General features: G+C 41.3%; 1 protein-coding gene across 2 annotated transcripts; it reads left to right on the top strand.

The window, feature by feature from the left end:
* The first annotated feature begins 14778 nt into the window (after positions 1-14778).
* KIF3A (kinesin family member 3A) lies at positions 14779-61463 on the top strand. Of its 2 annotated transcripts, XM_075541530.1 has the most exons (19): positions 14779-14922; positions 16587-16860; positions 22494-22638; positions 22807-22891; positions 24761-24866; positions 29993-30132; positions 32126-32323; positions 32978-33152; positions 36481-36579; positions 38579-38650; positions 40919-40927; positions 43944-44100; positions 54259-54439; positions 54647-54757; positions 55091-55216; positions 56211-56264; positions 56601-56669; positions 57226-57350; positions 59264-61463. In XM_075541530.1, the coding sequence occupies exons 1-19, from the start codon at positions 14917-14919 to the stop codon at positions 59310-59312; spliced, it is 2181 nt and encodes a 726-aa protein (XP_075397645.1). In that variant the 5' UTR covers positions 14779-14916; the 3' UTR covers positions 59313-61463. The 2 variants fall into 2 exon arrangements, with proteins under 2 accessions (XP_075397645.1, XP_075397644.1); XM_075541529.1 differs by lacking the exons at positions 38579-38650; positions 40919-40927.
* The last annotated feature ends 6087 nt before the right edge of the window (positions 61464-67550 follow it).

Below are 67550 nucleotides of genomic sequence, written 5' to 3'. Positions count from 1 at the left end.
CCATGGTTGATATCCTTTTTCAAATTATTCCACCACCATTGACAGAAACTCAATGTCCCTCAGGCAACAACTCTTTCTCCTTCAGCCTAGAATCAATGTTCTTCTTTCATGAACTCCTTGTTGTTAGCCTCTATGTCCCCCATACCTCCTTGCCATGCCCCTAGGCTATTAGGAAACCAGTTACTGTCTAAAGATTTACCCATGCTGGATTTCATGTATAGAAAATCAAGCACAGCACAAACAGGAAGCAAGCAAGCAACAACAACAATAACAAAACAATACAAAGAAAAGCTTTAATAGAAAAGACAGTGGAAAATATGAAAAGCAGAAACGACTCTAAAATGGGCCAGAAGGGAGATCAAATGATAAGGTGTTACATTTTAACCTCACGACATCTGCCATAACAGACTTTACAATGTGCTTGCTCTGATGCCAAGGCTGTTCACATCCCTCCACTATGATCACAGGGGGTGCACAGAGGCTTAGTCCATGTGAAGACTCTGCAAATGGCTGGTGGAGCTTCCACCGTCATCTGTAGCCTTCTGCAAACTGGATACTCGGAACTTACGCTCTGATATATGAATGGATTTGGGGCTCAGACTTAATTCTAACCCTAATCTAAGAACAATTAGTTCGTATGACATGGCCCTACTTGATACTCGCCCTCATAAAGAGGTCACTGAAGATATAGTGCTATAGCAAAATGTGGCAAAGAAACCAGATGATGCCTGGCTATCAGTATATAGCATCTGGGGTCTGAAGCAGTTGTTCCAAAACAAAATACCGTACATACTTGTGTATAAGCCGAGTTTTCTGTGCTGAAAAACTGTGGTTCTGCTTATACACAGGTCAGTGGTACCCCAGCCAGGTGTAACATCTCTCTGCCCGCCCCCGCCTATCCCCCCAGGTAACAGGATGAACGACCGTTATCTCACGGGTGATTGCCATTTCTCCACTGTTCATTCAAAGCCCCAATGACATGGCAGAGCTTTGAATGTTGGTTTACTCACATCTAACCAATCAGAGCCGTCCTATGACCTGTATCTTTGAATAAGCCTTTTAAAGACCCTGAGCGAAGGATGTGGCATGAATGGATGGCATCTGGTCAAGCCCAACTAACAAAAGGAGGAAATCTCATGAAGCCTGACATAGAGTTAATAGCAAAGTGGGTTCAAGATGTACGGGAAGACATTCCAGAAGACATGGTGCGTCGTGCCTTCCAGAAATGTAGTATTAGTAATGCTAGGGATGGCAGTGAAGACTGCACTTCGTATGAAAATGACAGCAGTGATGGTGATGACAGCGATCTCAGTGAGGACAGCATCTATGATGACCTCACACCAGCTGAAGCTCTGCATTGGGATATGGGTGATGAGGAGGAATCCAGTTTTGAAGGATTTTAACTCTTTACATTTTAGCTTGGTTGCTGATTGAGCTCAGGGAATAGTACTCTTAAGGTATTATGTTGATATCTTTTTTATTAAATCATTTTATGATACTTTATTGTTTTTGTTGAACCTATTTTCCACTTACTATGCTGGTTTACTAATGTTAAATGACTTGTCCTTTTATTTATGTTTTTATTTAAAATAAATATTTAAATACATTACCCCACTCATGTCTCAATTTTTAATAATTTTATTTTCATTTGTTTTGATGATTGAAACTCAGCAATAGCTTCTGCATTTTCCACCCTAGGCTTATACTCGAGTGAATCAGTTTTTCTGGTTTCCCAGGTAATAATTAGGTACCTTGGCTTATACTTGGGTTGGCTTATATTCGAGTATATACATAATCCTATTGGGGTACTGTATTGGACAGGGTTCTCTAGAGAGACAAACCAGATTGCTAGCAATTATATATAAATATATTTATAAAGATAGATATATAATTCAAGAAATAAACCGTTAAATAATATACAGATAGATAATACAAGAAATTAACAGTTAAATTATAAAGCAGTGAGACACTAGCAGTCCTCCAAGTTTTGAGAGCTGCCAGTTGCCAGTTCCCTTCTGTAGAGAGAGCTGGGCTATATATACCCAGGCAGCAAACAGCAAGGCAGGTCTCCAACTGTAATCAACTGTCTGTCCCCAGCTCCAGAGATGAACATTCCAATCGTGTGGGCTTAAAGGGACCTCAACTTACAGCAACACAGTCCACAGGGTAGGCATCCCACAGGTAGTGTACCCCTTTAAACTGAGGCACAAAACAACCAAGGTGAGACTCACCGAGCCATTTATCCCTCTGCCCTTCAGTTAATCCTACTTGTGTTTATCGGCCGGGCTGGCACAATAAACTATAGCAATCCACCCCTTGCCAGCCTGGCACCTGTACACAATTCTTTACCAATACATACTTATATAATTTCCAGATATTAATGAAATCACACTTACACTTATCATCAATCATCTATCATACATATAAATGAAAACACACTGAGTCAAATTATATCTGATATAACATACTTGAACAAAGGAAATATACGCAATAATCACATACAAAGAAAATACATTGACAATTACAAGCCTCGCTTTTGCAATTGATCACATGGTCGTAATTGATAGGTAGAACTACCTTCTACTGCTACCCATTCTGTATTACCTTTGCCCTCAGCAAGCACCTCAGCTGGCTGTGGTTTTTGGCCTGGCGGTTTTTGGCCTTCATTCCTGAGGGGTCTGGGTCATTATAAGTCCTGTTAGGATTGGGTTGCTGCAACTTACCATTTACTTTAATAACAGGGCATGGTAACACTAAGAGTCGGCCTATGGGATCTCCTGGATTCCAGGCATATTCTTCTTTACCTCCATTATGTAGTACCAGTCCAATTTCTCCTTGGTAATCAGGATCAATCACACCACTTAGTACAGTGACACTCTTCCTGACCTGTTGATCCAAAGGCATGAGAAGTCCAAAGTGCCCAGGGGACATTCTCAGCTGCCAGTTCAGTGGAATCCGTGCTGTGATTCCAGGTGGGAGAGTTCCTTTCTTCAGGACCAGGACCTCCAGGCCTGAGGAACACAGGGTTGCTGGGACAGGAAGCAAAAATGGTGCAAGGGGATCACTAGGAGTAATAGTGAATGGTGCCACTCCAGCTTCCACCCCTTGGTTCCTGGACCCATGAATTCTGGCTATTGGAGACACAGCACCATATATTGGCCACTGGTTTAGAGCATATACAGCTTCCTGGAGAACATTGCCCCAGCCCCGCAAGTTGTTGCCACCTAGTTGGCGCCGTAATTGTGTCTTTAGGAGTATATTCCATCATTCTATCAAGCCGGCAGCTTCAGGATGATGAGGAACATGACACGACCAGTGGATTCCATGGGAATGGGCCCATTGCCTCACTGTATTTGCTGTAACGTGAGTTCCTTGATCTGAAGCAATGCTATGTGGGATGCCATGCTGGTGGATGAGGCATTCTGTAAGTCCACGAATACTAGTTTTGGCAGAAGCATCACGTGCAGGGAAGGCAAATCCATATCCATAGAAGGTGTCTTTTCCAGTAAGAACAAAAGCTGTCCCCTCCATGATGGAAGTGGTCCTATGTAGTCAACCTGCCACCAAGTTGCTGATTGATCTCCCCGAGGAATTGTCCCATATCTTGGACTTAATGTTGGTTTCTGTTGCTGGCAAATGGGACACTCAGCAGTGGCAGTGGCCAAGTCAGCCTTGGTGAGTAGAAGTCCATGTTGCTGTGCCCATGCATAACCTCCATCCCTGCCGCCATGTCCACTTTGTTCATGTGCCCATTGGGCGATAACAGGGGTGGCAGAGGAAAGAGGAGGACCAGTCTCCACAGCGTGTGTCATCTTCTCCACTTGATTATTAAAGTCCTCCTCTTCAGGGGTAATCCTTTGGTGAGCGTTCACGTGAGATACAATTAACTTTACTTTCTTGGCCCATTCAGAGAGGTCTATCCACATACCTCTTCCCCACACTTCCTTGTCACCAATTTCCAATCATGGTCCTTCCAATTCCCTGACCATCCAGCCAAGCCATTAGCCACAGCCCATGAATCAGTATATAATCTCACATCTGGCCATTTTTCCTTATATGCAAACTGAACGGCCAGGTGCACTGCTCGAAGTTCTGCCCATTGGGAAGATTTCCCTTCACCACTGTCCTTTAGTGAGATCCCAGAAAGGGGCTGTAGTGCTGCTGCTGTCCACTTACGAGTGGCACCTGCATATCGTGCAGAGCCATCCGTAAACCAAGCATGACTTTTTTGGTCTTCACTTAAAATATGGTAAGGAACTCCCCAGGAGGCCATAGGTGCAGACTGGGAGAAAGGAGGCAATGTGACAGGAGTGGAGATTGTTGGCATTTGGGCCACTTCATGCAGCTTACTTGTTCCTTCAGGTCCTGCTTTGGCCCGATCTCATATATACCACTTCCATTTAACAATGGAGTGTTGCTGCGCACGTCCAACTTTATGATTACGTGGGTCAGACAATACCCAGTTCATGATAGGTAATTCAGGCCTCATGGTGACTTGGTGGCCCATGGTGTGGCGTTCAGTCTCTACCAAGGCCCAGTAACAGGCCAACAGCTGTTTTTCAAAGGGGGAGTAGTTGTTTGCAGAGGATGGCAAGACTTTACTCCAAAATCCCAATGGTCTACGCTGTGATTCACCAATAGGGGTCTGCCAAAGACTCCACACTGCATCTTTATCTACAACTGACACCTCTAGCACCATTGGGTCAGCTGGATCATATGGTCCCAGTGGCAAAGCAGCTTGCATGGCAGCCTGAACTTGTTGAAGAGCCTTTTCTTATTCTGAGCCCCACTCAAAAATGGAGGCTTTTCGTGTCACTTGATAAATAGGTCGAAGTAGAACAACCAAGTGAGGAATATGTTGCCTCCAAAATCCGAAGAGGCCCACTAGGCGTTGTGCCTCCTTTTTAGTCGTTGGGGGCGCTAAATGTAATAGCTTATCCTTCACTTTAGTAGGAATATCTTGACATGCCCCACACCACTGGATCCCTAGAAATTTTACTGATGTTGAGGGTACCTGAATCTTTGTTGGGTTAATTTCCCAACCCCTTGTACGCAGATATTGTACCAATGAATCTAGAGTCTTTGATATATCCTCCTTAGTGGGTTCAATCAGCATAATGTCATCAATATAATGGACCAGTGTGACATTTTGTGGAATAGACAGGTGGTCAAGGTCCCTTCAGACTAAATTATGGCACAGGGCAGAAGAGTTGATGTACCCCTGGGGGAGAGTTGTGAAAGTATATTGTTCCCCCTGCCAGGTGAAGGCAAACTGCTTCTGGTGGTCCTTTGAGACTGGTATGGAGAAGAAGCCATTAGCCAGATCAATAGCTGCATACCATGTACCAGGAGAAGTATTAATTTGCTCAAGCAATGTAATCACATCTGGGACAGCAGCTGCAATTGGAGTCACCACCTGGTTAAGTTTACGATAATCCACTGTCATTCTCCAGGATCCATCTGTCTTCTTTACAGGCCAAATTGGTGAATTAAATGGGGATGTAGTAGGAATCACCACCCCTGCATCTTTCAAGTCTTTGATGGTGGCACTGATCTCTGCAATCCCTCCAGGAATGCAGTATTGCTTTTGGTTTACTATTTTCCTAGGTAATGGCAATTCTAATGGTGTCCACTTGGCCTTTCCTACCATGATAACCCTTATTCCACATTTTAGGAATCTGATATGGGGCTTCTGCCAGTTACTAAGTATGTCTATTCCAATGATGCATTCTGGAACTGGGGAAATAACCACAGGATGGGTCTGGGGGCCCACTGGACCCACAGTGAGGCGTACTTGAGCTAAAACTCCATTGATAACTTGACATCCATAAGCCCCCACTCATTGGTGGGCCTTCGAAACATTTTCGGTCTCCTGGAATTAGTGTCAGTTCTGAGCCGGAGTCTAGTAATCCCCAAAAACTTTGATTATTTCCTTTCCCCCAGTGAACAGTCACTCTTGTGAAAGGCCACAGGTCCCTTTGGGGAAGCCTAGAAGAAAGACTAACAGTATAAACCTTCAGTGATGTAGCAGGATCCTCCTTACAAGGGACCCGGCCTCCCCTTCATTCAAGGGGTTGTGGATCTGTAAACTGGCTCAGGTCTGGGAATTGATTGAGCGATCATGATTGTCTATTCTGCTGTTCACCTGATCTACCATTCTTTTGCCTGTACAGATAACGTAAATATTTAGTAGGCTTCCCATCTATTTCATTCCTAGGGACACCGTGGCTAAGTATCCAATGCCATAATTCCACACGAGACAGGTTGCTTTGATTATTATTGAAAACTTGTTGTCTATTATAACCAAGCCCACCCTGTCTCTGTTGATTCAGTGCTGACACCTGCCCTCTTCCATCACGGGGCCCAATCAGCCCCATTGTGGGCAAATGTCGGAGTTCGCTTAGGGCAGTGCCCACTGTTAATCCTGGTGCACATAGAATAGCAATTACAGGAGTCTTAAGAGATGCTGGGGCCCACTTCACAAACTTGTTCCTTATGGTTGTGGTAAAGGGTATGTCTTCAGGACACCCCCTTTTGGATCTATGGGAATATTTTGATAGACCCATTCTAACATACCAATTTCTCTAAGCTTTTGGATGCCTTCCTCTACAGTGTACCAAGGTAGGTCAGGTGCTTCAAGTTGGTCTAATCTAGGCCATATGGCAGTCCATGCTTCATTGAACCAACCAAATAAAGACTTAGATCCTTTTTTAGCCTATCTCGCAGAGACATTGCAAGAAGAGTCTGTGCTTAGGGGTCCCATATCCAGAAACTCAGACCGGTCTAATATTACATTTCGTCCACCAGTATCCCACACCCTTAGTAACCACTATAGCAGGTACCCTTTTACATGATGAATAATTATTTTTCTTGTTGCTTTCAAACGTTGTCTTTGTCACTTTACTGGGTGCTCTGATGGTTCTACTCAGGCTAACTATCATCGATCCAGTGGTGGTAGAAGGATCATAGTGCTGGTGTGGGTCTCCATGTGGTTCTTCCAGCTCCAAGACTCTGGCTGCCATCAGTAGAGCTCTATACTATATGTGAAACAGGAATGTTTCACAGGGAGATGAAGCAGAGAGAGTGTGGATCTCACCTCTAGTGAGCTATTTATCTCTGTAGTGCTTCCAAATGAGGTCATTAAGCTGTGACCTGATCGACAGGCTAAACTTCACCTCTTCACTCTTAATAGTCTCAAGTTGACACTAGATTATGTAACTACCACAGTATATTTTGGTAAGTTAAGATGTATATTGTCAGCCTAAGGTAAGGTGACCAGATTTTAACATTGGTAAAGTGGGACACCAGCTGGACACCATTGATAAAACTCATATCCTGGAAAAATAGTCACATGGAAGGCAAAAATCGTATACCATAGCTTTTCGTGCATTCTTTCAAAAAAAACTGGGACTTTTTGAAAACGCTGAGGGATGCGGGGAAAATCGTTAAAAATGGGACTGTCCTGCCAAAAGTGGGTCACCTTAGCCTAAGAGCAAGTACTAAGAAAGTAAAAAATATATAGTGAAAAAAAATCTTTACAATAAAAGCGTTAAGCTGGAAAACATCCACAAGTATGCAAAAGAGCTCAGTGAAGAAAGAATGACTTCCTCCCTCATTGCTATCGAGTCACTTCTGACTCTGAGAGACCATATGAACAGGGTAGAGTTCTACCTGTGGGCCACAAGACTGTAACTCTCTACAGAAGCGGCAAGCTGCACTTTCCTCCCAAGGAACGACTGTTGGAGCAGCACAATGTGCAGCCCACTGTGTCACCAGGGCTCCAAACAGTAACTAGAGGGACAGGAAACACCTGGGAAGGATGTCTTATAAATTGGCCACCACAAATCCAAATGTATTATATGCGTAGTCTAAATAATTCAATCAAATACAGAGATTGTTAGACTGGATTCAAAACAAACAAAACAAAACAAATCCAACCTTCTAATGTCTATAGGTTAAAGGTGCTGAAAATTTTTTTTAATGGGAAAGGATAGATCATGAAAATGGAAGTCATACAAAATGAATAGCAACTATAACATCAGGCAAGAGAATCTGTAAAACAAACAATATTATCAGAGACATAGTCATATGCATCAAGTCCAAAGGATCACTCCATGAGGAGGGTGTAGCTATGATGGTGCAGCTTTATTCCACTGTGTACAGGGTCGCTATGAGCCAGCACAGGCTCGGTGGCACCTGACAACAACAGGCATCACAGATACAGGTTGAACTTTAGTCCCAATGTCAGATGCTTGTTCTCAAGCATCCATGGGGTCTTCTCCAGGATTGACTATATGATGGGGTGCCCACAATAAACCAGATCCCCCACCCAAAAGCTTTGTATTTAGATTTTTCTTTTTTAGAAAACAACCTTATCATTTTCAAAGTACTCTCCATTATGCTTAATACATTCTTGGAAACATTTTTCAAATGCATCTGTTTGGATGGCTGACAGCTCCTCCCTCGTTTTTTTCCTTCACCTCGTCTATGTCGACAAGTCGTTGTCCTTTCATGTCCCTCTTAATTCTTGGAAACAAAAAGAAGTCACATGGAGAGAGGCCAGGTAGGTCAGGTGCGTGGGGTAAGTGAAGCAAAACTGGCACACTGAAGTGACTGCATGAGCAGGTGCACAGTCCTGGTGGCAAAACCAGTCTCTCATCTGCCATAAATCAGGGATGTTACGCAATCTTTTCACGCCCTTTAAATAGAAAGCTTGATTCACAGTATGATCTGGTGAAATGAACTCCAAATGCACTACGATCAACATTTTTGTTCATTCTGGAAGTTGATGGGGATGTCCAGAAAGAGGTTTGTCATCAATCACCATTTCACCTTTTTTGAATTGAGAAAACCATTCATACACATGAGCTTTTCCCATCGCACTGTCCTTGTAAACTGTGTTCAATGTCACAACAGTTTCTGTGGCATTTTTCCGAGCAAGAAACAAAAATTCACTACCACACGCTATTCTCTTGAATCAGCCATCCAAAAAAATGAGGTTCAAGCAAAATTGCTTTTATGAAAAAATTCATTGTGATCAGAGATAGAGAGAGAACCTTCCCAGGAGATGCCACAGGGTGCACTAACTCAGAACGAGTAGTTCTATGCTCGCTGCAGGAAAAATGCGTATGACAAAGACTCTGCCCCACCCAGCGCAATAGTGGGCCATAAAACAAGTCCTAGTACATTTAAGAGGGTTGAAGTCATAAAATTAACCATCTTTGATCACAATAGAATGCATTTAGAAGTCAGTAGAAGGAAGAAGTTTACAAATATGTAGAAATCACGAGACATCCTTGGTTTACAAGATAATGTCATAGAGATAGCACCAAAAATTAAGTGACAAAAAAGGACTGCATCAAAATAAAACTTTTATATTGAAAGCACATAATCAAATAAACTAAAAAGACAATCAGAAAATGAATGAAATATTTAGACATTATATACTTGAAAATGAATGTAATTTATAAGAGATGTTTATATGTAGAGCAAATAATTCTTACTAATTAGTAATAAAAAGACAACTTGATTAAAATGGGGAAAGGACAGAAATTTTTCTAGAGAAGATATACAAATGATCAATAGCTTTTGAAAAGATACTCAACATAATTTGTCATTATGGAAATGCAAATCAAAAGCATAATTAGATTCCACTTACACCCTGGAGTATTGTCAAAAGAGTCTGAAACCTGCTCTTGAATGTAGAGTAACAGAAGCAAATGCAGTAGTCAGATGATTTTATGTCCACTAGACACTCCTGGCCAGGGGTGGAGTCAAACCTGTCACAGCCTGTTGCACATCCTTGGGGATATGATCTTCTCATAAGGAGTGTCCTGGACCCTCCCAGGAGCCCTGCCATGTTTCCACTGACTTTGGATCCACACAATTCTGCATCCACCAGCCTGTGATCTTCCTGCATTCTGCATCATTGCATGTGGCTGAGTGAGTCTGAAGAGAGACTTAGGGACTGGTATCTGATGTAGGGATTTGAGGTGGACTGGGTTGGGATGCTTTCTTGATCTATAATTATTTCTTGATATAAAATTCTTTCTTATATGTATGAGTGTCATTTGATGTTTCTCCATTCAACTTGATCTAATACAGAGGACATGATGAAATGAAGTAAGAGTGGAACAGAAAATTCATTGTCGGTTCAAAAAGACAGAGTTTTAGAATGAAATGTGAAAAGACCTAGTGTTATAAAGCCAAGAAGGAGAACATGCTCAATATTCTACATGCTGGACATTTTTCTTAGAAATGTAAGTGTTGAGTTTTAATATTAAAAAGAATCTATAAACAGAATATTGAAGGACCCAGGAGCATCAAAAGAAGATGGGTATAAATTATGTGCCAATAAAACTGTTATTAAAAAGATGGAAGGAATACACAGTGTTAATGTATCAAAAAATTGGTTGATGTTCAGTCATTTACAGAGGTAGCAAATGCTGAGAAACAATGGTATTGAAGGAAGACGTCCAAGTTGCAGTGAAGGCATTCATGTAAACAAAGCTCTAGAAATTGGCAGAATACCAATGGTCATGTCTCCACAGGTTATAAAGTACTGGAAGAACTTTAACTTCTAGTCTATGCCAAGAAACTTAGAAGATGCAGCCTTCAACCATTTCAAGACGATATGTATGATCAATAACCAAAGGAAGCAGTCCAAGCTGCATTGACAGCATTACAAACTATGGAAAGCCCTGAGAAGAGTGGGATTCCAGAGCACTTCATTGAATTCATGGATCAAGAGGCAGTTGCTTAAACAGAACAAAGCAATATTGACTATTTCAAGATCATGAAAGTTGTGTGTTAAGGTGGTATCCCTTCAATGTACTTATTGAATCTGTATGCTGAGCAAATAATCCGAGAAGCTGGACTACATGAAAAAGAATGGGGCATCATGGTACAAGGAAAGTTTATTAACAACCCATGACATGCAGATGACACAAACTTGCTTGCTAAAAGGGAGGAGAACTTAAAGCACTTGCTGATGAAGATTAAGGATTCATTCTTAAATAAGAATTATAGTTCAATGAAAGAAAACCCAAATCCTCACAACTAGACCAATGAGTAACATCACGATAAACAGTGAAAAGGTTGAAGTTGTCAACGATTTTTGTCTTGCTTGGATCCACAATCAATGTTCAGGGAAGCCACAGTCCAGAGATTAAACAACACATTCTGTTGGGAAATCTGCTGCATGAGACCTCTTTAAAGTATTGACGAGCAAGGGGGTCATGTTGAGGACTAAGGCGCACCTGACCCAGGCCATGATATTGTCAATGGCCTCATGTGCATGTCAAAGTTGGACAATGAAAAAGGAAGACCGGAGAAAAATCAATGCATTTGAATTATGGTGAAGAATTTTGAAACTACTATGGACTACCAAGAACCAACAAATCTGTCTTGGAAGAAGTATAGCTGCAATGTTCCAGCGAAGCAGGGATGGCGAGAGTCCGTCTCAGATACTTTGGATGTGTTGTTAGGTAAGTAACGTAGAAGATCAGCAAAAATAGGAAGACTCTTGCGACCAAGGCTCAAATGTAACCACAACCATGTGGCTTGGGTAGGACCAGGCAGTATTTCATTCTGTTGTACCCGGGTCACTGTGAGCTGCAATGGACTCATAGCAGCAAACACCCACAACAAAGGAAACCTGGTGTCACTGTGGTTGGGTGTTGGGCTGCTACCTGAAAGGTCACCAGTTCAAGCTCCCCAGTCACTCTGTGGGAGAAAGATCAGATTGTGACCTCTCCCAGAAAATTAGTGCCAGAAATCCAAGGGAGCAGTTTTACTGTAAGGTTGTTCTCAGTTGCCTTTTGCTCAGTGCAGTGGTGTTTGGGGTACACCCACTAAAAACAAAGAAACATACTAGCTAATGTCAACTGGATTCTGACTCATGGTGACCGCACCAATGTGGCTGTAATAAAAAAGCTGACAATAACAAGTGGTGAGGGTGTGTAGAAATGGAAACCCTCATACATCGCTGATGTGACGTCAAATGGTCTGTGTGCTTTGGGAAAGAGTCTGGAAGCTCCTCAAATGGTTAAAATAATAGCCAACACATAATCCGGCAGTTCCAGTTTGAGGCATATTATACTCAATAGAATTGAAAACATAATGCCTTATTTTAGGTTCACCAGAGAAGCAAATCCATTGATGCGCACGTGTGTGTGTGTGTGTGTGTGTGTGTGTGTGTGAACTATAGAACTGGGCAACTCCAAGGCCAGGCACTTTCCCAGTCTGTGGGTCAAATACGAAGCCTCAGGCTTCTCCTGACTCATTCAGCTCTGGAGGCTGGTGAACCCAAGATCACAGGCTGCCGGCTACAGAGACAAATGAACGCATGGTCACAGGGCAGGCTTATGGCTGCAGGGGCAAATAATTTCAAGGTTGGCAGGTCAGACAGCAAGCCATTGACACCTCCCAGAATTGGCATGCAAAATGGCAGGCCGGGGCCTCAAGGCCAAGGGACCAGAGGTTGATGAGCCCCCACGGAATCCAGATTCAGAGAAAAGCAAGTTCGCTTTTCAACAGTGTCCACTTCTGTTACAAGGAGGCCACATCCCTGAGGAAACATCCTTTCAACAGATTGCGTCAGAGGCATCACCCTGAGTAAGGGTGCTGCAGCCCCCCCGCAGTCTTCTCACAACCGATTGACTGTGACTACATTGTGTTTGGTCAGGTTGGGGGGATTACTAGCTGTTACCTGTCAAACCACTGAGAATTCAGGCCCAGCTAAGTTGACGCAAAATCGAACTATCACACCTATGTTAAAAAAAACCCAGCAACACCCTGTATTCACAGGAGCATTGTTCATAATCGCCTTAAAATGGGAAAACCCATATATATGTTAACTGATGAAAGGATAAGCAGAACATGATTTATTGTTTGGATACACCACATTTAAAAAGATTCTTTCATACAATCCATACAATCTGTCAGTTGGTCATACTGTGGTGGCATGTATTTTTATGGTGCTGGAAATAGTATTTCAAATACCAGCAGGGTTCCTGTGGCGAACAGGTTTCAGGAGCATTTTCAGACTAAGAACAGAGAAGAGGGAATAAACGGTCCGCTTTGGAGGGATCCGCCACTGACATCTATGAAGAGTGGTGGAACATTGTCAAAGAGTGTCAGATAATGACGCCTGTAGTTAGTGCCTTCTAAATATGACTGGGGAGAGCTGGCTCCTCAAAGTGCAGTTGGCTTTAATGACACGGATGGGTGAACATTTTCTGGAGCTTCATGTGCTGATGGGGCATGACTCAAAATGAGAAGAAATATGTGCAAACATCCATGAATAATCAGAAGTGGAATACACGAAGCATAAGCCTCAGAAAACTGCAAGTCCTCGAAAATGAAATGGAACACATGAAAATTGACATCCTTGGCATTCATGAGATGTACGGGACTTTTACTGGCCATTTTGAGTCAGATAATCATAAGGTGGCTATACTGAAAAGGGCATTGCTAGCCTATAAGAAGGTCCAGTTACAAGAGGAAAGTGAAAGGAAATAGAGGAAAGAAACAGAAGGCAAAGGGCATTTATAGAGGTCTAAATACAGGCGTGCACATATGTAAATATATTTATATAGGATGATGGGAAATAGATTTATGTGCATATATTTATAAGCTTAGTATTAAGGTAGCAGATGGACATTCAGCCTCCATTCAAGTACTCCCTCCATGAAAGAACTCTTTGTTCTATTAAACTGGCATTCTGTGATGCTCACCTTCCTGACATGATTGCTGAAAACAAATATGTGCATAAGCAAATGTGATGAAGAAACCTGATGGTTTGCAGCTATCAAAAAACATAGCGTCTGGGTCTTAAAGTCTTGATGGTAAACAAGCGGCCATCTAGTTCAGAAGCAACAAAGCCCACATAGAAGAAGCACACAGGCCTGTATGATCACGAGGTATCAAAGGGATCAGGTATCAGGCATCAAAGAACAAAAAATCATATCATTGTGAAAGAGGGGGAGTGAAGATTGGAGACCAAAAGGCCATCTGTAGGCAACTGGAAAGCCCTTTACAGAAGGATCGCTGGAGATGAGCAGTCTTCAATTTTGGGTACTATAAACTTGAAATGCCTACTACACATCCTAGTAGAGATGCTGAATACGAAATCCAAATTCGCTGCCATTGAGTCAATGCTGATCCATAGCGACTCCTGTGGGTTTCTGAGGCTGTATCTGCGCACAGTCTGTAGAATACCCAGTCTTTCATCCAGAGCTGCTGGTGGCTTCGAACTGCCGACCATGAAGCCCAACCTGTAATCACGAGGCAGTAGGATATCTATTAGAGAGCCTGGTATTTAAGGGAGCGGGTTGGACTGGCAAGATGGATTTCTGCTTTTTCACAAATATTATGGCACAGGGTCTAAAGGGAGATAACTGAAAATACCAACAAGCCCCACTTCTAATGGTGAGGAAGGTCTTAGGGCTAGTCAGCGAAATAGGGGGATAATGTGTGTAAAATCTTTAGTTCTTGAGTTGGGGCACAGCAAATTCTCAGTATGTAATTGCTATTGTCATTTTCAACATTACAGGCGCCAGAATCTAGGCCACGCGATGCATCAGCAGGCTCCCTTCCTCGCAGCCGGGGGCCCCAGGTTTCCAGCGCAGCGGAATTGCAGCACTGCGCAGGCGCGGCCGCAGCCCGGCGTCCTAGGAGACGGACGGGAAAAGCTGTTGCGCAGGCGTGTTCTCCCGGCCGAGGGAGCCCGCGGCCAGGGAATGGGCGGGGCGAGCGCGGCGCGCGCCTGCGCGGTGTGCGCTCTCGTGCCAGGCTCCGCAGTCTCAGTGGAGGCAGGGAGGTGGCTCGGCAGTCTCTGCCTGCCTTCTCCCGCTAAGCCGAGGTGGTTGGGCTGCTCTGAGGGCGGGGATCCGCCGAGCACGCGAGCGAACCAAGATGCCGGTGAGGAGAGGCTTTCAGCCGCTAGAGCTCCGCATCCCGGCGGCCTGGCGGGGGGCGCGGCCGTTGCCATGGAGGCGCGGAGCCGGCGGGCGGCCGGGTGGGGCGGGGCAGGGCCGAGCCTGCGGGCCCGCGGGTTGGTCAGTGTCGGGGCTGCTGGGGTCTCTAGCTGGCCCTGGGAGGGCCGCGGCCGGCCCAGCCGCCTTTGTCCTTGCCCACGCCCGCGGGGCCTCCGCTGCTTGGCGTCGAGGCGCTGTGCCGGAGGGTGCGCTCTCGCGCCCAGCCCTGCCCGCTGAGCGGGGCGGAGGCGGTCGAGGGTCGTTTGGGATGCTCCGCATCCCGTGTGGCCTTTGCACCCCAGTTCCAAACACCTGACGGCGGTGCTGCACCGCTGTCGGCTCCGACCCTGGGCCCGACTTCATTTGGGCTTGAGCTGTCATCCCGGTGGTGGCGTTTCAGCTCACAGTGCAGAATGTAACCCGTAGGTGCCTTTGTGTGGGGGGTGGGGTGGGGATGGCATGTTTATCTTGTAGAATTCCACAGTTAGTTATCCTGAAGGACACAAAGGGTCTTTATAAATCCAAAACTTGAGCATTGGTTGGTCCTTTACTGGTTAAATAATCATTTAATCTGCCTAGACCCTTAAGTTTCTCATATTTAAATTCTTACTTGAAGGTTGTTTTGATGATGAATTAAAATATTGCACATAATAAAGCTTGAAGGACAGCTTGGCATTTAGCATCAAAGGCTCCATATTTGTTCCTTGTTGATGACTTCCAAGTTATTGATTCATTCAATATGTGATTGGGCCCCAACTATAAAGGCCTAAGGCTGAACAGAGCCAGCCAGATGCTTGAACTTGGACAGAAGGAAGCCAGAAATGTGTGCGGACCATCACAGAATGAAGGAAGTGGATAGCATCTGATGGGTAGAAGTAGATTCTGGAAATTGGAAAGAGCTGTTATGAAGGCATGCTGGTGTACAGATGTCAGAGCAGCTGTTTTTTTCCAGAGAAACCCAAAGTGGTTGTTTGGGGGCCGTTTTTCCACTTTGTAAATCTTAGCAATTAACTGGGTCCTCTTAAATGCTAGACGCCGACTGAAAGACATGTGTGCATTCGGGTTAGCCCCTTGATTATGCATGTGTCTCCTGTGATCTGCTTTTGTACTTTCTACCTTCACTTTATTATCGTCTTCCCTAGAGAAGCAAAACCACTTATGGATATTAATATAATCATTTTACTTCTGAATCACAGAAAATAAAACTAAAAGTCTCAAAGAATACAGCATCCACTGTAACCTTGAATTAAAGTTTTAACTGTTTCCCCTGTTTTCTGACAGGCGGGAAACTCAGAGATGATACTGAACTGTGCAGAAAGACAAGCTGTAATAGACTGGTTCCTTTTTAAAAAGCCTTGAACAGAATTGACTATATATGTAAATTAGATTGCTTTCCTCGTGTATTGTGAAAGAAGTAATTTTTCTTCTGTTTTAAGAAGCTTTTGCTCCATGTCAGTACGATCTAGAAGATTATTGAACAAATACTGATGTAATGCTTAATGTGGGTAAGGCCTAGAGGTGGCACAACAGCCCTTCTGAAATGATGAGTTTAATTTGTTGAGAGTCAAAGAAGTATTCCTTTTTGTGCTTTTTGTATTTCTTTACCAGATCAACAAATCGGAGAAGCCAGAGAGCTGCGATAACGTGAAGGTGGTCGTTAGGTGCCGGCCCCTCAATGAGAGAGAGAAATCCATGTGCTACAAGCAGGCTGTCAGTGTGGATGAGATGAGGGGCACGATCACCGTGCATAAGACCGATTCCTTCAATGAGCCACCAAAGACATTTACTTTTGATACAGTTTTTGGTCCAGAGAGTAAACAGCTTGATGTTTATAATTTAACGGCAAGGCCAATTATTGATTCTGTTCTGGAAGGCTACAATGGTAAGTGACTACACAGTTTACTTTTTATAAACAGCTTTAATTAAATAAAATTCATACCCCATAGAGTCACCCGCTGAAGTGTACAGTTCAGAGCGTTGTAACCAGTGTATGCAACTGTGGAACTGTCACCGCAGCCCAGTTTTCGAATACTGCAGTTACCCCCTAAAAGTTCCACAGCCATCTGTATTTCTCTCCACCCGCCACCTGTTGTGCGTTCTGATTTAAATTCTTGCTGTTAGCGGTTTGCCTTCCCTTGAAATGTATATTAGTAAAATCATACACTACGTCGTATTTTATATTATCTACCTGTCTTTCACCTACCATAATGCTTGCATATTGTATATTGGTAGTTTCCATGTTGTATATTGGTAGTTTCTTTTTATTGCTAAGTTTCATTTCATTGTATGGATATGCCATACTATTTCAGCAGTTGGTAGAAATTTGGACTTTAAAAAAGTTTTTGACTATTATGAGTGAGACCACTATGAATATTCCTTTATAAATCTTTCTGTGGGCATATTTAAGTTTTTTTCTTGATTAGTATTTAGGGTTGGGAGTTTAAGGAGTAAGGAGTAAGTTTAGCAGTTTCAAACCACCAGCCACTCCAAGGGAGAAGGAGGCAATCTGCTCCCGTGGAGTTAGTCTTGCAAACCCACAGGAGCAGTTCTGTCTTGTCCTGTAGGGTCACTATAAGTCAGAATTGACTCGAAATGGCTATGAGTTTGAGTCTTGTTGTTTTTTAATGCCTTTAGGGACATAATAGAATTTTGCCAATCCCAAGGGGATGAAGTTTCTTGCTATGTTTGCTTCTAGATGTACTGCATAGTTTTAGGTTGATCATTAGGTCAAAAGGATGATTTTTTTTAGTTGATTTTTAGTATCATGCAAGGTGTAAGTGTCTAAGTTGTTATCTTTGCTTGTGTATCTCTGGTTGTTCCAGCATCATTTATTGAGATTAGTTTTTCACTATTGAGCTACATTGGCATTTTAGTAGAAAATTAATGGGTCACAAATGTGTTTATTTCTGGACCATCTAATGTGTTACATATCTATCCTATTTTGATTACTGTAGTTTTATAATATGTTTGGAAATTAGGAGTATAACTTGCTTACTTTGTTAATCTTTTTGAAAATTCTTATGTCTATTTTAGGCCCTTAACATTTCCATATAACTTTTAGGATAATTTTGTCAGTTTTTTATTTTAAAAACCTGCCTGGATTTTGATAGTGATTGTTTTGAAACTAAAGATTGATTTGGAGCGAATTGATATTCTGACAGTATTGAGTCTTTCAATGAATTAACACAATATAGCTCTTCATTTATTTGTCTTTTATTTTCTCTCAAATATTTTGTAATTTTTAGTGTGTAGTTCTTGCACATCTTTTGATGAATTTATTCTTAAGTATTTTAAAAATGCTGTTGTGAATAGAATTGTTTTCACAATTTCATTTTTAGGTAATATATAACTAGTATATAGATTGGCAATTGATTATTTTATACATATATTTAAAAAATTCAGATAAAACTCACAAAACAAAAATGTCAACCACTTCAAGTGTACAATTGAGTTTATTTTAGTATATGTACTAAGTATATTTATTAAATTCATTATCATCAATATCTAATTCTAAAATATTTCCATCAGCCCCTAAAGAAACCCCATGCCTATTAGCACTTACTCTTCATTCTTCTTCCTTCCCAACCTCAGGCAATTCATAGATCTACTTTGTTGTCTGGATTTGCCTCTTCTAGACATTACATTCTAGACATACATCAATACCATGACATGTGGCTTTCACTTAGCATAGTGTCTTCAAGGTTCATCCCTGTTATAGTGTGTATCGGTATTTCATTCCTTTTTTATGGTTGAATGTACCACTTTGTATTGATCCATTCATCAGTGGATGGATGTTTGGGCACTTTATACTTCTTGGCTTATGAATAAGAGAAGCTTATATGAACATGTGTACACATTTCTGTAAGAACCTAAGTTTTCAGTGTTCTTGGGCAGGAGGGGAATTGCTTGATCATTTAGTAACTCAGTGTTTCACCTCTTGAGAAACTGCCGAAGTTTTCCCAGCAGCAGGACCATTCTACATTCCGGTGATATGGAACCGTTCCCACTTGTCCACATCCTTCGCTGTCGTCATGGGTATCATTGTGCTTGTCAACCAATTGTGCATATCCATCTGATAATGTGCTACCTTGCCTATTCTAATAGAGCTTTTTTGTAAATCCCTGAATGATTTTCTACAAACATTTCATGTCACTTGCAAATAAATCAAATTGTTATTTGCTTCTTCCAGTGTTTTTATTATTAGGCCCCAGCGAGTAGGTGCCATCCTCACAGTTGTTAGGCTTGATCCCCTTGTTGCAGTTGCTTTGTCGATTCATCTCGTTGAGTGTCTTTGCCCTTTCACCAAGCATGATGCCTCTTTCCAGAGACTCGCCCCTCCTGGTAACATGTCCCAAGTATGTGAGACAGAGTCTCACCAGCCTTGCTGCTGCTGCTTCTCCCCCCACCCCAAAGCAGGGTTTATTTGGAAAAACAAGAAAAGCACCTGACTCAGGATGTGGGGAGTCTATTGAGTCGCCCCACTCTTGCTTCTAAGAACTCTTCTGGCTGTATAGATATGTTTGTTCTTTTGGCAGTCCTTGGCACTTTTAATATTCTTTATCAGCACCATAATTCAAATGCATCAGTTCTTCTCTGGTCTTTCTTATTCGTTGTCCAGTTTGCACATGCATATGAGGTCAGATGCCCCTTAGTCCTCAAAGTAACATCTTTGTTCTTTTATATTTTAAAGGTCTTGTGCATCAGTTTTGCCCAATGCAATATGTCACTTGATTTCTTGATTGCAAATTTCCATGAGCATGAATTGTGGATAAAAGTAAAATTAAATACTTGACAATTTTAATCCTTTCTGTGTTTATCCTGCTGTTTTCTATTGGTCTTGTTACGGGCGTTTTGTGTGTTGTTGTTTTACATTGAGTTATAATTCACACGTAAGGCTGTAGTTTTAGATCTTCACTAATAAGTGCTTCACGTCTGTGTGACTTTCAATAAACAAGGTGGTGTCATCTGCATATCCCAGGTTGCTGATAAGCCTTCCTCCAATCCTGATGCCACATTCTTCATCATATAGTCTAGCCCCTTGGATTATTTTATCAGTTTACAGATTGAATATATATGTTGAAAGTGTACAATGTTGACACATACCTTTCCTGATTTAAAAAAATCATTTTATTGGAGGCTCATGTAACTCTTACCACAATCCATACATACATCCATTGTCTCAAGCACATTTGTACATATGTTGCCATCATCGTTTTCAAATCATTTTCTTTCTACTTGAGCCCTTGGTATCAGCTTCTCATTTTTTCCTCTCCTTCCTCTTCCCTCTCTCCTCTCATGAACCGTTGATAATTTACACATTATTATTTTTTCATGTCTTACCTTTCCTGATTTTAAACAATACGGTATTCCTTTGTTTTTTTCAAATAGCTCCCTCTTTATGTTTAGGTTTCTCATGAACACAAGAAATGCTCTGGAATTCCTACTCTTTGCAATGTTATCCATAGTGTGTGATGATCCATGCAGTCACATACTTTTGGATAGTCAGTAAAACACAAGTCAACATCTCTCGGGCATTTCTGATTTGGGCCACTATCCATCGGACATCAGCAGTGGTATCTCTTGTTCTACACCCTTTTCTGATTCTGGCTTGAATTTCTGGCAGCTCCTTGTGGATTATTGCTATACCTGTTTTTGGATGGTCTTAAACAAAATTTTACTTCTGTGTGATAGTAATGATATTGTCTAAGGATTTCCACCTTCTATTGGGTCACCTTTCTTTGAAAGGGACACAGATATGTGTCTCTTCCAATTACTTGTCCAGGGTAGCTGCCTTCTAAATTTCTTGGCATAGACTATAGTGAGTTTTTGGAAACATTTCTCTTGATACACTGTCAACACAGGGATTTAATGTTAGATACCTACATGCCCTGCCCCCATCCTGTTTTAGTGACTTCCCACAGATTTTGCCACACTGTATTTTCATTTTCACGAAGTACAAGATGCTTGCCCTCTTGAGGGCTTTGATCTTTGGGTTATTTAGCTATTTCATTTTTTGTTTTTTCCAGGAAACTTCCTGTTTGTGATTTCATATTTAACTAATTGTAGTGAGAGACCATATATTGTATGACATGACTCCTTTTACATTTATTGAAACTTGTTTTCTGGTTCAGGATACAGTATCTATTACTAAATATTTCATGTATATTTGAAAAGAATTTGTATCCTGGTATTGGGTTGAGTAGAGTGTTAGGTTAATTGAGTTGATAGTATTGTTCAGATCCTTTGTATCCTACCTGCATGTCAGTGTACTTGGTTTATCAATTACTGAGAGAGGGGTATTAAATTCTCTGACTATACAATTATCCTTCAATGTCTGTGGAGGATTGGTTTCAGGATCCCACTCCACCTCTACCCACAGATACTAAAATCTGCAGATGCTCAAGTCCCTTACGTAAATTGGTACAGTATTTGCATACAACCAACAGGCCCTCCCATGTAGTGTAAATCATCTCTAGATTACTTATAACACTTAATACAATGCAAATATCACTTTATGCTCTTTCCTCATTTTTGAGATTAATTGCACTTACTTGCAAAATTTGATTGGAATACACGGTGGGGGGTGGCAAATCCATGAATATAGTCAGCCCTCCAGGGCATTTCTTTTTCTATCTTTTCGCCTTTAGCCCATTTGTGTGCTTTATTTTCAAAGTTAATTTCTTCTAGTGGGGAATCCCTAAGATTAGCTCCAATCTGTTCCCAACGGAATTCATAATCTTCTCTTCTGACTTGTTCTTTTATATGGCAATGCCGTAACTCAGGAGGACTTAAACTCGCTGCCTTCCAGTCGATGCTGACTTACAGTGACCCCGTAGGATGGGGTCGAACTGCCCTCTGGGTTTCTGAGACTGTCACTCTTTACGGGAGTAGAAAGCTTCGTCTTTCTCCCAGCATTGTCGGAGGCTCCCTTTTTTAAGTCAAAAGTTTGATGGCATCCTTGATTTCCCCCACCCCACCCATCCTCCTGCCCCTATGTCTACTCTGCTAGACCCGCAGATTTTCACTATTAATGTCTCTGAATTTCTTGTACCTTTCTCTTTCCCACAGTGCCCATTATGACACACCTCCAATGGAAAATCATTCTATGGTTTGCCTTTGCTTTTAGTACAAGATAAGGATGTGTAGGGTGGCTGGGGGAAGACTTCCCAACAAAATTCTTGTAGGAGAGCCCTGGTCACCCTTGCAGAACGAGCAGGTGTGTTGCTGTGATGGAGGGGATGCCTTGGTGCCACACACCTGGTCTTTTGCTCACCAATGCAACTGTCAGTTTTCCGAAAGCGTCCTCATAGTAAGGGCTCATGATCGTGCTGTATCCTTCAAGACTTGTCAGGGTTGCCCCTTGGGGCTCACAGCCTTCTGGGCCGACTCTTCTTCCTGGAATTAGCCACTGTTTTGATAGAACCTTATTTCAAAGGGACCCTACTGTCAAAAGAATTTCAAGAGCCACTGATTTGTAGCTCTGCTTTAAAAGTGACTTATTCTCTTTATTGTCAGGAACGATTTTTGCATATGGACAAACGGGAACAGGCAAAACCTTTACCATGGAAGGTGTTCGAGCTGTACCTGAACTCAGAGGGATCATTCCAAATTCATTCGCTCACATATTTGGTCATATTGCAAAAGCAGAAGGTGATACAAGGTAAAAAAATAAAGAACCCCCCCCCCCATTATTAAGATTCTATAAACATTGGAAAGTTATAAGGTTTGTGTTTTCTAAACATGTCAAACTTGTAAAATATTTTAAAATAACATTTTATTTATAATAATTAAAGTAATTTTAAAATAATATTTTATTTAAAATTTATAGATTTTTGGTTCGAGTCTCTTATTTGGAAATATATAATGAAGAAGTTCGTGACCTTTTGGGCAAGGATCAAACACAGAGGTTAGAGGTAACGACACGTGACATTTGAGTACTTTCCAAAGCAATGGAATGTTTACTAAATTAAGGGCTTTACTGTGTGAAAGTTAATTTTAATACTTATTTGGTGGGTAATATACAGGTATCATATGACCCCCAAAAGTTTCAAATGGTATTAAAAATTATACCTTAAAAATAATTGTTCCCATTTCATTTGTCCTCACCCAAAGTAAAAATAATGCTTTTAATATTATTTCAGTGTTCATTTATGAAAATGCAAATTTTATAGAAAAGGTAGAATACCATATACACTGATCTGCACCTTGATATTTTTTTTCACGGAAACTTTTTTGGGGTAATTGTAGATTTCATGCTGCTGTAAAATGAAGACCAAGCCAGTCCCCCACCCCCCATACAGTGCCCCTGAGGTACAAGGGGTAGCAGCAGTCACAAGCAGGCGTCCACACTGGTACGATGCACGTTCCCTGTCTCACTTGTGCCCCCTTGTATCCTGTGCTGGTGTATGAAGTGTGCAGGCTTCTGCACCCATTTCAGCGATCAAGGCACAGAAAGTTCCCTCGCCACAAAGTTCATGTTGGGGTGCCCCCCCCAATTTTCTTTTTGAGCCTTCTGAACATTTTTTGTTGTTGTTGAGAATATACACAGCAAGCTGTCCTTGGGTTCAACAGTTTTACGTGCCTAATTAGTGAAACTGATGCACATTCTTTAAGCTGTGCATCCACTCTCCCCCTCCTCCTCATGACCAAAACCTCACTGCCCCAGAAGCAACGTGGGATCCCTCTTGTAAGCTTCCCCTCTCTTCCCACAACCCCTCTCCTAGCTACTGTTGCTCCCAGCCCCTAGCAGCACCTGATTAGTTTTTCGTTTCTGTGTTTTGTCATATTAATGGAATCCCATAACTTGTAACCTTGTGGAAATCAGCTTTTGTTTACTCAGCTTAATTCCCTTGAAGACTCATCCAAAAAGTTTGTGGAAAATGCAGTGAAAAGATAATGGAATTTTCCCACCAACTCTTTGAGACCCCTTATGTGCTACAGTTTCACCCTTCATTCCCTTGCTGGCGGGGGGCGGGGCGGGCATCTGGGCCTTGTATAGTCCGGACTCTTACAACTAAAGTGGCTATGACCATTACATACAGGCTTTTATGAGACCATACCTTTTCATTATGGCTCCGGATTTTATTTTATGCCACAATTTTTTAACGTGCCAGAGATAGTGTTATTAGATCTAGGCATGCACATAAGAAACACATTTTTTCACTGAAGCGATATTAGGAGAGTAAAGGAAGTGGGTGAGGGAGTAAGGGGGAACCGATCACAGTAATCGACGTATGACCCCTCTCTCAGGGGGGCGAACAGCAGAAAAGTGGGTGAAGGGAGACAGTGGTGGGTCGGTGTAAGACATGAATAAAAAAGAATTTTAAATTATCAAGGGATCATGGGGAGGCAGGGAAAAATGAGCTGATATCAAGGGCTTAAGTAGAAAAAATGTTTTGAAAAAGATGATGCCAACATATGTACAGAAGTGTTTGACACAGTGGATATATGTATGGATTGTGATAAGAGCTGTAAAAGCCCCCAATAAAATAAAATTAAAAAACAAACAAACCCCAAAACATATTTTTAATCTGAAGAAGAAACCAAACTTCTTAATTAAGAAACTCTGGCTTTACAGTTTGTGGGAGGACTGTAACCCTCTAAAGACCACGGGCACCGTTCATCTTAGAGTGGAAAAAATGTGGGAATATTTGCATAAATATCAGATAATCACAAGATAAATGAATTGACATTTATTTATTTAACAAAAAGCAGATAATAAGTAATTACAAGAGAAGTATTGAGTGTAAAGTCTTACGATCCCTTGTTTTTTGTGTGTTTAGGTTAAAGAAAGACCTGATGTGGGAGTCTATATTAAAGATCTGTCAGCTTATGTGGTAAATAATGCCGACGATATGGACAGAATTATGACCTTAGGCCACAAGAATCGTAAGTTCCATGTGTAACTGGAGCTGTGTGGAGTGGGCTGGCTTGGAAACAAACGATTTGGCAGTGGATTTAGAGGTTTCTGGAGGTCCGTTCCTCTTTGATCACTTGCTATGGAAACATCATATACGAGAGCAGCACTTTCTGTTGTCACTGGCGGCCAACATTTTGTGTATCAGTAGCAATTTTCCTTTGAAGCAGTCATATCGCTTGTTTCTTTTTACCTGCTTCCGTATGTAACATGTTCTTAGTATTTGCTCCTGAGCAGAGAGCCTGGGTGGGGTGAAGGAGAAGCACTTAATGACCAGCCGAGAGACTGGTGGTTTGAACCTACCCGGCCGCTCCTCGGCAGACTGACCTAGCTGTCTGGTTCTGAAGCCACCTCCTGGGAAATCCTTTGAGCGGTCTGCTCTGCAGAGAAGGGCTTCCCATTCTCACCCATGGAGAATGTGCGCAGTGCCAAACAGCCGCAAAACCTATGCCTGCCTAACGGTTGTGTGAGGTTAGGAGGGATGATCTCTTTCACTTCTAAAATAGTCTTTGAAGACATTCACTTATTTTGTTGACAAGAACCAAAATAAAGTGTCGTTCTTTTTAGCAACTGTTTCAAAAATTTGTCTGAAGAATAAAAAGTTTCAAGTTAAATAGGAAATAATGTCTAAACACCATGCTCCAGCCTAATCCTAGTGCTGCAATTACAGATTAGAAGTGAAAGATAAGAACATAAGAATTAAAGAAAGTCTTATAAGTTTTTATAACTAAAGATCCAGCAAACCCAAGGACATTTAAAATATTAAAAAGAAAAATCATGCAGAAAAAAGAAAAATCTGAAAAATCATACAGAAAAAAAAGAAACATCAAACATTAAGAAAAATCATCTGTGAGCCAAGAAATGGAAAGGTAAATTAAAAAGGTCAAATCTTAATGGAAAAACTGAGCAAAAGACAGCATAAAAGTTATTTACAGAAGAAATGCATATCCAGTAAACTTGAAAAAAATGCTCGTTTCACCAGTAATCTGGAAAATACGAATTAAATTTCATCTCACAGATTGGAGGTAGAAGGCTATCCAGATTAGTGAGACTGAAGGAACTGGCATTGGTCATGGGCGTGTAATTTGGTATAGCTTTCTTGAAGGACAGTGAGGCAGGATCGGTTGAAATTTCAAAAGCGCCTTCCTTTTGAACCAGCCTGCCCGATTCTGGATATCTGTTTAGTCACCCAGTGCTGCTGTAACAAGGTACCCCACAAGCGGGTGATTTCCAAGCGCAGAGCTTGGCTGCCCTGCAGTTCTGGAGGCTACAGCCCACATCAGGGCTTCCACCATGCCATTTCCTCCTGTGGGCCTCCGCTAGCTTTGGGAGTCTGCCTGTCAGTGTTCCTTGGTGTTTTTAGGGTCTGTATTCCTCTGTGGCTGTGCCTGTTCTGTTCATATCAAAACCAAAACCAAACCCCACTGCCTTCGAGTCCATGCCAACTCACAGCAATCCTGTAAGACAGGGTAGAACTGCCTATGAGTTTCCACGACTGTCACTGCTTACACGTGTAGAAAGCCCCGGCTCTCTCCCAAGGAGTGGCTGGTGGTTTCGAACTGTTGACCTTGTGGATCACAGTCCACTGAATAACCACTATACGACTATGACCAGGCCTCAAAAGAAACTTTTATTTTTAAATAGGGCCTTATTCACAGTGGGACAGATGAGGATTTCAGCCTATTTGGGGAGGGGGGCACAATTCAATCCATAATAATATCCTATAAAAATGATTTTTAGGTACAAACAAAAATATGTACCTTATTGAAGCATTATTTGTAATAGTGAAAGGCTAGAACCAGTCTAATAAACCATCTATGGAATACACAGAGACTAAGAACTATAATGAGGATGTTACAGACAAAAGTGAAATCTATGTGAAGAGACCTGGGAAATTTTTAAGCTGTACAGTTAAATAGAAGTAAGAAAATAAATTACAGGACACTGTAGGCTTGTGTGATCTCATATGTATATTTACATATATACAAGGGGGTACCCCCCCAAAAAAGAATTTTTTTCAAAGCTATGTATTTAAAGTTCGTTACAAAACAACCTTAACACTTTCAAAGTATTCTCCATTACATTTAATACATTTGTTAACTCTGCGGCTCCGTTCTTGGAAACATTTTTCAAACTCATCTGTTTGGATATCTGACAGCAGCACCTCCCTCGGTTTTTCCTTTACCTCTTTCACGTTGTCAAATTGCTGTCCTTTCATGTCCCTCTTCGTTGGCAGAAACAAAAAGAAGTCACACTTTTAAAGAAAATTGAGAAATATAGTCACAAATTCTTGAGCTTTATTTTGCTTCATTGAGCTATGTATTTTTTTAATCGGTGCAATTATTTCAAGTTGTCTGATTTTCAATATGCTAATGAAGAACACCTTTATAATGTTTCAATCATGAAATCAAGGTTTGCATGAAAAAGTTACATATGGGTATATGTAAACTAAGACACCCTAGTTCTCATTTATTGACTCGCGTTTTCTGACATCTAGCATTTTCAGTAATGGTAAAACTCTGCTGTTTGGTGTATTAATGATGTACACCTGGCAGTAATAAATGCTGAAGTGAGAGTAATGCTGGCGGTGATGGTTAAGGTTATATGTCAAGTGACAGGGCCGTGCTTTTGGGTGGATTGGCAGTTGTGTAATAATGTCATGTGGCAGCTATACAATTGTGTAGCTATCCTACTTTAAAAAATTTATTTTAATCATTTTATTAGGGGCTCATACAACTCTTATCACAATCTATACATACATCAGTTGTATAAAGCACATTTGTACATTCATTGCCCTCACCATTCGCAAAACATTTGCTCTCCACCTGAGTCCCTGGCATCAGCTCCTCATTTTTCCCTTCCCTCCCCGTTCCCCCTTCTCTCATGAACCCTTTGATAATTTATACATCATTATTTTGTCATATCTTTCCCTGTCCAATGTCTCCCTTTACCCACTTTTCTGTTGTCCGTCCCCTGGGAGGAGGTCACATGTAGATCCTTATAATCGGTCCCCCCTTTCCAACCCTCCCTTCTCCCTCCCAGTATTGCCACTCACACCACTGGTCCTGAAGGGATCATCTGCCCTGGATTCCCTGTTTCCAGTTCCTATCTGTACCAGTGTACATCCTCTGGTCTAGCCAGATTTGTAAGGTAGAATTGGGATAATAATAGTGGAGTGGGGGAGGAAGCATTTAGGAACTAGAGGAAAGTTGTATGTTTCATTGTTGCTACATCACACCCTGACTGGCTCCTTTCCTCCCTGAGACCCTCCATTTTGTGGTCTGATGTGGTCATCCTTTATTTTCATGTAATTTATTTTTGCATAAGGACTTGATATTTGGAGCCTAACTATGTCCATTAACAAGGAGTGAGTATAAATAATTTTGAAACTGGGTAAAATGAACATAATACTGTGGAAATGCTATGAGATTTAAGGAAAAAAAATACTTCTTTTATAATAAAAGACATTTTTCTTGGATTACACAAATGAATTTTTGTATATGTTAAATTAATTTTTTGTTTATAGCAATAGGATCATATCTATTTCTCATAACCTCCCCCCCCTCCCCAATTTACCTGTCCTGGGCATCTTTCTTTGGTATTAGATATAAATCTACCTTTTTCCCTTAAATGAGTCTTTAGGAATATATGAGGGGGTACCCCCCCCCCCAGAAAAATACAGAATTGCACTGGGAGGAGCTTTGTAGTACACATTTTTCCTGCTAGGTGAGCATTGAGCAACTCGATCTGAGTTAGTGCACCCAGTGGTGTCACCTGGGAAAGTTCTCTGATCACAGTGCATTTTTTCATAAAAGCAGTTTCTCTTGAACCTTGTTTTGTCATGGCCGATTTAGAAAAACTCAAGTATATGAGTGGTTTTCTCGTTTCAAAAAAGGTGAAGTATCGATCGATGACAAACCTCGTTCTGGACATTTGTCACCTTCCCAAATGGACAACAATGTTGACTCATAGTTCATTTTGGTGTTCATTCCTCTAGATCAGACTATTAATCAAGCTTTTTATTTAGAGACAGAAAAGATCGCATAACATTGTGCGACAAAAAAAGGCCTGATTTGTGGCAGACGGGACTGGTTTTGCCACCACAACAATGCACCTATTCACGCAGACATCTTAGTGCGCCAGTTTGGGGCAAAAAACCCTCTCTTGCACCTTACTCACCTGACCTTGCTCCATGCGACTTGTTTTTGTTTCCATGAATGATAAGGAGCATGAAAGAACAGCGATTTAGTGAAATAAGAGAGGGAAGAAAAAAATGAGGGAGGTGCTATCAGCTAGCCAGACAGATGAGTTTGAAAAATGTTTCCAAGAATGGAATCGCAGATTTGAAAAATGTATTACATTGAAGGTGATAAGGTTGTTTTGTAACAAAATTTAAATGCATAGCTTTGAAAAAAAAGTCAGTTTTTTGGGGTGCCCCTCATATAGTATGTCTATTCTATAATTGATTAAAATGCTCTCTTGATGTTTCTGGCTTTCACCTGTTGCAAACATGCTGCATGAGTACCCTAATATACCTAATGAATGTGTGCAAGTATGTCTGCGGCTTAGATGTCCGCAGCAGCATGCGATTTCAAGATAGTTGCATTAGTGGTCATCTTTATATTAGATGTTTTTGGTGTGCATGTATCTAAGTTGGTTTTTTGTTTTAACTCAGTGGTTCTCAACCTTCCTAATGCCACGACCCTTTAATACAGTTCCTCATGTTGTGGTGACCCCCCCCAACCATAAAATTCTTTTCATTTCTACTGCATAACTGTCATTTTGCTACTGTTATGAATTGGATGGCCCCTGGGAAAGGGTTGTTCGACACCCCTCCCCCCAAAGGGGTCACGACTCACAGGTTGAGAACCGCTGTTTTAACTAGTAAGACCTGGGAGTAAAGTTAATACGATTAGCAGTACCCACTGTTATCAATATGAATTATTGGAAAATTTTAAGAATGACTAAATCGCACTGTACTTTTATGGTTTAGTCATGTCGCTGACTTTTGGTTGTGATTATATTATATTTTGACCTTCTCTGGATATTTAAAGACTTGTTATATATACTTTTTAAGGTTTCCCTTTCTATTTTAAAGGTTCTGTTGGTGCAACTAATATGAATGAGCATAGTTCCCGTTCCCATGCCATCTTTACCATTACTATAGAGTGCAGTGAAAAGGGCGTTGATGGTAACATGCATGTCAGGATGGGAAAGCTGCATCTTGTCGATCTTGCGGTAAGTAACTAAAGGACTAGTGCGTCTGATTTCATTGTATTTTATCAGTAAATAAAAACTGGAGTGAGAAGTATGATGCATGTATGATTTTTAAGTGTTTGCTTGTGTGTGCAGGTTTTTAAAAATAATTTATTTTTATGGATTGCGATGAGATGTAAGAGCCAGCAATAAAAGTAGTTAGTAAAAAGGAATTGTTCTTGTTGTCGAGAGGATTCACAGCAGTTTCAACATGTGCACTTCAGTGCCGTTGATGACACCCCTCCAGTTGTATGACCTGAGCTGCTCCATCTCCATTGGAGGTAGCTCACTGGCCTTAAGCCAGATGAACAGACACCCTGCCACGGAGTCAGTGCTGAGTCGTAGTGACCCCTGTGGTTTCTCAGACTCACTGTTGGCAGGAGTAGGAGCATAGTCTTCCTCCTGCAGAGCTGCTGCTGGTTTCAAACTGCCAACCATGTGGATCGCACCCAACATGTAACCACCATCCACTGGGGCTCTTCTACTCACCGGTTTAAAGTTCCCAGCTAATACTGGGATTGCTGTTGCCGGTTTAGAAATCCTGGTGGCATCGTGGGTTGCTAAGCACACGGATGGTGGTTGAAACGGACCTGCTGCCCTGGGGAGAAAGGTTCATAGTGTCAGTCTCACTCTGTCCTACAGAGTGGCTGTGGACTGGAATGAGATCCATGGCAGTGGGTGGATTGTCAGTGGTACATCATACAGGTAGATCAGAAAAGCATAATGCTAAGGACAGACATTCTTGAGTGTGTGTGTGTGTGTGTATTTTCTTTCTCTTTATTTTCAGACATTCTATATCAGGTAAGTTAAGCTATTTTTTGGCTTTAAGGTTATAGGAGATATTGTTGAGGTAAGGTTTAAAAGTGACCACAGGGCATTAGTTTCAGAGTCACTAAGCCTCCATGACTCCAGCATATCTCAATTCCATGCAAATTTGAAATTCTGTTCTGCATCCTCTCCTCCCTTTGATTAGTATTCTTCTCAATATTTAACCAATTAAGTGTTCGGTCATGGCAGCAGGGCACCATCAAGTTCTTCTGGTCTCGTGGCAAAGGAGGCATTTGTTCACAGAAGCAACATGCCACGCATTCCCTTTCTTCTTTCTCTTCCTGACTGCGGTGCACCTGACCCACGTCATGGCGTTTCATTTGCCTCGTAGGCATATGAGAACGGACAAGTGAAGAAGGAAGACTGCAGAGGAATCGATACCTTTGAGTGATGGTGTTGAAGAAAAATACTGAAATTATCATGGATAAAAGAAGAACAAACATATGTCTTGAGAGATGTACAGTCAAAATGTTCCTTAGAAGCTCGGGTAGTGAGACCTCATCTCACTTACTTTGGCCATGTTTTCAGAGGAAGCAGCCCTAGAGAAGTGTAAAGTAGAGAATCGGCGGAAAAGAGGAGGCGGATGGACGCAGTGGTTGCAGCAGTGGGCTCAAGCGTACCAACAACTGTGAGGATGGCACAGGGCTGGGCAGTGTTTTGTTCTGTAGTCCATCGATTGTCACGAAGTGGGACAGACTCAGTGGCACTTTACAACACTCACAGGAGTTCCTGAATCTCCTTCCTCTGTTGCTCTTAACAGGATAGAAGCCAAGTGTTGTGCCTTTGATGACTGCCGCGGGTGCTGTACAATGAACTGGGAGGTGGCCAGAAGCACTGAACACGCTCACCTGCATGCCCTTGTTTAGGTTTCTAATGATGACAGCAAAACTCAGACAAGTAGAGAGGGCAGTCGAACCAGCTCCCATGTATCCACACAAGTTACAGAGCTCTCTAGTAGCGGTCAGCTCACGACCCTTCTTGATTCATTTCTTTACCTCAGCTACTTCTCCCCTCCTGTATTGTTTTGATGCAGACTCCAGACAGCTTATCAGAGTTTTTACTTTTAGATAACCTTTTCCCCATTAAAACCTTGGTAAGAGGATTTGGCATTTGTGTAGTTTAGCGTCATTTCTCTCTTTATTACTAGGGTTCAGAAAGACAAGCAAAAACTGGCGCTACTGGGCAGCGACTGAAGGAAGCCACAAAAATCAATCTTTCCCTTTCCACCCTCGGAAATGTCATCTCTGCGCTGGTCGACGGGAAGAGCACCCACGTGCCATATCGGAATTCTAAGTTGACTCGCCTCCTTCAAGATTCTTTAGGGGGAAATTCAAAAACCATGATGGTAAGATTTAATTGGTGGTATAATGAACAAATATAGATGTACCGATGTATGTCACAAACAATGTTTTTTTAAACCGGTGACTATTTCACTTTAAAAAGGTGTGGTTATTCTTTGTGTAACATACCACACGTACTAACTCCTTAATGGTGTCTAATTTGGAAACCCAGTATGCACATACTCTTAAAAAATGATTGTTTAGCACAGAGGTGGGGACCATTTGGATATTTACAACATCATTCTCGAGCCATACTGATCAGACATGTAATTGACCCACCCTAATGTGATGGCTGCACCTGCTTCTCTTTGGTGAGGCTGTGATGCTAGATGGTAGTAATGGGTATGATGGACTTAGTGGGCCTTCTAAGACCCTAGGGCCAGATGGATGTTCCCTACCTTTGGTTTGGATTCTAAGTTCCCAAACTTACTAGGCCCATTGCCCCTGTTCAGAAAAAGAAGTAGAAATGACTCCGTGCCTCCCTGGCAATGGACAAGGTGTGCGAGAGCCCGTCCTCCAGGATGACGTGCAGGTACCTGCTTTTGCAGCCTCCTGGGTGATATCACTGACTGGAAAAGGCTGGCTTAGATAGATTTGTCATAGTGGTTTGCTAACTGTGTCAAACACCAAGTGTTTTCCTTGTGTTCCTAATCCTATAGTGTGCAAATATTGGGCCAGCAGATTACAATTATGATGAAACTATCAGTACGTTACGCTATGCCAACCGTGCTAAAAATATTAAAAATAAAGCTAGAATTAATGAAGATCCAAAGGATGCTTTACTTCGTCAATTTCAGAAGGAAATAGAAGAACTGAAAAAAAAACTTGAAGAAGGTAACTTTTGAGTCAAAATATTGATTTTTATGTTAGCAAAAATTACCTAGTCTAAACAGTGGGTGTCCTAGCAAAAACCATTACAAATTTTTTGTCTCTGACAATGAAATTTGAGATGTAAAGGAATATTTGTAGAAGTTTATTTAATACTATGTGGTTTAGCATTGCCTTGTTAAACTCAAGTAAAACTATATAATGTTTGTTTATGATTTTTAATAAAAAGTATGGTAATTTGATTTTAAACCCCAAACCCTATTCTTAGTATCTTTTTTTAGATTTTACATGACCACTTCTAAAATATTAATTTTTATTTATCTCTGTATAATAGCAAGTTCTATTGTGTATGTATTTAGGGGAAAGCGAGTTATTTTGCCTTTGTAATAGATAACACGTCTACTTTTGAAATACAATATCAATGACGGATAAACCATGTTTACTATAAGTGGGAGCTCATTATATGGCCTTGAGTTATGATTGCATGCTTAAATTTGAGCATAAAATTACATTTTAGAAATTATTTTCTAACAAAGTACTGTTAAAGATGTTGGAGCGTCTGAAGCCCTTACTCATAAGGGTGAGAAACTTCCCAGGCAACAACAAGTGCTTAGTGAGTCCCTACATCTTCATGCTAGGACCAGATGCTTTCTGAGTGGCAGATAAGGGAAACTGAGGGCTCCGACACTCCACCTCTGCCCTCAGTGGGGAACAGACATGCCAGCATCACAGATGTTTGGAAAAGTGGCTGACTCAATGAAAGTAATCATGACTCTGCCTCTCTGATAATGAGATGAGATGTTATGAATGTGGCCACTAGGTGGTATGTCAAGCCAGTATGTTTTAGAGTTGTAAAATTTGTTAGGGATGTTAATGCTGAGCTCACATCTTTATTTGACATTTTTAACCCATGTATATTTATGCTTTTATGACAATTGTTTTTGCAATCCAGTTAACAGAATGTTATGATCTCATCAGATTGATCACACAGGCAATAAAGTAAAAAAGATTCGAAAATTTAAATATTTTTTAATGTTTAATGTTGAAGTCATTTTAGCTAGTCCTTTCCCAGTTGCTCTCAAGGCCATCCCCAGCCAGTCCGACTCAGGCCAGCCCCGCTGCTCGTATCATTGTGGAAGCAAGCGTGCTGCAGAGGGCTTTTCAGGGAGTGAGTTTCCACAGGCGAGTCAGGCCTTTCTTTCAGGACACATGTGGTCTGACTTGAACGTCTAGCCATAAGTTAGCAGTCAAGCTCTGTAATAATTGACATCGTCTAAGGACTCTGGAATAATTTAGATGATAGGAAATTTGCAATATTATATGGAGAATTCCATTCTATCCTTTACCTAGAGCCTCCTAATAGTAACACGTCAGCACCATTATTGATACCAGAGCATTGACATTGATGCAGTCTTCTACAAGGATTGGAGCTTGTTTGATTGTTGCCAGTTTGGTTCCTAATACTCCTTTTCTGGTCCCAAATCCATTCCAGGAGCCCGCATGTGTTTAGTTAGCAGTGCCACCTTATTCTCCTCCAGTCTGCTATGGGTCCTCCTCACTCTTTGCCTTCCATGATCTTGAGACTTTTGAAGATCAGATACTATGGAGAATGCTCCCAGATTTTGGCTTGTGTAAACGTCTCCCGTCGGTAGTCTGCCAGGTGTCTGTACATCTTTTATTTCCCTTTGTAATTAATAAGTGTCTTGTGGGGAGATTCTTTGAGGCGTTTTGCAAAGACCCTTTGTCCTTGGACTGTTACCCTCTCGTCTCTGTGTCCACTGGTGGTTCTTGCCCTCAGCAGTAGTTCTGGGTGTTTGTTTGCTCAGTGGTGACTTGCTGTTTCCATCAGTCCCTCTACATCTATTACTTGGGAGTCTATTGTCAGGAAAGGCTATCCCTTCGTCCATTGACTTACTCATTCAAATACTTGTATCAGTATGTTGTGTGCTTGTTCAGTTCCTTTGAATTGGTTCCAACACAGCGGCTTGTCCAGCCGAACAAAACACTGCCCAGTCCTACATGGACTCAGCGATATGAGGGAAAATTTTAAAATGTGGCAAAATGGAATGAAAAGACAGTGGAGTTGACACAATGGATGTATGGATGGATTGCGATAAGAGTTGTACGAGCCCCCAATAAAATGATTTTTATTAAAAAAGTGGAATTTTCCCACACACTTTCAAAGCACCTTCAAATTTATTTTGTGGGTTACAACCCAGTGTTAGTCAGTGTTTTCTCAAACTGTCTCAGCTTGGATAAGTGTCTCTTTCAGGGTGGTTTCTGTATCCTATCAGAAAGTTTCCATGACGTTTGGAACAGCTCTTACTTTCTGATGCTGCAGGCTCTCTTGTGTTTTCCCCGCCTCAGCTTGAGGCACCCTTCTTGTGCTGCTGCTTTCGTCAGAGAATGGGACTTACAAACCAAGATTTGGGCATAGGTGTGTGTACATTCCGACCAAGGTGTCATTATTTCTAGGCCTAAGGAACAAAAGGCTCTATTCTAGCAAATTCCTTTTCTCAGGATTCTGTGATCTTGTTCCATCCTTTATATACAGGCATAATTAATTACCTCTTTTCCAAGAGGCCTTGGTGGCGCGGTGGTTTAAGTGTCATACTTTTAAGCACAAGGTTGAAGGTTCAAGCCCGTCAGCTGCTCCCCGGGAATAAATGAAACTACCTGCCCCTGTGAAGAGACAGGCTCAGAAACCCTACAGAGCGCTTCTGCTCCGCCCTGCAGGGTCTCTGTGAGTGAACCGCGGTCGACTTGGTGGCCAGGGTTTATGTGATGTAGTGTTATTTTGTAGCCTCCCCCATCACCTCTGTGTCCTTAACTATTTCATACGTAGTATTTTTAAAGGCATTCTAATCCTGCCCCATATTCATGTTAGTTTAATCATCCCTTTTCATTAGATGTTACTGTCTTAGCTTGCAGTAGCCAGTGCTGTCTTTGTACTTGCACAAGGGACTTAAATGAGATTGCTGTTGTTGTTAGATGACAGCTTTTTCACTCTTAATCTACAGATGGAATGAATGGCTAGAAATCTTGCCAAACTAAGCTGAGAAAAATGAACCCTCAAAAGAGAAAAAAAATCTTTTAAAACACTGAATAAATGCCAACATAATTTTCACATATATTTAAAACTGTATCTAATTTATGGTTTAATATTTTAAATAAATCAGAACTTAACCTCCCTTTAGGACTTCAAAAATAAAGCATCTAAGAGCATCATGTCTATTTGGGAAGCAACAAAACTTGAGGAAAGTTGCCGTAGGCATTTCCTACGTGTCCAGTGTCAGTACAGAATGAAAATAATTGTATTCAATTTCTCTCCAAGGGGAAGAAGTATCAGGATCTGATATCAGTGGGTCAGAGGAAGAGGAGGAAGAGGAGGGTGAAGTTGGCGAGGACGGAGAGAAGAGGAGAAAAAGAAGGGGTGAGTTCTTCACAGTGACCTGACCTGCGGAAGTTAATGGGCTAGCCGTTCTTACAATGATTAGGTGCTGTGAACCTTCTTGTCATTTTTAGTGATGGTAGCAATTGGAACAAAAGGCATACTGACCGCATGATTTTTTCCCCTCTTGCACTGGCCTCCTGTCTACAGGGAAACATTCTCCCATATATTCAGTTACTTTAGATTTTACGGTGATAAATTTCTATGATAGTGGTAACATTTTTTAACATTGGGTACTGTTTTAATCAGCTAAGAACTTTAGTCTATATCTGGGTATTATGGTGTTTTTCTTCAAGTAATATTAGTCTTAAAAATCATTGAATTTTTTAAATTGTAAATTTATGTGGGGATGTTACCTTTTTAGTATACTTTTTTAAACTAAGGTTTCTCTTTTTTAAGCATGTTTTTCTTTGAAATTAATTTACTTTGCTATTGAGAGTATTAAGACACTGGTTTAAGTTTATTCTTTATAACATGTGTTCTCATTCTCACCCCCTTGTGGGATATTTATTACCAATTGTAAGTTAAGACTGTGTGTGTGGTGATAACGATATAGAGTAGCATGCAAGAGACATAATGGCCTGTATTTCAGATGTTTTTACCCAAATATTTATTTCAGAATTCTCTTCCATTAATCTGGATCACTGTTTTCAAGTTGGTGTATATTTTGCTTGTCTTATTAAAATGACCTTGCTAAAAATTAAGGCCACCATTTCTTGATCCAGAGCCCCATATTTAAAACCTTAAAGACTCCGTAATGTCAAATGGCCAGCGAACACATGACTTAGAGCAAGAGTTGGCAAAATGGGGCTTATGGGCCAAATTTGGGCTGCCACCTGTTTTGTGACTAGAACCTTATTGAAGTTGCCATGCTCACTGGTTGATGCGTGTTTTTTGGCTGTTGCATGTTAAAGAACAGAGATTCATACAGCATTAGTCTCACAAAGCCTAAAACATTATTACCTCACTTTTTATAAGAACATTTGCCAACCTCTGACTTAAAGGAAGCATTTTGTGTTTGTATCTATATTTCCCTAATTTTTTTCAAAACTAAAGCAGATTCTGGATTTTTTAAATAGCAAAGATTGTCATGTTTAACATGTTAAAATATTTAATAAACCTTCCCAGCCCTTTTCAAAGTTTTGCCATGAAACCTTGGGTCTGGTAGTGTGATATTTTGGAAGTGAAAGAGCAAACTCGGAGCCCGACCACCCACCCTAGCTGTGCTGTGTCACAATAGACCTGCACTGTGGTTTTCAATGCTGCTTTTTAGGAAGCACGTTGCAGGCCTTTCTTCTGAGGTATGTCTAGGTTGGGTTAGCAGCTGAATTCATTAACTATTTGCATCACTGGGGGACTTCAGTCTGACTATAAATACAGGGTAATTTGACATGCTTAAATTGCTAGTTCTGTGTGCACTTTTAGTCCCTGGGTGGTACAGAAGTCAGGATTTGGGGGTTTGAGTCCACACAGTTACCTCACAAGAAAGGCCTGGTGATCCCTTTCTGAAAAGCAGTCAGCCATCAAGCCCCTGAGGGGGCACCATGCCACCCCGACACATGCAGGGTCGCCATAAATCTAAATGTGCTCAGCAGCGACTGGAAAGGACGTTTTTAAAGTTTTAATATTCAGTCCTTTAGCTTATCAGTCCAAATAGCTTACTAAGACTTAAGTATCACTACATACTTATTTTTTATTCTTGTCACATCCTCCTTCTGAAATATTTTATTTTGGGTTGGTCCTGGGTTTTCCCACGAGAGTACACACGTCAAGGAACACAGGCCCTAATTCCCTTGCATGGCTTGTGAAGTGGAAACTGCTTGAGAGTGGTGATGAGCGGGGCAGACCCAAGTCCTGGTTCTTGAGTACAAAGCTGGACTGTTCTCTAAACTCCGTTCTTCTGGAGGTGACCCCCCCGTGGATGTGTTCGTTTCTCGTTCCTCTTCCTTGGCTCCAGTGGGCTCATTTCTTTGTCTTCCAGGAAGTGGCGGCAGCAGTAGTGCAGACTCCGCATGCTCTGTGATAGAGAAACCTCTGGATAAGTTCTTGCCTCGTGAGTGGCAGCTCTTCTGTTCTCTCACAGAGCTTTGGCTTTTCCATACCCCATGGGCTTCATCTGAGAAATGCTGCCCCGCTCCCTGTCATGACTTACGAATACATGTTGGACTTCTCCGTAGACCAAGCATGGGTTGATCCTTCCCCTCCCCTCATTGCTTCCAGTTACCCATAATCTTTAAAACATGCTGAAGCTGATGCTTGAGACAGTGGAACAGAGATTCATGATGTTGCAGTTGAGATAATGTAAAGAGAGCTAGTAAGCTGGGCAAAAGAGTAATTCTTATTCTTTCATATATTTTGATGATTCTGTTCTAATCCTCGCCAGCACAAGGGGCATGCAGTTACAAATGCTGCAATTCTGAAAGCGTAAACTTTATTTGGAAGGTGCCATTGGCCATTAGAACGTATCTTACCATTGAAAAGACTTTATACTTTGGTGGGTATCCTGTTCTTAGGAATAATTTACGGTAGAAAGTTTCCAAATTAAGAAGAGGGGGGATAAAAACAACCATAAAGTTTGAAGCAAGTAAAAATAAATTCAATGGTATTTTATTTCAAATGACCATTGATTTCTATTTCTAAATCATCTGATCAATTTTAAGAGAGCTTTCCAAGGTGGGCTTAGAGAGTTTAAACCAGTGAGAAGTATATGCAGAATCTATCTAGACTTATCTCAGACTCCTTTGTAAGCCTTACCTTAATGAGTTAAATTGCTATTTCGTTTTCAGAAGAAAGAGATGGTTTTCTTGTGCTAGCGTGCAGCTTACTGTCTTTTCGAGCATTATCCACATACTTAACCCTTTCCAAAACTAATAACAAGAACACTTGGTCATTGTTCTTAGCTTTTGAACTTCCTTGATGAAGAACATTTCCAAGAATCTTCTTCCCTATTGATAGTTACTAAGCACTTTTTAAAAACAAAATGATTACTTTTAGAAGGTAATTGAAATTAAAACATAAGAAATTGATTTGGGAACCGTACACAGGTGTATTATAAGCCGCAAAAGGCAAGAAAAATGTCTGAGTGAGAGACACTGTCATTTACCGTACCTTGCTGTTTTAAAGCTTACCTGAATTCTTTAAAGGCAATCGTGTTCAAGTGTGTGTGGGAAAGACGTGGCACTCTGCTTGCTCAAGACTCACAGCCTGGGAGACCATCTGGGACAGTTCACTCTGCCTGCAGGGTGGCTGTGCGTCAGACTCAGCGGGGCAGCAGGGCGTGGTTTTGCTTTATTAAAGTTTGCTCTGAAATGAATTGTACTTTTTCAATTCAGGAAGCTTTGGCTACTGTCTGCATACCTGGCCCATAACCTACTTTTGTTGTGACGTGGGTGTGCTGGTGCGGTGGAGGGTGGTTCCCCAGGCATGCGGTTGCTTCATGCACTGTGTCTGTGCGCTCCCTTTACAAATGGGAACGGCCTTCTTATTTGTTAGGTGTCCCTCGCTTGAGTCATCATTTGGTCATTCACTTCTATAGGATCATTGTTACAGTTGCTTTTAATCTAGTAGAAGGAATGTAAGTAAGTTGATTATTATGTAGGTGTGCTTCACTTCAGGTAATAACTATTCTTCTGAAAAAATTGCTTATAAATCAAGTTGGGAAATCAAACCACTTTCTGACTGCATCGGGAGGACTTTTTAGCTTTAAAAAGTCTTCATTATAGTGCTTGCTTTGGCGGCACAGACACTAAAAAGTCCTCATTATATTCTTCTGTTAAGAAAAATGTAAATTACTATAACCAAATTATCTGTTTAGTTGGTTGAGGTTTTGTGCCAGATTTTCTTAACGAGGGGCCTACCTGTAATGAATCCTTACACTGGAAGGAGCATTGAATTGGAACATTTGGGGACTGACGAGTGTGAGTTTTTGTTACTTTAAAAAATTGGCTTATTTTTTCTGGCTTACCCTTTTAGACAACTTTCCAGGTCTTAGCAGGTTCCCAATTCCATGCCTGCCGTTAATATAAGCACCTGGTCCTATGATTATATTTGCAAGAGTTTGGGAGTCAGTGTAAGCTCCTGAGATTGGTTTGAATTGCAATCTTAGATTAAATTAATTGTATCCTGGCTTAAAATGTTCTTTTTACGTGGGCCCTATTTCAGTTTTGGTAATGATATGATTTGTTTCTATGCTACTCTGTAAATGAATGCTATTGTGCTTTTGTCTTGTTTTATAAAAGAAATAATGTTTTCCTTTTTTTCCCTCCTCATCTCTGTGCACATGCTTCCTGTCTGCGACTTGCTTACTACTTCTTATTGCAAGATCAAGCAGGTTGGTGTGATTGATTTGCACTCCACTCGCTACAATTATTTATCCCATCAAGAACTTTATTTAACTACATTACATTTTCTTAAAATTTAATTTTTGTTAACAAGGTAAGTATTTGTCATTTAGACTTTAAAATATCCTTCATGGATAACTTAGGTTTTCAAAAAAAAATTTCAACAACTCCTTTTTTTGTCTAAATTCTTTTCAGACCCATGAAATCAAGTCTTGGAAATACAAATTAAAGAATCTCCCATTCAGATATTTCTCCCCTCGCCCCTGCCCCCCCATCCCTAGCCAGGATTCCAATGCCTGGGGGGGTCTATGCCCAAGGGTGCTCACGTCATGAACTTGACATGAATTGAATTAATACCTTCTCGAGAGTCTTCCACTTAACTCCCCTTTGCCAAAGCTCCCCACCCTCACAGTTTAGATGAGTGCGTACGCAAGAGGCAAAGGGCACTTTAAAATCTTACTACTCCTGTTGGGTTTAATGAAGATAATTCACTTCTTTTGTTTCCATTTATGTGCCTGAAATTTGGTCCTGAGCTCTATCATGGAGCATTAGAAAAGGTTTTTCTGGTTTGTTGAATGAGGTTTTGTTTTATTATTAAAAAATATATATATATATGGAAGTACTTTTAATGATGCCACATTTTAAAATGTCGGCTTAGGAGAGAAGGCACCCTGGTAGCTGTGGTTTAAGCTTTGGGCTGGTAACTGAGGGGTTGGCAGTTCAAATCCTCTAGCCGCTCCATTACAGAAAAATATACAGCCTTGGACCTTGTGAGGAGCATTTTTGCTCTGTCCGATCAGCTCGCGATGGATTGAATTGACTTGACAACAGTGGGCTTGGCTTCAGAGAAGAGGTACATACTCACGTTCAGTTTAAAATCGTCTTTGAGGGAAAATACAAGTATTTGTCCAGAGTGACTCTGGTTAGAATCATACGTTACCAGCATGACGGTAGAATTTAAACTTGGCTGTGCACGCATGGCCATCTTCATGGAAATGACCAATAAGAGTTTTGCTCTGAATGGTTTTAAATGCCCAGGGCCATTCAGACACAGTAGCAAGCCCTCAATAGGTGTGTACATTTGTATTTCTACATATAAAATGTTGCGTTGCATCTTGATAGGTTTTGCAACTCTAAATTTTTAACTGCTAATAATACTCTAAAAGTCTGTCAATGTTTGGATGTTGAACAGATCATTTTCTTTAGTATCCATGTCTTCACAAACACATATTTTATCTTAACACATTAGCCTTTTCTTCTTTAAATGTTTGTACTTCTGAAGCGGAGAGGAAGTGACAAGTTTTTAAATGCATGCATTTGCTTTACACCTGAAACTTTTCCCTCTCACATTTCTATATTACTGACAGGAAATCCTTTCTAGGAATTCATTAGAAAGAGTGATTTATTGGTTTTTAAAAGTTATTTTTGAACGTTATTTTTGGAAGCTTCAGTACAGGGTGCCAAAAATGACCACAGAAGTATTTCTCCAACCTGACTTTTGGAATGCAATGAATCACACCACACCAGAGCATGAATTTGGATCGGCGCTTTTGTTTCATCTTTTATTTAGCGTCTTTGTTTTGTGGCTTCAATTTGTTTTGGACTTACATTTCTGTAGAAATGCAAGGTAATGTATTTTAAACCCTTAAGGTTTATGATAATAACTTTGTCTCCGAGAACGAAAGCCTAGGGGTGAATATGTGTCATGGTTCCTAGTAAAAGCGTGTGTGCATATATATATATCCATCATAATTATATATATCCGTCCATCATAATTACTTTTTACCTCTCTCTTCTTGGCAAGCTAGAGGGGTTGGCTGGTGGGTGGAGGTCTTAGAAGCCTTTCCTTTCCTGTTGTCGCCTTCGCTGGAGCAGCTCTAGCGGTGTCCTGGTTTGCACAGGGCTTCAATCCACATGGTCCGTCGTCACCAGCAGCTGCTCTCCTCTCAACTCCAGTGAATAGTTGCCATCTCAGAATCCCCAGTGGGTGGCAGCAGCGAGTGTGGTTGGTTTTGGTAGTCTGTGGGAAGGATGTTGGGAATGCCAGAAAGCTTTCAGGAGGGCGTCTGACCATCTCTACGAGACATTTGGTCAGTTTTCTGAAGGAAAGTATGTTTCTAAAAGATTGCAGTACCAGAAATGAATTCGCTTTGATTTGGTTTTAAAAACCAGTTTAATAGGCTGTTTGTATGCCCTCCTTTTGATCTAATAAACTTGTATTGAGTGCCAATTTATATGTATATGAAGCATTCTACTAGACATAATCGAAAGAGTTAATTGAAAGGTGTCCTTCCAACCTGTCGTATTTCATAGTATTTCTATTCGTTTTGACACATTTATTTTTTACTTAAAGAGCTTATTGTGGTCTTGAATTTGGTCCTTTATAGTGCTATATCATGGCAGCTGAGCGCTGTAGAATGACTGAATTTCTATGTAATTTTAAATAGAATCTCTTCCCTTAAAACTACAATGAAATAAAATAACTCCAAGTAATTTTATTAATAATTTTAGAACTCCGACAGATGCAGATTATTTATTGATACAAATTCTGCCCGAAAATTTTACCTACTTATTTTATACCTATATGTGACTTTTATTTATGCATTTGCTTTTGATTTTGCAAGAGATAATTTGAGAAAACACTTGGTTTTATACCTGTTTATGGGAAAAAGTAGCTCAAGCATTGTATTTCAACCTACATGTGCTATTTAAGGCACATAAATCTGCTTTTCACGTTTATTTTGGTTTTTTGTTCATTCTTCTGCTCATCTGTTCGACTGCTCTTTCGTTTTTGTCTTCCACTGCCATCACCCGGTTCGACAACAGTCTGAATGTAGCTATTAGGTAAAAGCTCTTCCAGAGCACAGCAAGTAGGTATAGCATTTGTCCCTGTGGTTTCCTTCAAAGGCTATTTTTGTTTTGTATTTTTGAGTCATCTAGGTGGTTGTGCATGGGATAATCTACACACTCATTTTTGTGATTGTGTCCATTAAATAACACAAATAGGTAAAAAGAAGGTTTCTCCAGATAAGATGGTTGAAATGCAAGCAAAAATTGATGAGGAGAGGAAAGCACTTGAAACAAAGCTGGACATGGAGGAGGAAGAACGGAACAAGGCCAGAGCAGAGCTGGAGAAACGAGAAAAGGATCTCCTTAAGGCACAGTGAGTAGGATTGAACTGAGATGAATTCGTGATTTAAATTTTTAGTATTTTTCAAAAGATACACTGTGTTACAGGGAATCCAGGGCAGATGGTCCCTTCAGGACCAGGGGTGTGAGTGGCGATACTGGGAGAGTAGAAGGAGGGTGGGTTGAAAAGGGGGAACTGATTACAAGGATCTACATGTGACCTCCTCCCTGGGAGACAGACAACAGAAAAGTGGGTGAAGGGAGATGTCGGACAGGGCAAGATATCACAAAATAATAATTTATAAATCATCAAGGGTTCAGGAGGGAGGGGGAGCGGGGAGGGAGGGGAATATGAGCTGATTCCAGGGCTTTAGGTGGAGAGCAAATGTTTTGAGAAAGATGAGGGCAATGAATGTACAAATGTGCTTTACCCACTTGATGTACATATGGATTGTGATGAGTTGTATGAGCCCCTAATAAAACAATTTAAAAATTCTTTCTAGAAAAAAAATATACACTGTGTTAGTCTGGGTACGTTAGAGAAACAAATCCACAGAAACGCGTATGTATAAGAGAGAGTTTTAGATAAAGGGTAAGTGCGCTTCAAGAAAACATCCTAACCTAGTGCTGCCCAGGCCCACAAGTCCAACATTAACCCATATGTCCAACACCAATCCACAAAGTCCTCCTCCATCTCACAAAACAGACACAATGATGCCGACTGCAGGAGGAAAACTGAATTAGTGAATGTGTAAACATCTCAGCACTGGCAGGGGTCTCTACACGGCTGCTCCAGCACCCAGGGCTGCATCGGGGTAGGTCCATGCGGCTTCTCCTCAGGGATGCCTTGCAGGAAGTGAGCCTTGCCAGCTGAAGCAGGGAACTGGCTAAGGCAGCTGCATCCTGGTCCAACAATCAGAAAGCAAGAGGCCTGAGAACTAGAATGGCGAGGCTCACCAAGCCATTTATCTCTCCGCCCTTCAGTTAACCCCACGTGTTTATCGGCCAGGTTGGCACAATAAACCTTAACTATCTCATCCACAAACAAGAAAAATGAATCGTAAGTAAATAGCTTGAATTTAGTCTCCAGTAGCTATGGTCCTAGATATGAACATCCAACTAATGTGCATAGCCCATAGTTACAAACCAGTCCCTGTAAAAAATATATATGTATATATGTGTGTGTGTGTATATATATATATATATATATATACATATGTGAGTAAAATAAATCATCCAAGGACAAATAATATATGGTCTTTTATATAAAACATCAAGAACAGATATACACATATAAAGCAATGAGTTTTGCAGGATACCAGGGATGCAAAACAATGAAAGGAGGAAATAATTTTCTGTTTGTTATTGTTGGTGTTGGGAAAGACAGTATCTAATATAGGTGAAGACTACAAAGGTCCCAAGGTAAATGAAGATACTAAGAAATATGGAAGATAATAAGGAACAATTTCAATAAATACTCCAGAGTAAAATTTTGCAACAACAATAATGCAACCAAAATGTATGTGGTTTGTGTGGGCATATGTATCTAGGACGGCACATGTGAGTAGGTGAGTATGCATGTACAGGTGAATGTATATGTACATACATGTGTATGTGTACTGCAAATATGATAGTATCTATGAAATGTGTTAATAAATATTAAACCCCAGTTGTCCATTTATTTTACTCTGATGGCTTCCATTGTTGGTGTGATGCTGGAAGCGATTCTATCCAGAGTGAAGAGGATTCTCCGCATAGCTTCCAGACGAAGACTATGAAGAAGGAGTAGGCTGTCTACTTCTGAGGCATTAGTTCCTGAAAACCCTATAGATCGCATCAGAACACGGTCAGAGATAGTGCCAGGGCCCCTCAGGTCAGAAGGCACTCAGAATATTCCTGTGGAAGAGCTGGCTTCTTAAAGTAGAGTCGGCCAGAATGACATGGATGGAATAAAACCTCAAGACCTTCATTTGCAGATGGGGCAAAACTCAAAATGAGAAGAAACAGCTACAAACACACCTATTAATAATTGGAACCTGGAGTGTAGGAAGTATGAATGTAGAACTGGAAGTAATCAAAAATGAAATGGAGGAACACAAAAAGATCAATGACATAAACATTAGTGAACTGAAATGGACTAGTATTGGCCATTTTGAATCATGCAATAATAGGATTTACTCTTCTGGGAATAACAAATTCAAGAGGAATGACATTGCATCCATTGTCAGGACATTCCAAGAGCTAGATGTAAGTGCTGTCTGTGATAGAATACTAGCTCTCTGCATACAAGGAAATCCAGTTAGTACAACTTTACTCAAATTTGTGCACCAACTACTAAAGCTAGTGAAGACATTGAAGATCTTTACCAACGTTTTCAGTCTGAAATTGAAACATGCAGTCAAGGTGCATTGATCATTGTTGGTGATTAGAATGGAGAAATTGGAGACAGAAGGAACAGTAGTGGGAAATAATGGTTTGGGTGATTAGCAACAAAGCTGAAGATCACACGATAAGAGTTTTGTAAGACCAGTGACTTCTTCATAAAAAATGTCTGTCTGCCAACAACGCAAAAGGTACACGTGGATTTCTCCAGATGGAATACAAATCAACTGGATTATATCTTTGGGAAGAGATGATGGAGAAGCTCAATATCAGCATCTCAAGTGAGGCTAGGGACTGACTTGAGATGCTGATATTGCTCGTATGTAAGTTCGGGATAAAGCTAAAGAAAATGAAAACAACTCTATGAGAGGCAAAATACAACCTGGCGTGTGTACCACCTGAATTTCAAGAACATCTTAAGAATAGATTTGATATTTTGAACACCAGTCACAGAAGACCTGATGAACTGTGAATGGCATCAAAACACCATTCCGGAAGGAAGCAAAGGTCATTAAAAAGACAGTAAAGAAAGAAAAGATCCACATGGATGTCAGAAGAGACTCTGAAACTTGCTCTTAATCGTAGAGTAGTGTGTGTTAAGCCGGATGGCTAGAGAAACAAATCCAGTGACACTCATATGTGTGTAAGAAAGTACTTTATAGCAAAAAGTAGTTGTCAAGGAAGTATACCAGTCTACTTCAACTGAAGTCTGGAAGTCTGATGCTAATTTACAAGTCCTTCAGACTCAGCCATGTGCAATGATGAAGAATGCAGGAAGATCACAGGCTGGTGGATGCAGAGTTGTATGGACACAAGGTCAGTGGGAAAATGGCAGGACTCCAGCAGCTCTCAGGGTCTCCAGCAAGCAGGAAGGTGAAGTGGGAGAGATGGTCCTGCTTATGAGAAAGCCATGCCTCCCAAGGGGACAGCACCAGGCTGTGACCTCATGGACAGGTTTGATTCCAAACCCTAGCCAGGAGTGTCTGGTTGACATAAAATCATCTGACTACCATAACTAGCTAAGGCAAATGGGGGAAATGATGAAGTCAAAGAGCTGAACAGAACATTTCAAAGGTCAGCTAGAGAAGACAGAAAACCAAATAGGAAGAAAATGCTTTCAGCATATCTTAAACTAAAAGAATTGAAGTTGCATATTAAAAGATTATTATATCAGCAAGATACTGAAGGGTGCAGGAAGCATCAAAAGAAGACGGAAAGAATATACAGAATCACTGTACCCCAAAGAACTAGCTGACATTCAACCATCCCAAGAAGTAGCATTTGATCAAGAATCAGTGGTGATGAAGGAAGAAGTCCAAGTTGCACTGAAGGCATTGGTGAAAAAGGCTCCGAGAATTGACAGAATAGTAATTGAAGTGTTTCAACAAGCCGGTGCAGCACTGGAAGCACTCACTGTTTTATGCCAAGACATTTGGAAGACAGCTAATTGGAAGAGATCCAAATGAGAAGATTATAGAACAATGTCATTGAAGTGAAATTTTCACGCAAGTGAAATTTTGCTGAAGATCATTCAACAAGGACTGCAGCACAGCACATTGACAGGGAGCCACCAGAAATCAGGCCAGATTCAGAAGTGGACATAGAATAAGGGATCTCATTGCTGGTGTTAGATGGATCTTAGCTGAAAGCAGAGAATACCAGAGAGATGTTTACTTGTGTCTTATTGGCTACGCAAAGACATTTGACTGTGTGGATCATAACAAATGATGGATAGCCTGGAGTAGAATGGAAATTTCAGAACAATTAATTGTGTTCATGTGGAACCTGTGTGTCCATCAAGAGACAGTTGTGCAAGCAGAACTAGGGACTGCTGCATGATTTACAACAGGAACGGTGGCCATCAGGGTTCTATCCTGGTCTCAGGCGTATTCAATCTGTGTGCTGAGCAAGTCATCAGAGACTGGACTACATGAAGAAGAATGTGGATTGGTGGAAGGTTTATTAACGACCTGGGATATGCAGATGACACTCTTGCTGGTTGAAAGTGAGGAGGACTTGAAGCACTTGCTGATAAAGATCAAGGATTGAAGCCTTAAATATGAGCTATATCTTAAAGACATTTTGCACAACAGATTCACCCAATGCAGTGCGTCTTTTGATTTCTTGACTGCTGCTTTCCTGAACACTGATTGCAGATCCAAGCAAGATAAAAATTGACTAAATCTTTTCTCCATGTATTGTGATGTCACTTATTGGTCCAGTGATGAGAGGATTTATTTTCTTTAAATTGCTGAAAAACAAAGACTTTGAGGACTAAGGTGCACCTAACCAAAGCCATGGTGTTTCCAATTGCTTGATATGCATGCAAAAATTGGACAACAAATAAAGAAGCCCAGAGAAGAATTGGTGCATTGAATTGTGCTGGCTAAGAATTTTGAAAGTACCATGGATTACTAAAAGAACCAACAAATCTGTGTTGGAAGAAGTACGGCCAGAATGTTTCTTGAGCTATCTTCTTAGATTAGACTGGCAGAGGACATCATGCTTCGTAAAGCAGAGAAGCAGGGAAAAAGAGGAAGACCCTCAACAAGATGGAATGACACCCTGGCTGCAACCATGGGTTCAAACGTAACCGTTGTGAGGATGGCACAGGACCAAGCTGTTTGGGGTTCAGTTGGTCATATGGTCACTGTGAGTCAGTACTGACCTAACAACAACCAAAGGACACATTAAACCTCATGGGAGAGGGGAGATTACAGTTATGGGCATTACCAAAATATAATCTAACATCTCATGGAATTGGTTTACTGAGTTTGAAGGTTTGCCACCACACCATGGTCTTGGTGTAGCTTGGTCAGCTGCCATAGTTGAGTTCATAAAAATAATGTTATACATCCTAATTTGGTGAGTTGCACTTGGGGGGTCTTATAAACGTGCAAGTAGCCATCTGAGATTCAGCTATTTTTCCCATATAGAAAAAAGGAGAGTGAAGAAACCTAACACTTACAAAGAAATAAGTCCATATGACTAATATCTAATGGCCTCGAGAACTACAGCCTCTTCTAGTTTGAGACCAGAAGAATTAGATGATGCTCGGCTATCATGGCTGCCCATGTTGTCCAGGGCACAATAGAAGGTTGCAACTAGAAGGACAGGAAAATGTAGAACAAAAAGAAAACTAAAGAAGGGGAAATTGCTTTTTTAAAAAAGGCAGATTTATTGGATTGCAAGAGGCAATAGGAACCCCCAGACCATTACCCCAAAATACCTTGGAGCTTGGAATTGATGCCATTGTAGCGGTTACCTTTCATGCAAATAGAAGATTGGTTTATAAAGCAGACATCACCATTGAATACTGTGCTGCTTTACATTTATCGATTATATGAGACTAAGCATTTATTGTAAAACAAAAATGAGACCGTACAGTGCTGCTGGGAAACTCGATTAATGGAAATAGAACAGAAGAATAGAAATAAAGAGAAAGCCAACATAGTGTGATAAATGTAGTCAATGTCTGCAGCGGTATAAAAATGGTTAAATAGTTCCCCCTACAACTATTTAAGGGAAGATGAAGATGAAAGGAAAGATGAATTTAAAGGACTTAAAGGTAAAAAATAAAATTTAAAAATAAATAAAGGACATGAAAAAATGAAGCAAAGGAAAACCAGACTCAAGGAAGCAGTTGATCAGAGGATTAAAGGACGATGTACCATAGCAGCCTCCGACCTGAGGTCTGACCACTGTCAACTGGGAGCACAGAAGAAGCAAGGTAGAATGAGTAAAAATTATCAAATAAAATTCAAATGCAGTAAAACTACAGATTCCTGGTCATAAATACTAGAAGGATGAATCCCATCCCTGTGACCATCACTGAAAGACAATCTTCTACCTTGAAACTGAAGGTACTGCCATAGGTCACCTTTTAGCCTGTTAATAGATGGCCTTGTAAATTAGACAGTGATCCCCAGGAAGAGTAGTCTTTAGAATAGAAGGGGGTACCAAAAAAAGGTCAAAAAACTCTGTCCCTTTTTCAGAGCTTTCATGGCACGCATTTTCCCTGCTGGGCGAGCATCCAGCAACTTCCTTTGAGTGAGTGCCCCCAGTGGCATCGCCTGGGAAGATTCTGGTCGTGGTGAATATTTTCAGAAAAGCAGTGTAGCTCAAACCTTGTTTTTTTGTGATGGCCAATTTAAGAGAATAGTGCGTACCTGTGAAATTTTGTTTCCTGCTTTGGAAAAATCCTGCAGAATCTGTTGTGTTGTTGAACACAGCTTACAAGAACAGTGTTATGGGGGGGAAAGTATGCAAGTGCTTTTCTCAATTCAAAAAGGCTATGTCGATTCTGGACATCCCAGTCAACATCCCCAAATGGACAAAAATGTTGACTCGAAGTGTACTTGGAGTTGATTCCCCCAGGTCAGACTGTTAATCAGGCTTCCTCTTTTAGAGGTTCTGAAAAGATAGCTTAACAGTGTGCAACAAAAAAGGCCAGATTTGTGCCAGACTGTGGGCTGATTTTACCACCACGGCAGTGCACCTGGTCACAGCCATCTCAGTGTGCCAGTTTTTGGCAAAAAAGAGATGCCTCTTTTGCCCCACACACCTGACTCACCTGACCTCTCTCTGCGACTTTTTTTTGTTTCCACAAATGAAGAGGGACGTGAAAGGACAATGATTTGATGGTTTCGAAGAGGTGAAGAAAAAAACAAAAACGAGGTAGCTGCTGTCAACCATCCAAACAGGAGTTTGAAAAATGTTTCCAAGAGTGGAATCACAGATGTGACAAATGTATTAGGTGTAATGGAGAGTACTTTGAAGGTGATAATGTTGTTTTGTCAAAAAAAAAAAAAAGTATATGCCGTATATACTCGTGTGTAAGCCGAGATTTTCAGCACCAAAAAATGTGCTGAAAAACGGGTTCGGCTTATACACAAGTCAGTGGTACCCCAGTGAGGTGTAACATCTCGCGGGTGATTGCCATTCCTCCATTGTTTGTTCAAAGCCCTGCTGACACTGCAGAGCTTTGAATGTTTGTTTACTCACATCTAACCAATCAGAACCATCCTATGATGTGGACTGCTCCAATTCGCAGAAGCACCCATAGTGATTCACTTAGGAGGGCAGCTGAACTGGTAAGGATGTGTCTGTGGCTGCACTCCGGTCTCTCCCACCTGGTCTCTGTTAATTCACATCCTGCATCCCCCGCCTGTACGGACTCCCCCGCCCTCCCAGTTAACGGGCCAGGGGTGGGGCATGCCCATGAAAGTTCTTTTTCAAAGTCTTGTTTTTTCATCCTATTAGAAATGGATACTCTTAAACCAAAACAAAAACGCCAGTCATATGAGGCTGGTTTCAAAATGAAGGTTGTGTCAAGAGCAGAAGAGAGCAATAGCAGTATTGCAAGTAGGGAATTCTGTGTTGACGAAAAGCAAGTGAGGGAGTGGCGGAAAATGAAGGCTGACTTGGAATATATTCCAAAGCTAAAAAAGCTCATCATGGTTTAACGTCTTTTTATGGGGCTCTAGAGTGAACTGCATAAATGGGTTATGGAGTGTCGCCAAAATGGTTACTGCGTGACATGCATGGGAATTTGCATATGTGCTCTACAAATGGCTAAGGATGACAAATAGAAAGCACCAGGCATTGAAAATTTTGCTGCGTCAGCAGGATGGTGTACCCCGCTTCATGAATAGGTTTGGCCTACTATGTTTGAGACAAAGAACAAAGATTTCCCAGAAATTGCCACAAGACCTTGAAGAAAAAATTATGTCATTCCAGTCATTTATTATAAAACAAAGAAGGATTTATAATTATGACCTGGCAGATATTGGGAATATGGATGAAACTGCCATGTCTTTTGATCTTCCAAGCAACAGAACTGTGGCAAGTTTAGGAGAAAAAAACATTTTTCTCAGAACCACAGGAAATGAAAAAAAACCCCAAATACTTTAAAGTTGTTCTGTCATGTTTGGCTAATGGTACTAAGCTGTGTCCTGTCATTATTTTTGAAAGAAAGACCTTGCCTAAAAAGATCATTTTCCCACCAAGAATTACTGTGCGTGCACATGTTAAAGGCTGAATGGATGAAGACTGAACAAAAAAATGGCTGGAAGAAATTTGGAACCGACAACCAGGAGCAGCCTTAAAGAAAAAGCCATCGCTACTTGTTTGGGATATGTTCAGAGCCCACCTATCGGGTGACATAAAAAAAAATTGGCAAAATCTAGTAAAGTTACTTTAGCCGTTATTCTAGGTGGGCTTACATCTGTACTGCAGCCTCTGGATGTATCTTTGAATATGCCTTTTAAAGATCATGTACGAAGGATGTGGCATGAATGGATGTCATCTGGTCAAGCCACACTAACAAAAGGAGAAAATCTCATGAAGCCTGACATAGAGTTAATAGCAAAATGGGTTCGAGATGCATGGGAAGACATTCCAGAAGACATGGTGCGACGTGCCTTCCAGAAATGTAGTATTAGTAATGCTACGGATGGCAGTGAAGACTGCGCTTTGTATGAAAATAACAGCAGTGATGGTGATGGTGATGATGGTGATCTCAGTGAGGACAACGTCTATGATGACCTCACACCAGCTGAAGCTCTGCATTGGGATACGGATGATGATGATGAATCCAGTTTTGAAGGATTTTAACTCTACATTTTAGTTTGGTTGCTGATTGAGCTCAGGGAATAGTACTCTTAAGGTATCATTGTTGATACCTTACTGTTTTTGTTGAACCTATTTTCCACTTACTGTGCTGGTTTACTAGTGTTAAATTACTTGTCCTTTTATTTATGTTTTTTATTCAAAATAAATATTTAAATACATTACCCCACTGATGTCTCAATTTTTAGTAATTTTATTTTTATTTGTTTTGATGATTGAAACTCAGCAATAGCTTCTGCATTTTCTACCCTAGGCTTATACTCGAGTCAATCTGTTTTTCTGGTTTCCCAGGTAATAATTAGGTACCTCGGCTTATACTCGGGTCGGCTTATATTCGAGGATATACGGTATATAAAATATGTAGCTTGGGGGGGTGGGGTTGTGGAATCTGGGTTTTGGAGGACTACCCTCTTGTAACCCTCTATTTGAGATCAAAAGGGCAATATTTACATAAAACCCAACTGGGCAGGCAGCAGGGACAGGGACACCAGAGGAATGGAAATGGAGGACCAGGTAGGGAAAGGGGGAACGGCAGCCACTGTTAGGGAGCAATTGGTGTGTGAACTATTCACTGGAAAGTAATTTGCTGTGTAACCTTACTATAAAGCACAGTATCTTATTTTAAACAACAAAGACTTAGGAACAGCATCAGTTGGTGATATGGAGACCACTGAATAACTTCTTGTAAGGAGCCTGGTGGTGCAGTAGGGAAGTGTCCAGGTGTTAACCGAGAGCTCAGCACTTTGAACTCCCCCACCCCCCCACCCCCAGTTGCTCCAGCAAAGGAAAAACCTGGTGTTTTGCTCCCAGAAAGACTGCCGCCTGGGGAATCCTGCTGTGCCCCATAGGTTCACTGTGCAGCACTGGAAAGGACAAGCTGGCGTGCAATAGCAGCAGCAGACTTATTTTTAGATAGAATGGTTTCACTGTGTGTGGTATGAGTGTTTTTAAATGCATATGTATCTTTTTATTATTTTATCAGAAAGAAACAGAATTTTTGAATTGGCGATGAAATCTTACATGAATGCTGCAGAATGTTGCAAATTGGTAGAAATGTTACATAACTGTAGTTCTGTTTCAAAAGTGGATATCCGAATTCTTGTTACATGTTGGAAAATGATAGAAACAGTATAAGATTAATAAATGAAACATTATAGAGCATCTTCATTCTAATGTGCAGACAAGAGCATCAGTCTTTGCTGGAAAAGTTATCTGCACTGGAGAAGAAGGTGATTGTTGGTGGTGTTGATTTATTGGCGAAAGCCGAGGAACAAGAGAAACTTCTTGAAGAATCTAACATGGAGCTGGAAGAAAGGCGGAAGAGAGCAGAGCAGCTCCGCAGAGAGCTTGAGGAAAAAGAGGTATTGCGACTTTGTTTCTTAAGTTTTTGTCTGCTATATTTAACTTTTCTAGGAAAAAGCTAATTATCTTTAATCTTAACGAAATTTTACAGAAGATTATGAATTGCTCTGAAAGATAATTAATGCTTATTTGTATCATCAATAAAATGATTCAATTAGTGATTTAATGAAGACCATGATTCTGAAGCGTGTCCGCTTTTGTCACAGCAAGAACGCTTGGATATTGAGGAAAAGTACACCAGCTTGCAGGAGGAAGCACAGGGAAAGACCAAGAAGTTGAAGAAAGTCTGGACTATGCTGATGGCTGCAAAATCTGAGGTTGGTGTTACAGTAACTGCCGTGTCGCTCCAATCGTCTTTCATTTAATTTCTTAGATTAAGACACCCCAAGGAGTTATAATATGCCCTTACGCTTTTGAAGAAATAACATACTTCTCTTTTATGTGCTGTTTGAGGTTTCAGCTGTAAGCTGAAAATGCTTCTTTGCCTATCTTCATTGCGATAACAGGGACGAGGGGCTAGTAGATAGTCTCAACCCCTCTGGTGTTTTTTGTGGAAGACGTGAGTCAGCCCTCATAAGGCCTGTGTCAGAGGGAGCCGTTTAGTTTTTCATGTATGTCTCTTCTGAATATTTCCATGACTTCTCTGGTAGATGGCCGATCTCCAACAAGAACATCAGAGGGAAATTGAAGGTTTACTGGAGAACATTCGACAACTTAGTCGGGAGCTTCGACTTCAGATGCTTATTATCGATAACTTTATACCTCAGGATTACCAGGTACCAGGGACATTTTCTGACCAACATGCTTGGTGTCAGTTGTCTGGCTAGATTAAGGACCAAGGCAATATAATTTCTATTTTAATTGAAGTAAATATGTTCAGTTTAATACCAACTCAACATTTCTTTACTAATACCATCACATTTCCTTCAGCTGTTAACCTTTTCTTAGCACATTACTTGCTATTTGAGTATCCACATAAGGCTTCCTCAACCCTTTGCAGGATCTCAGATCTGTGTAATTGCATCCAGCTGCAGGGTTGTTCAGTCATCCAACAACCTTTATCATGTAACAGGAGTCCTGTGCGCATAATGCTTTCTCTGCCGGTAGATGTTAATCCTTACAACTAGTATAATTTTAAAATCTGAGCTTCTGTTTTCTTAACTGTACATTTCCATCTTCCTAGTCTATTTTTGTAAACTTTAAGATACTGACTTAAAAAAATCCATTAAAAATTAAAGTAAAAAAAATCCATCTTGGATCTCAATGTAATTTTTTAAAATTTTCTAAAAATACACCGTGGTTCTTTGTTTTTTGTGGGGAACATACATAAATAAATAAATAAATAACCAAGGAATCCTTGGTTCGTGGTACATTCTCCTTTTTGGTCCTTGGCTGGCCTGGATTTGTTGAATTTGTTATTTTATAATGAACTGTGGTGAACTCATCTCCAGAAAGAAAGCTAGGACCCTGAAAGTCACCTGCGTGTAACCCTCCCTTCTTCCCTGTCTTTGCCTTTTCCAACCCAGGCCCTCGTCCTGAGCCCCAAGCACCTCGCTCCCTTGCTTTCTCCTTTCATGTAGTGTAACTACATCCACATATATGTTCCTAACAAGTATATCTGTTAGTTTGAAGATATATATTTAAATGCTAGTGCAATTTATAAAGACGATGTCATGTATGAAGTGATGTAATAGATTTTAGTATCATGATTTTTTTTTAATATTTTAAATGATACTAAACATTAAAAGTAGGTTTTACCTCTATTGAAAGGAAATGATTGAAAATTATGTCCATTGGAATGAAGACATAGGAGAATGGCAGCTAGTGAGTATTTCCATTTTCTGAGATTTTTACGGGGTACTTCCTGTGGCCTAGGACTTGTGCTGCATGGGGAAGGAGGTGGTCAGAGAGGAACTGGACGAGAACTGAAAAGGAATGATGATAAATTGATTTTCTGATTAACTGTGAAGTAATCACGCAACAGAAAAAGTATAGCTCGGGGCTACATGGGACTGGTCGACCTCAGGATCCCCTTCTGTTCCAACATGCAAAGCATGTTTTACAAGTGTAACTTTGGGGCCTTGTACAGTAATTTGCTTTATTAACAGTATATGAAGATGATTCTCTAATTAAGACAATTCTCTCTTCCTCTTTTTTGAGAAATGTGTTGCCTATACAGGAAATAACATGAGGAAGCAGACCCCCGTACCTGATAAAAAGGAGAAAGACGTAAGCATGCTTTGTTTTGTTGCTAACTTCAGTTTTGTTGTCATTGTTGTTTTTCTGTAGAAATTCAGGCCATTGAATCGTGATCAAGCTGACATGGTTAGTCAGCTCTGTGAAAAAATGGACTAAACTTTTTGGGAGTATAGGCTGTAATGTGCGGGTGATCATTAGGACCTTTCCGTCCACGTTCAGTCATAATGGCAGGCTCTCATGAAGTCAGTCTGCCCTCTGGTCCTGGCTCTGGTGGGCGGGAATGTGTCTCCTCACAGCCTCCCTGTTCTGAGTCAACAAGGAGTGGCAGCATCTTTAGGGAAAGCAACGGTTATCTCTACTTCTGAGAAACTTTATTATCAGCACGTCTTCATTGATGTATCCAACACGTGGTGCAGTCTTCAGATGTTAGGGATTCGTATTGAGATCTGAAGATGGTATCTTGGAGACATTTATGTGGTCTTGTCTTGTAGGCTTTCCCTCTGGGAGTGTGTTCAGTCTTGTCAATCTTCCCCACACTGGCTTAGCTTTCTCCTTTGAAAGTGGCTCGTCTCTGTTTCTTTCATAGCCCTTCGAGGTGGACCTTTCCCATGTGTATCTCGCCTACACAGAGGAGAGCCTGCGGCAGTCCCTGATGAAGTTAGAAAGGCCACGGACTTCAAAAGGAAAAGGAAGGCCGAAGACCGGGAGAAGGTAAAGACGGTCCTCTAGTCACATGGCACGAAGGCTTTGAGCTATTTTAATTAGATAACAGTTCAAGGAAAGGAAATGTGTTTAGTTCACATGATAACTACTCTGGCTGATATATTTAAGAACAAGTCAAATTTTAATCCATTGCCTTTAAGAAATACTGAGCTAATTTTAAAATTATGTAGTTGATATTTACATAATTAAAATCCGGCAAAAAAAATTTAAAGGCCTCTAACTTCTTCAATCCTTCAGGGTAATAGAATTTATTTTCATGGTTCACTTTGTTCTTTCCAAATATATAATAGATCACCCGTGACATTTATTCATTTCTTTTTAAATTTTTTTCTTTTCTTTTTTCATTCATTTCTTCATGATTCTGCTCAGCAGCTTTTATAATTGTTGAACTTTTAAAAGTTAACACTTTTTCTCCCCTAGTTAGACTCCCAGATTTTCAGGTGATTAATTTTTCTGTCTTACACTTGATCTTAGCCAAAAGGCCGAGAAGCGATAATTTTTCTGTCTTAAACATAGTGCAAAAACCTCCTCAGTTATGAGCTGGGGACATCTTCTCTGCGAGGGTGCTCCCCATGTACATGACATGGGTCTGGGACACTCCCGTGTAAGACTCCAGCTGGGACTGGTTTCTCCCCTCCCTCCCGTCCCCTCAGGGCTGCCCAGCCTGCATTAGGCTAGGGCTTGGGGCTCTTCAAGTGGTGGGAATTAAGACTCTCCCCCCATACTCATACCCCCCATTTTAAATACATGTGCTTTTGAGTTACATGTAGGGTGGAATTGTGTGTTTTCAATATTTTCAGATTTCATAATCTTACAAAGACCTAGCCATTCTAAATTTGGTATAATTGAATTTGGAGTGGACACAATCAGTTACATATTATTAAGTATACCCATTTTTACATTCTTTATCATTTATGCCTGGTACAACATGCATGTAATATTTCTGAATTTTGAAGCAAATCAATTATAAGAAAAACCAATCTCTCCATCTGTTTCCACTCTTAACTGAGATACTTTCCTTTCTACTCTGCCACCAGGAAAACAACACGTAGGCGTGGTGGTAAAACTTGCCTCAAATTGTAGGCTGAAAAACAGAAAGTGATGGAGGCCAATGGGAGAGCTGTTCTGTGTCAGCAGGGGGCTGCTGCTCTGTCCCTAGGTAGTGTAGTGGTAGGAATCGAGGCTCTGGTTTCTGGAACAAGGTTATTTCCATGAAGTCTCTCAGTTTTTCATCACTTAAAAAAAAGTGTGAACGTAAAACAAACATACTGTGATCACTCATTTAAACATGTACTTTTTGGTTTCAACACACCAAAATAAACAAATGGGGTCACCATTTGGGTGAACCAAGCCCAGCATCTCTGGACACTAGAATTAGCCTGTCCTGTCTTGGAAACCCTATGGAACTGATAAGGTGGCCACAAACATTAGCAAAAATATACTGTAAGTGGTTGTTTAATAGTTTACATGATGTATCTCATTAGCACTGTATGTTTTAATGTTCTGAGCAAAATTGCAGTAAAGAACGTATTAATGTAATCGCAATTCCTGCATATATATCTGGGAAGAATTATCTTGGATGGTTTGTGTCTCAGAATTTTAACTGACCAAGCCTGCACATTTAGCTTGCCCTGGAAGAGGTCATCATCAAGGACTTAGCCCAGTGTCAGAAATGATCACTGGCCCGTCCCCTGACCACTCAAGCCTCACGGGGTGTGTCGCCCCAAGCCTCCCCAGGCTGTCAAGGGTGGCCGTGAACTGATCACATGACACTTTCCAGTCAAGCCTCACCCGTATGTCCAGACTTGGTGGCCACTCTGTGTGGTCTAGCAGCTGGTGGGGAGTGTTGGCGTTTGAGTCTCTGAGGAGCGAGTTCACGTTTCCTTTCCTTCTCCAAACAGAAAGCGGTCCACCAAGCCTGACGCTGTGATCGACTCTCTACTGCAGTAGACGTGAATGCTCCTAAGTCACAGTCAAAACGACTGCTCTTCTAACGCCTGGACGAAACGAACTGAAACCGCCTGTGTCGTTTTGAATCATGGAAGCTGTCAATTGTGGACTATGACTGGAAATCAATTTGCCTAATGCCTTTTAGCGTATATCTATTAAGGTAATATAACATGTTAACATTGTACAAGTAGCAATTGTTCAGATTGTCCTGCTTACTCTTCAGTTTGAAGTTGGGGAGCTGCCTTTAGATGGATGAGCCTGCGAGCCATTTACCCACCTGGAGTGAGAGACCCGAACACAAACGGGGCGTGTCAGGTTTGCACGTGTGAATTAGCAGATCCGACTGTCCTGTGTCGCACTGTTACATTTATGTGGGCTGCGTGTCTAAGAAATGACTCTCAGCCGCTTCTCCCACCCTACTCCTACCCTGCCCAGCCCGCTGAAGTAGTCCCAGTTGTTAGACCGCCATTGAGTGCAGTTTATGTATGAGATGATGGATCTCAGAGCTCTTCTGTAGAAACACTTGTAATCTGACAGTCAATTTCCAGAAGTGTGTACACGTTATCAAAAAAAGAGAGAAAAACATGTCTTATCGGAATCTCTTCTGACCTTTTGGGGGCCACTTTGGAGTTAAACCAGATGGGCTTTTTTTTTATGACTTTGTGTTCTCTTGAAACATTGAATTGTAGCTGGGGAGTCATCGCTGCAGGAAACTTAAACACTGGTTGCTTGTGATATTTGCCTGCTTGTGGGGTTTGCTTGCTTGCTTGTTTGTTTAATTCTCTTGAACTTTGACACTTGAACATCTTCCTGTCTCATTTTTAAGTGTTGACAGAAATTGCTCAGTATTTTGGAATTGAGAAAGGCCTCTCTGCTTTGCAGAAAATGCAAAAAAGACATTTTGTTTTACTTTTAAACAAAAAATATTCTTCCCCAGATTTCTTCTATTTGCGAATCCAGTTAGGACGGCATTCCTAGAATAGGAAAATGAGATTTACTTTGTAGTCAGAAGCGTCGTCATGGAGCAAATTGTTCTTCACTGACCGTTCCCCAAGCGTTTCTTTTATTTGGACAGTGACGCTGCTCCCGGGCCGCCGGCCTGGTCCTCTGTGGGTGTTCAGAGCACATCCTTTTTTCTGGGACGTGTTGGATGAAAACTTAGTTTTTATTCAGTTTACATTATTTCAGTATGTTTGGCTGAACATTGGTTGATCATTTTAAGAGCATGTGTAGAGTGAGGGTGAATGGTGTACTAGGGCATGGTTCAGAGATGAGTACCAAGTGTCTTACACGTGGTATCTCTTAGGTGATCCAGATGGCAATTCATTGTCAGCCTTTTCTGTAGTGGCGTGTAAGACGATTCAGAGTTGATCACTGTACTCTCTGGGGCATTGTGTAGGTACTGTGAAGACTTGAGGTGAATTTTATGTCTTGTAAAAGTTTTGTGTGAGCAGGATATCTTTGCACTTATAAAATGTTCTTGATCGTGCACATTACTTCTGTTAGTATTTGCCGTAGAGAAATATTAATTTTACCGGTAAGGGGGGGTTGGGATTAATGCTTCGTCTTTGAAGTCCATGTTTCTATCCTTTACCAATCTAGCTAATAGAACCAACATGATGAATTTTTGAGTTAAGCTGTAAAACATTATAGAAACTCTAAGCCGTTGTTGTTGGATTTTTGTCTATTTTATGCACCATAATAATAAAAAGAAATCTATGAAAAGATGAAATATTGAAGGATTCTTAAAACATGCTGTCTTTAGCAGCTTCTAAAAAGCATTTCCATTACTGATTGTCCCAGATAGGCATTAAAGATTCGTTTTATGGGCTAGCAAAATGGAATGCTCCAGCCAGGCGTGACTATTGATAGGAAAACACAGGGCACAGAGTGGAGAGCCTGCCACCAAATCAGTCCTGTGGTTTCTTCACGTTTCTTGTGCTGTGATCACAAATGAACGATTTGTGACTGCAGTGTTAATTTTACTAAAGGAAACAGTTGAATAAGCATGCTCCTTCTCTGAGGAAAAATATGCAGATTTAAAATGAGCGGCACATGTGTATAATGAATTGTTGAATGTATATTCCTCCTCTTTTCCTTTTAATTTAAAAAGCAATATTTATTTATTAAAAAGAGCCTTGGTAGAATGTTTACTGGTCTCTAGTGTCTTCTTTATTAATGCATGTCATTACATGTTTGATCGTAGGGTACTGACAGACAGTAGTAATCCCCTTTTCTGCTTAGAGCCCCTTAAAGGGTAAGATTAACTGAGGGTGGTCTAGAGCTTCAAGTTTATTCCACAGCAGAGTCCCTTTGATAAACTGTCTGTTTTTCTGGCAAAAAAGGAAAAGAAAGTTTTTTCCAGCAAAATTTTAAAGCTACATTTTGGGGCAGGGAGATACCATTTAATCAATAACACTTTAAAATTATGATTATGATTTTCTGTGTGGGTTGTTTTGGATGGGTTTCTGTCTTGTTTTGTTTCTGGTCAGTCTTAAATCTCCCTTGCCCCTTAGCACTTACATTAACAAAAGTCTCATTCCCACAGGGCTGGGAATTAATGACTGGGGAGAGTTTACATTTCAGCACCCCCAGTGTCTGCCTGGTTTCTTAATGTACACATTTGTTTTCCATTTTTGCTCTCCCTTTCTCTTAGAACGGTAGAAAGAGGCACAGATCTCTTAGTGCCTTCAAACGTATCCTGGAGCCTGCCTAATTTAAATCATCAACAATGTCAGTAGCACTAATATAATACTGCATCCTGGCCAGAACGCCAAACTGCACAATAAGTTTCCTGCATTAATTTTAAAAGCCAGACTTCATTGTCATTTATGTTTAACTTGCATTTGTTTTTAAGTTGCATCTATCTGTGTGGTAGGGATACATGCAGCATGGTTGTATAAGAAATAAAAATCTTGACCTGATCCCTGTAGTGGGTTACAGTTTTCTTGGCTAATTTTGCATCTTCTACCATCCTGATATTAACAGACAGGCTCTTGGTGTGGGGTCTCAGTTTCACCTGGATAAAGGGGCCCCTGTGAAGCTCTTATGTTGTGTGTCTCACAAACAGAAATTGTCAAGCGGAAATCTGGAAGAGCTGTGTGTGAAGATGCTGCTTCTCATGGATACGGTTTCTTTTTCATCAAGAAATGCTTTATCCACTGTTAAAAGAAACCAAGGGTGACCTCAGCAAATGGAAGGAGATCCCATGCTTGTGTATCAGAAAACTCAATATAATAAGAGTCTACCCAAGGCACAATATAAGTTCAATGCTATCCCGATCCAAATACCATCATCTTTCTTCAAAGAATTGGAAAAACAGATTACAAACTTCATATGGAGAGGGAAGAAGCCCAGAATTAGCAGAGACTCCTCAAGAAGAAGGACACCGTGGGAGGGCTTGCTTTATCTGACTTTAGCATGTACTATACGGCCACAGTAGTCCAACAGCGTGGTACTGGTATAATGGTAGATGTTCAGACCAATGGAAAAGGATTGAAAACCCAGAAATAAAATCAGCATACAGACAACTGATCTTCAATAAGGGCCCAAAAAAATATCAAATGGGAAGCCAGATGCCCTCTTCAATACATGGTGCTGGAAAAAATGGATAAATAACAGCAGAAAAATTAAGCAAGACCCTTACCTTCCTCACTCCATGCACAAGAATAAACTCAAGGTGGATCACAGACCTAGAGGTGAAACCCCAAACTATTAGGACTATCGAGGGAATTGGAACAACTCTGAGAATTTTGGCTTAGGGAATACACAGGCTATCAGAAATAGGGAAGGACACAAATGCAGGAGTCACAAATTGACAGGTGTGATATACTAAAAATAAACAACTTGTATACATCGAAACAATTCACCAAGAGAGTAATAAGAGAGACCACCGAATGGGAAAACATCTTTAGCAATCAGACAAAGGCCTTATTAATAAAATCTACAATACTCTGCTAACTTACAACAAGAAAAAGAACAACTTTCCACTGAGGAGGTGGGCAAAGGACCTGAATAGAAGTTTCTCAAGGGCAGAAATCCAAATGACTGATAAACATATGAGAAAATGTTCCAGATCATTAGCCGTAAGAGACATGCAAATTAAAACAACTATGAGATGCCACCTAAGACCCTCAAAGATAGTCCAATTCAAAAAATAAAGTAACAAGTGTTGGAGGGGCTGTGGTGAGAGAGGAACTCTCATCCAGTGCTGGTGGACATAGAGGTATGTACAGCCATTATGGAAATCGATTTGGCGATATTAAAAACAGATGGAAATTGAGCTACCATATGATACATCCGTCCCCTTGGACATACACCCAGAAGGAACAAGAAACAAACCACGGCCAGACATCTGTGCTCCAGTGTTCATTGTGGCATAGTTCACAATTGCAAGGAATTTGAAAAAACCCAAATTTCCATCAACAGATGAATGGATTAAAAACCCGTGGAACATATATACAATGGAGTATTTCACACCCCTAAAAAGCAGTGATGAACGCATGAAGCACATCGCTGCATGGGAAGAACTGGAGGAAATTATGCTAAGTCAAGTAAGCCAAGCAAGTACAACTTGAGTCTGCTGAGGTAAGCTAAAAAAATTCAAAAGGCATAGGGAAGAAGCTACTGTATACATATATTCCCGGGGTGAGGTCCAGGTAATATGGCAGGGGGCACACTAAACCCAGGGATACATATGGTAGCCAATTAAAAAGGAGAGAGGGGGGAAAAAAGACATGGGTAGCTGGGGGCACAGGGCACTAACCCACCCAAGGAGAGGGTGTTGTTTATATCTCCACAGGGAAAGAAGGACCAGACTTCAACCCGGTGCTTCAAGACAAGAACACAACACATTGGCATGAAGCAGGGAACCAATAGGCCTGGGGGACCGGCCCCTTTACCAACTACGTGGGCAGCAAGTGGACAGCCGCCTCTGCCCCCAGAAGAATTCATTTCAGAGGACAGCACCGAAGCTACAGCTCATGGAGAGGGACGTGTCTGATCAGAGCACACAGGAGCCAATGAGGGAGGAGGAAAAAAGAGTGAGGCACGTCCTGGCCCACCAAGCCCTGAGGACAATAGTTCTGCTCAGCACAGCTAATGCACCAAGAGGACCATAGGGCCTGTCGCACCACGAGACACGACGCTCCTCACTGGCCCATAGCACCACAGGGGACAACACTGGAGACACAGGGTGGGAATTTTGCCCGCCCTGACCCCACCACACCGAGGTGAAACACTAAGGGCGTACAACAGAACAGCAAGGGGAGCAGAGCAATGAAGTCCCCAGCGAACACCAAAAATAGACTGGGGGACCAGGGCATGGTGCTCCATCAGACTCGACTGGAAAACACTTGTAAAGGACAACAAATAGACAAACTATTTATAGGCTTTTCATTTTTTATTGTTATTGTTATAGCTATTGTTTTATTTTCTGTTGTTGCTTTGTTGTGCTCAGTCTTGTGTTTGTGCATATTGTTGTTGCTGCATGTGTGTCTGCATGGGTTAGGCGGGATAAACAAGCCGCAAGAGAGAGCAACAGGACAACAGTTTGGGGGGGACATGGGTGAGGGTGAGGCGGGGAAAGGAAGTGGGTGTTAACAAACCCAGGGACAAGGGAACAACAAAAATCGATGGTGAGGAGGGTGTAAGAGGCCTGGTAGGGCTTGATCAAGGCAATGTAACCAAGAGGAATTACTGAAACCAAATGAAGGCTGAGCATGATGGTGGGACAAGAGGACAGTAAAAGGAAATAGAGGAAAGAACTAGGAGGCAAAGGACATTTATAGAGGTCTAAATACAGGCATGTACACATGTAAATATACTCATATATGTTGATGGGGAAATAGATCTACGTACATATATTTATAGGTTTAGTATTAAGGAAGCAGATGGACATGGGGCTTCTACTCAAGTACTCCCTCAACACCAGAACATTTTGCTCTAACAATCCGGCACTCTGAGATGTTCACCTTCCCGACATGATCACTGAAGACAAAGCGGGTGCATAAGCAAATGTGGTGAAGAAAACTGATGGAGCCTGGCTATCAAAAGATACATCATCAGGGGTCTTAAAGGCTTGAAAATAAAACAGCGGCCATCTAGTTGAGAAACAACAAAGTCCATATGGAAGTAGCGCACCAGCCTGTGTGATCAGGTGTCGATGGGATCAGGTATCAGGTGTTAAAGACCCAGAGCAAGACATCACCTATCTGTAAGCAATGAACATCCCCTTACATAAGGGTCATGGGGAGAAAACGGGCCAGTTGGTGCAGTGTAGCACTGATGAAACACAGCTTTCCTCCGGTTCTTTAATGCTTCCTCCCCGCCTCTATCGTGACCCTAATTCTACCTTACAAATCTGGCTAGACCAGAACATGTACACTGCTACAGATAAGAGCTGAAACAGGAATATAGGACAGAAAACCCCTTGGGACCAATATTGAGAGTAGCCATACCAGGAGGGGGAGGGGGAGATGGGAGAGAGGGGGAACTGATCACAATGACCTATCTATAACCCCTTCCCAGGAGGATGGACAACAGTACGTGGGTAAAGGGAGACATGGGTCAGTGCAAGACATGAAAAAATAATAAACTTGTAAATTATCAAGGGTTCATGAGGGAGGTGAAAAATGAACCGATATCAAGGGCTCAAATAGAAAATGATGATGGCAATAAATGTGCTTGAGAAAATAGATGTATGTATAGATTGTGATAAGAGTTGTACTCCCAATAAAATGATTTAAAGAAATGTTTTATTCAGTCCCATTAACATTTTCATTAGGTGCTTGAGAACAGAAGCCAGCATTGAAGCCTTAGCTTAGAGGCGTGTGTGCAGAGTGCACCTCGCTAAGATGTTAGAGACGTGTGCGCAGAGTGCACCTCCCTAAGATGTTAGAGACGTGTGTGCAGAGTGCACCTCGCTAAGATGTTAGAGATGTGTGCGCAGAGTGCCCCTCGCTAAGATGTTAGAGACGTGTGCAGAGTGCCCCTCGCTAAGATGTTAGAGACGTGTGTGCAGAGTGCACCTCGCTAAGATGTTAGAGACGTGCGCAGAGTGCACCTCGCTAAGATGGGAGAAGGTGCTGCTTAGTGGCAGCAGTACTGTGATCTTGTTCAATAAGCTTAGCAAACGTCAAAATGAGCAGTATTCATGTGCTCTTTTGACGCACGCTCCTCGATTGCCAAGCATGGTGCCGGCAGCCTGGAGAAATCTGAGAACTTTTGATTCTGTTCACCCAAGAGCTTCAGGTGTGCTGCTTGCACGGGCAGCGAGAAGAGTCCTCTGGCCATGGCAGGCTTTGCCGCCAGCTTCGGGAAAAGCGCGCCATCCGCAGAGAGCAGCACGGCCTTGTCATGGCACCAGCAAGCTGGCAGACGGACCCGTCTGCACCCGAGCTGAGTTCTGGAGTTTACAATAGCCACTTCATGAAACAGGACCATGAAGATGCACCCTCAGTATGCTAGGCGTGGCCCGAATGGTCAGCATTCTGCTGGTGACCTTGTCCCTCATACCTTGCGGTGAAGACCCTCAAGTTTTCTCTGGAGCTCTGGTGGTGGTGTAGGCTATGTGTTATGCTGCTAATGTGTAAGGTTGGTGGTTCAAACCTGCCAGTCGCTCTCTGGGAGAGAGATGAGGCTCTCTGCTCCCGTGAAGATTTACAGCCTTGGAAGCCCCCGGGGGGGGGGGGCAGTTCTTCCTTGTCCTGTAGGGTCACTATGAGTGGGAATGGGCTCAATGGCAGGGAGGCAGTAGGGACAAAGGACTGGTTTCCGCCCTAATTTGGCTGACTGGAGTCAGCTTTTCCCTTTGAGATGACCATCTCCTCCTCCCTTTCTTACTGGGAGCTAATAATGTTGTTGTCTATTTTTGCCTCTTCTCCTTCAGCCCTTTGAATCCATTTTTAAATCCGGGTAGTGACAGTTACAGATAAAGACCGAAATTGTTCGAAGGAGCAGTTAACACAGTTCTGATGCGACCGCCTACCACACCAGTGGCCCCAGACGTGTGCTGGAACATTTCCATGCACTTTCAATTCCATGTTTCCATGAACTTCTGAAGCCCCCTCCTGAGGCGAGCTGCAGGAGCCTTTCACAGCCATTTCATTGTAGCACCGGCTCCATTTCTCATTCTTAAGCTGTTCTCATTTGCATAGCAAATCAGGTATGCCGTGCTCCTTCGGAAGTTGAACACAAATGTGTGGGAACATGATTATGAAGGAGGCTACTTCAAAACAA

The sequence above is a fragment of the Tenrec ecaudatus genome, chromosome 2, assembly GCF_050624435.1.
Source record: "Tenrec ecaudatus isolate mTenEca1 chromosome 2, mTenEca1.hap1, whole genome shotgun sequence".
NCBI lineage: Eukaryota > Metazoa > Chordata > Mammalia > Afrosoricida > Tenrecidae > Tenrec > Tenrec ecaudatus.
Note: the sequence above shows the minus strand (reverse complement) of the source record. Positions and strands in the feature narration are given on the sequence as shown.

Bases quoted from the DNA above. Each gene is read 5' to 3' on its own strand.
- KIF3A (XM_075541530.1), top strand. The intron at 55,217-56,210 runs GTACCAGGGACA...CTCTATTGAAAG, and splicing joins TTATACCTCAGGATTACCAG to GAAATGATTGAAAATTATGT. The intron at 56,265-56,600 runs GTGAGTATTTCC...CTCTTTTTTGAG, and splicing joins ACATAGGAGAATGGCAGCTA to AAATGTGTTGCCTATACAGG.